This window comes from Arachis stenosperma, chromosome 4 (assembly GCF_014773155.1).
Source record: "Arachis stenosperma cultivar V10309 chromosome 4, arast.V10309.gnm1.PFL2, whole genome shotgun sequence".
Lineage (NCBI taxonomy): Eukaryota > Viridiplantae > Streptophyta > Magnoliopsida > Fabales > Fabaceae > Arachis > Arachis stenosperma.
The window spans coordinates 129,707,637-129,778,968 of NC_080380.1; the positions used below are offsets into that span (position 1 = coordinate 129,707,637).

Consider the following 71,332-nt stretch of genomic DNA (forward strand, 5'->3'; position numbering starts at 1 on the left):
TTGAACTATACATTGTATAGACAATTCAGTACACAACCAGTATAAAAATTCTTAACAATTTACAATATTCAAACTATTTACTATTAATGTCTCCTCATTCCAATGTACAGTAAGGACTTAATATTACAGCAAATTGCTTGGATAGTTTGATGGCTTCAGATTCTTGAATGGCTTTATCTCTGAGTTGATTTATTTCGTCAAATATAATGAATGAAGCATATTCGACTCTAAAATGATCAACTTGTTCCTATAGTTTAAAGAAATTTCTTTATTAAACTCCATTTAGTAATAGAGAGTTTTCTATTTTCAAAGATAGTTACTTGTTTCCAATTCTTCCATGAATATTTTCCCTTTTTGATCTTTTTCGGATCAATTATCTCCAATTATTTCATCATATATATTGCACAATCCCATCTAAAAACAAAAATGAAATAACACATTAAAATGGGATAGTACAAAAAATACAGTAAAATTTATTAAATAAAAAGATTTGATACTTTGTTCGCTGCCCACTGATGTTGACGTATGGTGCTTCGACACTCTCATCTTTGTCTATCAAAGGTTTTCCTCCGGCAAATACCTTCATTTGTGAAATTTTGAAGTCCGAAAAACCAAAACAAGCCAAGTATAAGAGACTTTATATTTAACACCAAATTACACCAAAATGAATGAATGATAACGTCACACAAAAAACTACCAGTGCACCTTATTTCAAATAGATAGAAACAAGAAAATTTATAGAGAAAACAGAAATTTGTATTAGATAAACAACTTACAATAAATTTATAGAGAAAATATGAAATTTCTTCTTTTCAACATCCACCATCCATATCCACCAATGCTGCGCATAACAAACTAGGGCAAATATCTTAAATTTGGCCAAAGAGAATAATTTTTTAGTTTAATTGGCACCTAATGTAAGAATTATTTAAGAAGTTTTAATGAAATCTTACAAATGGATGGGATGCAAGCTTTTTCTTATGTAAAAACAGGATGTAGTCTTGATAGTCTTCAATCTGGAAGGGCTTGTTAGTTTTTGGATGAATGAACTTGCCCTCATGATTGCATTCTCTTTCATAAAAGAAGGATTTCCCCTACGAAAATGAAAATAGGACTCCGGGAAAAAGACCAACGCGACATTCTGCAAAATTTGTATAATACACCAAAAGAAACAGTTACAACAAATAATATATTTTACAAATACACCGAAATTTCAATGTACTACAGCTTACCACAATATCAGGGGAAAATAGTATATGATTTTTTCAAATCTTTCAATTTTTTGTTGTTCAAAATTTGACACATTGCCGAGACAACCTATGAAAATAAAAAACCCAAACTTAATACATATATGGCACAACAACTCATAAGAAAATCATTAATGTTATTCTAGTATTACCATATTTTTGATATCTGATTTGGCTTTTAAAAAATCAAAGTGCATTCTGGTTATTTCTATTGAGGTTCATGCTTCATCTTAAAAATCGTCTCCCACTCATTAGAGCTTCCATCATTAGAAGTCTTGATATTTGTGACCTAATGAAAGCATTTCTCCTTAAGATCATCTGTTATTTTCTTTTGTCTCACGAGAGTTTTGAACCTATCAAGGAAGCTTAGTGTAGGCTACACCTTTTCTGGTGAGAGACTTTTTTGCTTAGCATAATTTAATGCTATTGCAACTCCAGTATTTATGACCTCAACCAATTTTTCCACTTTTCCACTAATATTGGACTGTCTTGAGAATTTTTCTTGTCATTCGGTGGTTCACCCTCCTGAGTAAATGTAGCTTCTTCACTTGATTGAGAAAAATCGAGGCTAAATGATGGTGTAGGAATCATTCTTCAATGCAGCATTGGCAACCATCATTATTCCATCATTCACAGTTTGAGCAGGTGGATGACTGCATGGTGACACATAAAATAGATTAAGAATACACAGAAAATATTAAAAAAGACTTTTATTAAGTAGAACTTAAACATTAGTAGGAGCTACTTTTTCAAGAGATTCTTGTTGAGGTTGTTCTTCAGTATATTCTTCTGTTGGAGACTTTACATTAGGTTGTTAAGGTTGTGGAGAACTGCAGGATTACAGAAAAAGAATTTAATTAATACAATCAAATCAAGTGCACTTCAATTCACATAAAATACACTAAAATATAAATCAAATACACTATTATTTAAAAAGACATGCAACTCAATAAAACATACACAAAATGACACTAGAAACACTACAACAAATTTTTATGGGCTAGTTACAACAAATGCATCAACAAAGTCCCTCAAGAAATAGTCTTCTTCTTTTGTGGCTTCTTTTGTTCCTTATTTTCTTTCATTCTTTCTCCTTTCTTTTTGTCTTTTGGTTGTTTTCTCAACTGTGCTCTTTTCGTCCAGTTCTCTGGTTTCCAACGGTTTTGAAATCGGCAGTTTTAGGGGGAGGACGGGACCGTTTTCCTCGTCAGTTTTTGGTTCAACCAGCTAGTCCGGTCCGATTTTCAGAACATTATCTTCCTCAGACACCATGACCACTGGACCAGGGGAAGCAAGAACCCCACCACCGGCCGAGACCACCTCCTAAGACACGGTCTAGGAGTCCTTCTGAGGACGTGATATAGGAGTAGAAGGAGAAGCATCCAAACTCGCCTCCTGATCCATGGCGGCCTTCAATCTCGCCAAGGTACTCAAGCCACCGGCCATTTGAACTGAAAAATATTAAGGAAAAAGCGTAAGTCACAAGCCCAGGAAAACTAAAGAAAAACAGAGGAAGAGTTACACACCAATATAAGTCTGGCACGTTGCTGGATCTCCCATAACATCTCGAGGGTTCAATGGACGCTCCCCGAAGACGTGCCATAGAACATCGGCAATATCCTTATTCTCCGAGGAAAACCTCTAATATGTAACGCTCGTCAAATACGACGCTTCAGCGCCAAAATTCCAGTACGTCGCAAAACCCTTCCGAGTCAACCAAAAGGGATGGCGCCCCTGAGCTGGGCGCACCTTGAAATACTCCCGCTTAAACCCGTGAAAAAAATCCTCGAAAAGACCAAATATGCGTCGGTTAGGTTGGGCCCTAAATGACACATACCCATTCTTGTGGTTCCCCTCCTTCGTCAGTAGGGTACACAAGAAATAAAAATAAAAAGACATCTACTGAAGTCGGGAGTACTCGCATACGAGCTCAAAAATTCCTAATGGTTGCCCAGCTGTTCGGGTGTAGTTGAGACGGCGCCACAGAACAACAATTCAACAACGCCTGGACAAAATTTTAGAAAGGAGGTCGCACGCCTAAGTGTGTGAACATCGACTCGTACACCCACATCCAGTCCGGTACAGTGGGCGATTCAGGGTTTACATAGCAAACCCTCTCATCAACACCTGGGAGAACGAGCTCATACTGATGCTCCACCTCACCGCCCCCGTAAACCACTCCCTGATCACGGAGCCATTGAAGATTCGCCTCCGTCATCCGAGACGGCGTTTCCCAAACATCTTATGTCACCCAATAATAAGTCATGGAAACACCACCAGTCGAAACCACTAGAGCACTCATCCCCTCACTCCTCCGCCAATACATACCTAAAAAAGGAGAGGAGCACCACCAATTAACTCACCAAAGCCATACGAAAAAAAAACACAAAAGACCAAGTCTAATATCTACTGCAAAAACTAAAACTACAGTGGTGCTCGTTCCCTTTGAATAATTCACTACATCTACCCAAAAAAACAGTCCCGATATAGAGAAAATGCAGAAAGAAAAAATCATTCGGACACTCAAAACATGTGCAAAAAGAGGAAGAAAAATACCAACCTAATAAGAAACCGAAGCAGAAAGCAGCACGAAGGCACTAAGAAAATGCTGAAGAAGAAATGCGAGACAACAGAAAGGGAAAAATATGAAAAACATGGAATAGAGAAGAAATGAAACAAACGAGGGATAAAATAAAAAGAAATTAAAACAATTTCAGAAGTAAAAAGACAAAAACGCCCCAAAGAAAACAAAAAGGCACGCCCCGTGCCCGACCACGGAACGGCCTGGGTTTTTCTGAGTTTCCAAACTCGATCGGGAAAACCAAAGGATCTTCTTGCCAAACCACAAACAGCAAACAAAGATTCCTCCAGCAACGGGACCGAGCAAGCTCGCTCTCTCGCTCCGGAGGTAACTGTTACAGACCCGACCCTCGCGTCCCGCACTGAAACGGTCTCCGACCCGAACACTCGAGGTCGGTACCCTTTCCTTTAACCGGCCCAAAACGGCCCCACATCCTCCAACCGATATTCAAATTCAAATACCTCCCTTATCTTAGCAAGATAAGATAATATGAGATAACTACCACTAAGCTATATAAAGGGGAGCTTAAGGCCCCCTCAGATACGTCATTCATTCCACACCTTATACCTCTCAGATCCATTCTGACTTGAGCGTCTGAGTGTCTTTGCAGGTACTACCCCCCATTGCTCCAGTTAGATAATCTGACGACCGTCCCGACTCGCAAGTCCCCGATCCATCTCATAACCCGTACTGAAACTTTCCAGTACAAATAATAAACCTCTCTCTCATTAAGGGCAATATTAAAACTTAAATTTGGACACTAAAACTCCTAGTATTGTCATTATATATTGTTATAGATAATTATCAATCATAATATATTGTATTATAGATATATGTAACACATTATATTAGAAATAATTCAATGTTCACTAAGCATGAACTAAAGTTTAAAAAAAATGATCATTTACACCCACTAACGTTATTATCACCAATGGACCAACTCCACTACTATTATGAATATTTTAATATTTAAAAAATAATATATTATTAACATGAGATTAATGTATTTAAATTTCACCGAAAATTAAGTAATTTTTTATATAAATCATAGCTACTAAGAGTACATTATAATAATAATAATAATAATAATAATAATAATAATAATAATAATAATAATAATAATAATAATAATCAAAATATGGATGAAATGAAAAAGTTATTACTTATAGTTTACAATATTGTAGGAATAACCTATAGTATTTGTTTTTTGTACACCTAATTTAGATATAATTTTTGAGGCAAAATATTGATGGTTAGCAATGCGTCCATCTCTATTTGTGATATCTTCAAATGAGGTTGTCCTATTAATGTGAAATTACATCAAAGTGATGCAAGTATGAAGTTGCTCTAATAATGTAAATATGAGATAAAAAAAAAACTGGCAGTAGGTGGTGAGAGACCATTGGTGAAGGTTATTACATTAAGGTGGAGTAAGTGTAAAGTTGCTCTAACATGAATATGAGGTGAAAGAAGGCACAGGATTCGGTGGTCCAAGAACCTTTGGACCACTTAGTGGTCCAAATAGAATACATGTTTTTAGAGTTTTTTTATCAATTGCTACGTAGTCCTTGAACTAATTTTAATTACAAATCAACCCTATATTTTATTTAATTATAAAAATAGTTTTTATTTATAAATTATATTTTATCAATTATCTAGTATTTATTAACAATCAAATACAAAAAAACAACCAATTATAGCATCCATTCATTCTAATAATTCCAATGATTAAATAATTAACTTTGATCTCGTTACGTTCGTCCATGGCTTCCAAATCGTGTTTCCTTGAAATTCAATCGATGGTTTTTCAAAACAACGATTGAATGATAACTCAATCGATTGGTTTACACTATATCACAAAACAATCGATTGAAAGGTAAGGTAGAATGGTAAAAAAGCTTATACCAATCGATTGTTTATACTTTCCACATCGAATGAATGCCTCAAAACAATCGATTGTTGTTGTTACTCAATCGATTGAATTCACGAAAACAACATGGATTTACCAAATACAATCGATTGGAAAGTGATGACATTGAAGTTTTAGCCAAATTCAATCGATTGGTAATGTAATCCAATCGATTGGAAGGTGATGAAGTTGAATGTTTTGCCAATTTCAATCGATTGGTAATGGTACCCAATCGATTGAAATGAAACTGTACACTGAAAATTTATAAATTCACCTTTGCTTCGCATGCTGCAACTAATGCATGTTACATACAAGAAACTAAAAAGCACATAAAATAAAAACAGACAATTAATTACATGATTGTTCTATTTTAAATTTAATCTGTTTGTCCTCTGGTTTTGCGCCACTTAAATAAAATCAAGAAAATAATCCATGTTTAAATCAAACGCAGGACCAAGATGCTCAACATCCATAATGCCTAATTTTAAATTTAATCTGTTTGTCCTCTGGTTTTGCGCCACTTAAATAAAATCAAGAAAATATTCCATGTTTAAATCAAACGCAGGACCAAGATGCTCAACATCCATAATGCCTAATGAAATAAATTATAATGCATGGATCACAATAAAAAAACATTAATAAATTATAATGCATGTAATTAATTGTCTGTTTTATTTTATGTGCTTTTTTTTTAGTTTTGTATGTAACATGCATTAGTAAACGCGAGGACCAAGATGCTCAACATCCATAATGCCTAATGAAATAAATTATAATGCATGGATCACAATAAAAAAACATTAATAAATTATAATGCATGTAATTAATTGTCTGTTTTTATTTTATGTGCTTTTTAGTTTCTTGTATGTAACATGCATTAGTTGCAGCATGCGAAGCAAAGGTGAATTTATAAATTTTCAGTGTACAGTTTCATTTCAATCGATTGGGTACCATTACCAATCGATTGAAATTGGCAAAACATTCAACTTCATCACCTTCCAATCGATTGGATTACATTACCAATCGATTGAATTTGGCTAAAACTTCAATGTCATCACTTTCCAATCGATTGTATTTGGCAAATCCATGTTGTTTTCGTGAATTTAATCGATTGAGTAACAACAACAATCGATTGTTTTGAGGCATTCATTCGATTGGAAAGTATAAACAATCGATTGGTATAAGCTTTTTACCATTCTACCTTACAACTTTCAATCGATTGTTTTGTGATATAGTGTAAACCAATCGATTGAATTTCAAGGAAACACGATTTGGAAGCCATGGACGAACGTAACAAGATCAAAGTTAATTATTTAATCAATTGGAATTATTAGGATGAATGGAGGATATAATTGGTTGTTATTTTGTATTGATTGTTAATAAATAATAGATAATTGATAAAATAATAATTTATAAAATAAAAACTATTTTTGTAATTAAATAAAATATATAGGGTTGATTTGTAATTAAAATTAGTTCAAAGACTACGTAGCAATTGATAAAAAAACTCTAAAAACATGTTTTCTATTTGGACCACTAAGTGGTCCAAAGGTTCCTGGACCACCGAATCCTGTGCCGTGAAAGAAACGGAGAGAAACTTAAGTGGAGGAGTTACTTAAAAAAAGATATTATTAAAAAAAATTTAGACACCAAAACTCATATTTTACCATTATATATCGTTATAAATAACTTCAAATTTTTAATGTTTATAAATTTACTATGTATATTTTCATGTGATTAAACTTCCGTTATTTCATAAAATATTTTTTATTCATCATATTTATAATTATGTATTTAAAATATTTATAATATTTATTAATTATTGTTATCATTTATTTGAGTTCATGCAAGGTACATGTCTCATTCTAGTTGTATATAATTTTTTATTATTCCTACAAAAGGAAGGTAAGTCAAGAAGATGAAGAAGATAATGTACAAAAATTTTTATGATGTTATTTTATCACTCAATTTTTCAAATTAAAAATAGAATTAAACACGTAATGAATATAATTTAAACATTAAGAAGATTCAATATGTGAAAAGTTATGATAAATTAATTTGTATAAGATAAAAATGATAAAATTTATAATAAAAAATTATAAAACCTCAAATAAAAAAATAAAATAAAAAAATAGAAGAGATAGAGCAAACTAATAAATAATGATGTTCTATAGTTTATAAAAAAATAAACAGTGAAAATAATGTGTTGTGGGAGAGAAAAAAGTACTTCCAATTAAAAGAGTAATTGATAAAAAATGATATTCTCTTCTAATACATAATTTTTTATCGTGAATGTTATAAAATACAGAAATAGATAAAATAAAAAAATGTAGGAATGAGATTGTATTTTTTTAATAAATTAAAAAATATTCACGATCATAAAATTAATGGTGGGCATATAACTATTAGACAATAAATTGTAAAAAAATATTAATAGAAATATTAGATTTGATATTAAAATAAAAAATATAAACCATGAATAAAAGAATAAAATTTAAAATCAAAATATTTAAGATTAAGAAAGAAAATGAAGAGAATATTTTTGGTAAACGACAACTCAAACATTAACGTAACAATAAATTGAATCAAATAACATATATTTAAATTAATTACATTAAGTAATTGATATAATAAATTAAATAAAAAAATATATCTTATAAATATGTCACATAAAAATTACAACACTTTTAAAAATTATTAATCAAAATACATAAAATAAAAAATTATGTAAATTAAAATTAAAATAATTTATTTATTTCAGTCAAATCAAATAATTAATATAATTGATTAATTATAGATCAAATAAATTATTAATTATGACACTCTTATATATTTTGATTAATGATTTTTTAAGATAAAAAAATTAATGCAAATTAAAACAAAATCAATTCATTTTTTCAATTAAATTAAATAGTTAATGTAATTGATTAGTTATAGTTAATGTGGTCAAACAAAAAATTAAATAATTTAATATTTATCTCTATCAAATTGAATAAATCATAGTTGTCAGAACTGAATTGGTCAGACTACTGGTTTACTGATTTATTGGTTCAATCGATGAGTTATTGGTTGAATCGGCAGAACTGGTCCTACGTAAATAAAAAATATAAAATAATCCAAAACCTAAAATTAAAATTTAAAATATATATCTTCACTAATATTTTAAAAACAATCCAGTTTCAACTAATTACAATTAACAAGTTATAATTTAGTTATTATTAAATAAGTATATAAAATTCTAGTATTTTTTCATAATAAATTTTTTTTTATTTTATTTTCATATAAAAGTAAATATTTTTTATTTTAATTAACTAATTAATTAGTTTATATTTATTATATTATTATATACTATATATAATTTATTAAAAAATAATATTAATAAATATCATATAATCATAAAAAAATAATTATATTATAATTAATAAAAATATTTGATATTTTTTATTTATACATATTTAATTATATTTATATTAATAATTATGAATATTAAAAAATATAATTAATTTAAATATAAGTGAATATAAAATTAAAATAATATCTAAAAAAATTATTGTACGTTTTTACTAAATAATTAATAATTAGTATTTAAAATAATAAGAAAGAACATAGTTTAGTGACAAGAAGAATATGCAGACATAAAGAAAACTCGATTTTGAACTATATTTTTTTCAATTTTAGAATTTTCTCTCGAACGATTTGATTAAACTGGTTTTTATCGATTTTGGACGATTTTCACCGACTTTGACCGGTTCTATTTCTTAAGTTGTTCAAAAATTAGATCGGATCAGTTGGGAGTCTGGTTCACCAATTTTTCGGTCGAATCGATCGATCCGATCCGATTGTTACCACTATGAAATAAATAAATAAATAAATAAATAATACCTTCAAAATATGCCGGATAAGTTATTCTATTAGTTAAAAAAATTCAATTTTAATAATATATAATAGATTAGAAAACTCAATAAAAGATTAATCAAAGCAATAAAAAAGAATCAAATGCTTATTGAAGATTAAGTGTGTATTTAGATGTCATTAACTGATAAAAAAATAATTTGTTTAAATAAAAATACTTTTAAAATTTTTAGCATTTGTCGACTTTTTAAATAAAAAATATGAAAAATAAAAAATAATTTTTTAAAAGTTACAATTTTTTATTCTTTTAGAAACATCTTTTTACCTTAAAAAAATATTTTAATATAATAAATAAATAAATAATTTTATATTATTATATTTAAATATAATTGATAATTAAAAAATTATTTTTATAAGAGATACTCAAATACTAAATTATTTTTATTTTTTTCAATTTTTTTTAAAATAATCCCAAACAAGCCCTAAATTATTCAATGCACAAGAAATGCCATGCATTAAACACCATCTAAGTCAATCATAAAGAAAGATATGCATAATTTAAAATGGATATCACTCAGATACATGACCTGGGTTGAAAAAAGTTGAAAAAATAAAATAAGAAGAGAGTGAGTGACGACACATCATTAGAAATCTTCTCTGACAAAATTAGTTTCAGTAAAATAATAATAATAATAATAATAATAATAATAATTACTCATTTATATAAGAATGATTTACCTGAAAAATTATAGAACTTTTATAGATTTTTATGTGTTTATTAAATAATGAGAAGACTGATTCATCTAAAATTTTTAATAAAATCTAATATGAGATTGAAAAACAAAATAAAAAATATAAATTAGTTTGATGATTAAAAATGTTTTTCTTATTAGATTGAAGTGTACAAGGTAAACGACAAATGGGAGGTTTCATTGCCGTTGGATTTTTCCAGTTGAAGGACGAAACGCAAGATGTCGTTACGTTGCAAAATCAGAAAGCGCTCTCAGAAAAAAACACAAAGTGAAACGCTAAAAACGCGCGTGCACACGACACCATGCACACCAAAACGCAACGCATTGCACAACACACAAAAGCATAAGCCCTATCCTTCGAAAAATTTCAATTACATTACACAATTGTTTCTCACTGAACCCATTCGAATCGTTGTTACTTTGCAAATTCAACGCGAGTTTTGCACATTACGCTAACTCAACAACACTTTTTTATTTTTTGTTCCCTCCCTTCCCAATTTGGCTCCTTCCATTTCCACATGTAAGTCATTTCTCTCTATTCATTGGTTGTTTTTTAGTTTTGTTTTTCGCCGAGCTGTTAACTTTTCCATTGTAGATTCTGTTCGCTTGTGTTAGATATTATTCTGATGAATTGTGATAGAATGTGGGATCTGTCTTGGATCCTGAACTTGGCACTTATTCCAATTAAATTGAGTTTTATATCTGGGTTTACTAGAAACTAGCTTTTTATCACTTGTGGTGCCAACATTTGGGTTCTGAACCTGAAAGTTGTATTATTTATTTGTTTATTTTTTTGTTTAAATTTTTGAAGAGGTGCATATTAGAAGTTGGAATAGAGAATTTGAGCTGGTTAGATGGAGGATGACAAGAGAAAGAAGAAAAACAGGAAGAAAAAGAACAAGCAAGGTAAGAATGTGGACAATGGAGTAGGAGATAAAGAAACTAAGATTGAGCAACTGGATGCTGCCGCAGGTGAGAAAATTGTAATAGTTGATTCAAATGGGGTGGGAGAAACAACAATTAGGGATCAGAATCTGGTGAATACTGAAAAGGATGAGCATGAGCGTGCTGGTGTAACTGATGTTGCTGGTGAACAAAGTACAAATGTGGATGGCGGAACAGCAACTAGGGACAACGATCTGGTAAATAATGGCAAGGTTGATCATACTGATATTTCTGAGACTGCTGATGAGCGAAGTACAAATGTGGTTGGAGGAACAGCAGTTAGGGATGAGGATCTGATAAATAATGGTAATGATGAGCCTGCTCATAATTTGGCAACACTAGATGAGCCAAGTAAGAATGTGGATTGGAGAGGGGTTGAGGAAAACCCAAACCTAGATCCGATTTCGGTGAAGAATGAAGAAGATGAGGGTACTCAACACTTGGAGTCTGCAGATGGCCAAAACAGAAATATGGTCATGGATTCAAATGGACACCTGCCAAATGGTAAAGAATGTGTAAGTTTTCTTTCAGTCAATTCAGATTTTTACATATGTTTTGAGGTTTTATGCTCACTGTTCAAGTGTGATATGTATATTTTGTAATGGTTCATTTTTCCATGAAACGAATCCATGCTATTGTTGCCATCTCTTGTTGAAAAATATAACTTTAGTTTCAACCTGGTATTTCCTGATTCAGCTTTTTAATAGTGTTTCTAGGCATGTGCAGCTTTCCATACAAGCTGTAAATGGCAAAGATCCTATAATGTCTCACTGTCGAGCACACTGAGTATCCTTGTTCTCATTAAATTGTATAGTTACGTGCCATGTAATTTGTTTTCCTATTGATAAAGGTGATCTAAGTCAACGCTATTGCTCTTGGAGCGATTATGATTGAACTATTAATGCTCACATAAACAATATCAATCATGAAAACACAAAACACCCAATCATGAAACAAGACCCAGTCTTTCCTTTTTTCAGCATTTTTTAACGTGATACTTATTCTTTCAATAAAAAATAATTATGGACTGGTTGTATAACTGCTCATATAAAGTTGGATCTCCCTTTCTCTATCTGTTTCATACATACTAGCTTCAAATCTGTATAACGTGAGTGCTTTTAGACATGAGCTTATTGGGTTATTGCCAAATAATTGAAACTACCATTTTGACAGGCCACCTCAGAAGAGGTATTTAAACTGGGAAATGAAAATGATATGCTCAAACAGAATTTGGTAAGATGTTACTAGAGTGTTATTTTCCATATATGCAGTGGTTTCTGTCACAGTTTCAGATGTTTATTATGTATGGCTTGTATTTCCACAGGCCATTTCAGAAGAGACAATCAGGAAGCTGAAAGATGAGAACGATGTGCTAATTCAGAAAGAGGTAACATTTCACCTGAGAAATTTCTTTCCTATGTTGACATTTTATAACATGTATATTGCATCCCTCTACAGACCATATTAGGTGATAGAATAAGGAAATTACAAGAGGAAAATGATATACAGATTGAGAAAGAGGTAAAATTTTTATCTGGGAAACACCTGTTGTTCGTTTTATTGTTTCAATAGACTATGACATAGACAGTGTATCACTTCATAGGCCATGTCAGAAGAGACGATCAGGAATTTGAAGGAAGTAAATGATACACATATTACACTACAGATCACATTAGAAGATACAATAAGGAAACTAAAAGAAGAAAATGATATACACAATCAGAAAGTGGTAAAATTTTTCTGGGAACTATCTTTCTTTATTTTTATTATGTTTCAAAGTATTATGACATGAGCAGTGGTATCACTCCACAGGTCATGTTAGAAGGGACAATCAGGGAATTAAATAAAAAAATTGATATGCATATTCGAAAAGAGGTAATATTTAATTTGAGAAATGTCTATTCTCTGTTTTATTATATCTCAATTATTTTATGACACTGTATCATTCCACAGGCCAAGTCAGAAGAGACCATCAAGAGATTAAAAGCAGAAAAAGATATGTCCTTTCAGAAAGTGGTAATATTTTGTACAAGAGTTAATCTATCCAGTGTTATTGTGCTTGTGTTTCAACTTTTAATAACAAGTATAGCCTGCCATTCCATAGGGCATGATGGAAGAGACAATTAGAAAATTGAATTCTGGAAATGACATCCATATGCAAAAAAAGGTAGTTTATTTTAATGTCATCTAAAGATCTGAGTGACATATGTTAAATTGTTAATTATTAAATATTTATCTTGCAATTTCTTTGAAGTTTTAACACATAGTCTATCTTTCCACAGATTGAATTAGAAGATACTATTAGAAAATTAAAGGAACAACAGTATATGCATATGCAGAATGAGGTAACACTTTATCTATAAATAGCTTGCCTAGGTTTGCGCCTTTTTGTTTCAATGTTTTATGACATGTAGAGATCATTCCACAGGCTATGTCAGAAGATACAATTAGAAAATTAAAAGAAGAAAACGATATGCACTTGCAGATGGAGGTAACATCTTCCAAATTTTAAAGGCATATATTTTCATTCTTTCTTTATATGTTTATCCTGCTTTTTAGCCTATCCAATCTATTTCTCTTAATATGCGTACCCTGTTTTCAATCAGGCCATATCAAAAGATACAATAAGAAAATTGAAGGAAGAAAATGATTTGCATATTCAAAAAGCGGTAAGTTACTTAAAAAGGCAGCTTAGAGATTTTCTCAAGTATTCAAGTGTTTAAATCACAAACATTTTGATAATCTACAGACCATATCAGAGGATGCAATTAAAAAATTGAAAGAAGAATGTGATAAACACATTCAGAAAGAGGTAATATATTTAAGTTTTGTCAGAGAATGTTTAATATATGAGTATATATTATTGTGGCTTCATGTTTACCTTCTCAATAAGCTATCTTGAAAGAAATTTAAGAAAAATAGCTAAAACTAGGCTTGCTTTCTACTTATGTAAATAAATTGCTTGTTTTTTTTATCATTTATTCGCTTCCCTTTCTGCACAGGTTACCTTGGAAGAGACCATCAATAAATTACAAAGTGAACATGAATGGGAGAAGCAAAACCAGGTCATTGAATTTGAATTTACGGTTTAATGACTGTGTGGATAGCTCTCTTCTCTTATTTGAATATTATTATTATTCTTATATATGTGTTTGGCTATTGACTGGCATGATTAACCTGATCCCCTGCAGGCTAGTTTGGAAATGAGAATTGCACAATTACAGAGTGAGAATAGTTCCATACTTGAAAAAGAGGTGAAAGACTTAGTATTGTGTCCTTTTCGGAGCGTTGAGTCTGTGAAGTTATTAAGATTTTTCATATTTAATTTTGTATCGTATTCAGGCTGGATTGGTGGAAAAGGCCACTCAGGTAGCCTTGGAAGAGACTATCAATAAATTAAAATGTGACAATGAATTGCACACACAAAAACAGGTGAATCAATTTGAGTGAACAATTTTGACTAATATTTGGAATATTATTCTTATATGTGTTGCGCTACTGATTGCTGGCCTGGCATGCCTAACTGGATCACCTGCAGGTTGGTTTGGAAATGAGAATTGCACAATTAGAGAGTGAGAAGAGTTCCTTGCTTCAAAAAGAGGTGAATGGCTTGAGAATTATTTTTCACTTCTAAAACTTGGGAGCATCGAATTTTAAGAACTAGTTGTTAAGATAATTCATTTCCTGTATATTTCAGGTTGGATTGGTGGAAGAAACCAAGCAGTTGCTGAGTGAAAAAGAAATTTTGAGCCTTAAAGTGGTACAAATTGCTCCATCAACTTTGTCATTTCCTGCTCTTATTTTTTTAATGGAAGTTAGCTGAAGGTCTAATTCTGACATACCTTTTTCCACAGGAGAGTTTACTGGAAAAAATTACTCTTCTTGAGAGTGATTTGAGTTCCTTTGTTGAGAAAGAGGTAACAGCAAGATTATTCAACCAAATATTATTGCATTGAAATTAGCATTGCTAATGACTTGGGCTTTCTTATGTTAAATTAGTTTTTTAAATTATCTTAGCATCATCAGTAGGTTGCTGATCTTTATATGCTAATGAATGACATCTATTAGCATTAATTCTGTGTCGGGCAATGAAATTAGTTACTGTTAAGGCACTTCATCATGTTAAATGTATAGGGTTATGTTATAATAATATTTTAAAAACTGTTTCACAATTGTTTTCCCTTGGTAGAAACTACTATTGTACTTATAAAGTGATAGTTTTTATATAATAGGGTCAACGATTGGCCAGCAAACTCATCTTACATGTGATATTCAGTGCTCTGGCATCCTTATCGTGCTGTTACTTGTTATAAAGAAACTGATAGAAACCGCAGAGAACAAACAAAAGAAAATGATAATTGTATTTCTTGCTACCTCTTCCTAATATTAAAGATTCAGTAAAGAGGAATTTGGAAGAAAAGTAAGGGGGAAAAAGGCAATAGGAGAAAGTAAAAATGCAGAGCACCATGGAGCAGCTCTATTCTCCCAATTCCCAGTTAAAATTACAGTCTACTCTGCCACACTCTCATATCCCTATAAATATCCCGCTTCCCCTCAAAACAGTTTTGCTCATTTACCGCATCATCACATTCCTCATGCACCTATTGGCCAGCTTAGCAGTTAGGCTGCGTTTGTTTCTGAGAACAGGACAGGACAGGATACTGAGAACAAGACATAAGGGACAGAGACAATTTTGTTTTCTTGTATTCTGTCTGGTGATAAACTAGAACAAATTATGAAAATCCAATTTATTCTTATATTTTTTCATTCAAAAAATTTGAGATGAAAGATATAATAATAAAAAAATATAATTATGAAAAATTAACATGAATAATGAAAGAAAAAATGAAAAATAAGTTGTGTCCCCATGTCCTTCCTGTCAGGATGGACACAAAATACACTAGTTCAGTATCTCTGAACACATTGTCTCTGTCCATGTCTCTTCTGTCAAACACGATTTTGTGTCTTTGTGTCCCTGTCTTAGTGTCCTGTCTTTGTAAACAAACGTAGCTTTAGTTATCAACACACTCATATCCCTGTAAATACCCTTGAATCTGTTTCTTTAAACTTTAATTCCATTAGGAGCTCTGTCCTTAACAGAAATACTTGTTTAGTTAAAATTTTCAGAACAGAAATTATGTTTACCTCTGACCTTTATACGATGTCATCCTAATCCATACAATTGTGCTAAATTTTCTATTTATTGTGATTTGTGAATGACACTTAGCGGAGGAAGTCATGTGTTTTGTTTGCAGAAATCAACTAAAGAAGATATTTCAAACCTGAATGGAAAGATTACCATGTTCCAAGGACAGGTATGTACTGTACCTTCTGCACATATCTGAATATTTCTTGTTGAATAACCTAGTGAACAAGTATTGTACTAGTATTAGTGATTATTGTTTTTAGGAATTCTTATCATTATTTTTTGGGAGTTGTGTAGCTCAATTGAGACATTAGCTTGTAGTATAACTATAGAGTGAGCTGCCCTTGCAAGTGAGCCGATTTGCTAAAGCTCTGTAGCCTCTGTTCCAAAATGAATTTATTGACTTTGAATTTGGATGGGTATGAGAAAATTAAAAACATGCATATGTATATTGATTATATTCAGATTAAAAAAATTTGTGAAGCTAATAGTGATAATAATATTAATATGGTTTAGGGTTTGGTCATGTACATTTTATAAAAGTGTGTTAATTCTGATATGGAAATTAAAAACAAAGTTTGGCAGGTGGCTGAGTTGGAACATTTCAAGAACAATCTTTTGCTAGAAAATCGGCAACTGAGGGAAAATGTCTCAAGTCTTCAAACAACAATTCAGAACCTTGAAAGCAGCTCATCTTTCCGCTCAGCTGATGCATCTGTAAAGGTTTATTTTTTGTCTAGTTTCTTGGATATACTATACAATACTATACAAGTTTTATGGGCCTTAATTACTTTCCAAAAGGAGGAGAGGATCACTGATACTTGTATGCATCAGAAATGATCTTTAATGTTTTAATATTTGATACTTAAAAATTTACTTGAGACTGCTGTCTAATGGTCGATGACGGCCTATATTCAAATGATATAGCGCACAAATGGTTGTGGCTGTGTTTGGTAAGTGTTTCAGTACCAAAAGACATTGAAACTAAGATAAGGCAAAAGTAGTCTTTGTTCTCGTTCCCGGTTCTAGGACAAAAATTAAGCAAATTTTGTTCAAGGACAGATATTTTTCTTTTTTTTTTTTTATATATTTCCTTAAAACAAGTGTGTCTCCCAATGTTTATGCATTTCTGTCCTTAAGGTAGTTACCAACTTACCAAATGGGGCCATATAGACCTATCAACTGTGGGAACTTTGTGGTTCAAGTTGGGGGAGGAGGGAAACTCCTCAATTGCTTGGCTATTTATGTCTGATTATATTTAGCTTAATGGTGGACAGGAAAGTGCTTCTGAAAATGAGGACTTGAAGTCTCAAATTGAAGCAGCTTGTACGTTGGTGGAGAAATTGGTGCTGGAGAATGCGGAACTTGTTGAGAATGTAATGTGCCTTGTTCTTTTTGGATTTTTTAAGAGAGCATTGCCGATGACTTACTAGAAGATTCGGTTTAATAGTAGTATATTAGATTGATCGGATAAGATGTAGATACTAATGCATTCTTTGTCCATTGTTTTTTTCTCAGATTAACATGTTGTATGTTGAGCTGGATCGACGCAATGCAGAAGTTGGACTTTCTGGAGGAGCTGGACCTGATTCAATTAATGTGTTTCCTCATTCTGATGGGGTGGCTTCTGATATAACCGAATCTGCAGAGGTTAAGTCTGTATCAGCTCAGGAGTCAGGTTCATTGCAAGAGGCATCAGTGAGGAATGATCGTGATTATATCGACGGCGAGCAAGCTGTTGGGTTAACTCCGAACTCATCATCGTTATCTGATGACACCGGAGAAATTGTGCAGATCCCATTGGATGACAATGAAGTACGTGAAGTGGAACCGCAGGATGCTGAAATTGTGGAACAGGATAGTGTGCCACTAATGGATGCTCCCCTTATTGGCGCACCGTTTCGACTGATATCATTTGTTGCTAAGTATGTTAGTGGTGAGGATTTGGTTAACCAAAACTCTTCAAACACCACCATTCATTGAATTTCTAACACTGGGTGAAGCAGGCAGTATACTTATTCTTTTTGGTCTTGAATAGGCATTAACATCACATTAGGCAGAAAATACTAATAGGTTTGGCCTAAATTGGGGGCCATTTTAATATGTGTGACAAATTTTTTAAACATTTAGAAATATGTTACAGGGGAAGAGTATATTTATATCTTTATGTTGTGTATTCATGCTTCAGCATGGCATCATGAATAAGACAATAGTACTTGTGATGATGACTGTGCTGTAATTCCTCAACTCTTGTGATGAATTGATGATTATGTTTTTGAATACATTGCAATATTTTATTCCACTTTTATTGTCATTGATGAACCGATTTCCAACAGAAAACAATAGTATCTTCTCCAGGTTTAACTAAGATAGGAAGATAATTTTTTATTTTAATAGATGCTAATTCACTAAATCACAGAACTTCCAGGTTTTATCTTGACAATAGATTTTGATATATTATTTAAATATGGTATAAGACATTACACTAAAGCAATCATGAGAAGATAAAAGAAAATGGTAAGAATGAATCAAAACAAGTAATAATGAAGAAAGAAATGGGGAGATGCTCAAACATACAAGTAATTTTCTAACTTATTGTTTTTTTAGTTCATTTGTTGCTATAAGCATTAGGAAAGTATCTAGGTAATTTATGCAAACTTCCTAAACATGATGCCATGTGACCATTATATATTCAGTAGTATGGAATGAAATCATGAGTTCCCTTGAACTTGTCTGATAATGATGTCTGGTTCTCAGAATAGGATCCTATTATTTCTTCAATAACCCTTACAACTTCCTCCATTGAGGGTCGTGTGTCAGGAACCATTGCAACACATGCCATTGAAAGTTGCAGCATTTGCACCAATTCTTCCTCAATATTTGGATACCTCATTAGCTCAAGATCAAACACTTCAGCAGTCCATTCCTCTCTAACAACAGATTGAACCCACCTCGGAAGATCAACCGGATCATCATGTCCTGAATACTGAATCGGTGTTTTTCCGGTCAACATCTCGAGAAGGAGAACCCCAAAGCTGTACACATCAGATTTTTGTGTGGATTTTTGGGTCTCAATAACCTCGGGGGCTCGATATCCAGGACTCCTAAAGGAGCCTGAGAAACTCGCTAGAGGAGCTAAGCCGAAATCCGATATGCAGCCTTGTAGATCACCTAAGAGTAGCACATTACATGATTTTATATTGCCATGGACAAATTTCCTTCCACTTGCAGAATGAATATGAGCAACACCCTTAGCAGCTCCAAGCATTATCTTCAATCTGGTGTCCCAATCTAGTGGGGTTCTTCCAGTTTCCCTTGTTCCTATCATAGTTTTTAACAAGGTTTAGATGAAAAAGGCATAACCAGAAAAATAGAAATGTATGTTAAAAATAGTAAGAATTAAAAAGATATAGTAAGAATCCTTGACAACAGTCATGGTAGTTGTTTGGTTGAATGAAGTGCTATGAAAAACAAAATCATCCAAATATTAATAATCATGACATATCATTCTGGCAACTAAAATTCTGTCTGGCTCAAGTTCTTAAAAAAAATAATTCTAGTGAGTTACATATCCATTATTACCAATAAAACCTGAATTTTTTATAGTTGTCTTTTAATTTAGCCATTAAAATTTAAATCTATTTAATGCTAATATCTTGTAACGATAAAATTAGTCATAAAAAATAATAAATGATAGAATAACTCATTTTTTGTGTACTCACCTGAGACTCATCACTTTATTGACAAAGATAAGTGACTCACTCTATACATTATCTTACCATATGTTGAATTTCATGTAGTTACACAAAAAATGAATCATGCAAAACATTTAAGAAAAAGAAAAAGCTATGTAAACCATAATGTAACCTTATTAAGAATATGAAATCAAAAGGAAAGCTATGATATTGTATTTTCAAGTGATTACACAAAAAAATGAGTCATGCAAACATTTAAGAAAAGAAAAAGTTGTGTAAAATTTTCATCATTGAACCTTATGAATATGAAATCAAAAGAAAAGTTCATAATAACATTAAATTACCATGCAATAACTTGGAAAAGCTTCCAAATGGTAGGTAATCATAAACCACTAGCTTCTCATCCTTGGAATAATAGTAAGCACTAAATGGAACAACATTTGGATGCTGATCAAGCTTTTGCACAGTTTCCATTTGCTGTTCAAATTCTCTCTTCCCAATTGCAACTTCCTTCAGCCTCTTAACAACAACTACTGTCCCTTCTTCCAAGATTGCCTTATAAGTTGTTCCACAACTTCCCTTACCAAGAACTTCAGCTGAAGCTCTTAACAAATCCTCAAGATCAAAGTTATAAGAACACCCTCCGAAAAATACCAACTTGTTCTTCTCAGGTTCTTGCACACCACTCCCAAAATCCTCCCTAAGATTCTCACCAAGTTTACTTTCTTTTGGTGCCTCGTTTTGTTCACCAACTCTCTTCTTAAGAAAATACAACACCAACATCAAAACTAGTAGAAAAAGTAGTCCGAAACCTCCCAAGGCGGCAGCGACCACCACCCCAAGAATTGGCCTCTTCTTGGAAACATCACTTGAATTTTGAGATACTATTAGTGGAGACAACATTGGACTACTAAGAGGACTTGATGAGGAACATTGTTTTGTCAAAGGTGGTCCACATAGCATCAAATTCCCATCAAATGATGAAGATTGAAACCTATGAAATGCTAAAGGAATTGAACCATTAAGGTTGTTAAAGCTCAAATCCAAATCCTTAAGGCTAGGAAGGGTTACATTAGGAATAGGCCCTATAAGTGAATTGTTCTTGAGGAACAAACCAGTTAGATTAGTCAAATTTTGGATTGAGTCTGAAATTTGTCCTGTGAAAGAGTTATGTGACAAATCAAGAAGCACAAGCTTAGGTGGAAGAAAATTTGGAAATTCACCTGAGAAATTGTTATGTTGAAGATATAGAAACCTTAGGGCATGAAGGGCAAGAATGTCATTTGGGATTTTGCCACTCAATGTGTTAGACCTTAGACTAAGACTTGTGAGACCATTGAGCTTGCCAATTGTGTTTGGTGGCAGAGAACCTCTCAAACCAACACCTGGTAGCCTCAGTGAAATTACATTTGTGCCCTTGGGATTGCAGGTAACTCCATTCCATGAATTGCACACTGAAGTGTTCATGTTCCAATTCACCTTTTTGCCATGGTGAAATGCTGATGCAAAATCAAGGAGTGCTTGCTTTTCTGAATGTAGATCAGATATTGTAGTTTGAGGGAAGAGAAGAAGAACAAGAACAAGAATCTGAATCAGAAGCAGAAAATCTTGTTCTATGAAAATGTTTGAATGTTGTAGCATCATCAAGTTCAGTGACTCCACCACTTGCTTAATTTCCCTAACAATGTGAGATTCAAAAACATTAGCACATTGATCAAATTCAAACTCATATGAAGTAAAATGTAACCATGAATTCAAAGCTATAACAACACATTGAACACATCACATATATTTGTTCTGCAATTTATATACAATATATATTGATACAAAGAAAATGAACTTACTTAAAATGAAGTTGGAAAGAAGAATAATATATTTGAAGACAATTAGAATGCAGTAACAAGAAACAGTGCTGAGAAATGAAAACCTTTTTAAAAAATAATAACAATTTAAAAGGAAAATCAAGTTTGGAAGTTGGAAGTTGGAAGTTGGAAGTGGCAGCAGAAGAGGAAGAGTCACAGAATGGACTTTGAGGGAATGTTAAGTGATATGGAAATTAAATAAATAATGTCATTTGGACTTTGGAGAAAGCAATGCCTTTTATTATTATTATTATTATTATTATTATTATTATTATTATTTCTAACTTTTTTTTACTGATTTTTTGTGCACATAGTATTTTTTATTATTTATTATTTTGTTAAGGCATTGTTTGGTTAGGTTGTCCATTGGTGGTGGTGAGAGCAAATCTTTAACGGCATTATTATTTACTTTATGAACACGCCAAAAATGCCTCACACATACACAACGTAGATACTTAGATACATAGGAAGAAAAGGTTATTAATAAAAAGGGTACTACAATAGTATAGTACTATTTATTTTCTAATTTATTATCTTATGCTATAGTTTTTTATATGAATAGTGTTTAACTTTTGGTTTTCTTGTTTATGATTTGGGAGGCACACATTCAACGTTTATAAACTCAGCTTCAAGTTCAAGCCTTCTTCATATTTATTCGGCCACCCTAGCTAGCTATTTGTTAAGTGCATAGCTTTTTTTTTTTTTTTTTTGGGGGGGGGGGGTAACTTAAGCGCATAGTTATTAATGTTACCAATGATGTTATGACGAATTAAAAGATTTTATTGCATAAATATGATTCATTGATTAATATATTAACTAGATTAAGAAAGGCTAAACTACAAAAATATATTTAAATTTTTTTTATAAAAACATTCTTAAATTTTGCTATCAAAAAATAATATTTTAAATTATTTAAAACATGACAAAAATATACATTCTTAAATTAAAATGTTTTACGTTAACAAAAAATAGTATGTAGTAAATAAAGTTTTTTAGGTGACAAATGAGAGTTAGACGTTAACAAGTGAGTCACAACATATTTTTTTATTGTCGAAATATATCTTTGATCACAGTTGAGTATTTTTTTAACGTTTTTTAAATTATTTAAATTATTTAAAGGTATTTTTATCAATAATTTTTAAAGATATTTTTGTCAATACTAAAATAATTTGAGTGCATCTTTTGTGATTTACCTATTAAAATAAAGCTTCAATTATTAGTAGTTAGAAAAATTCTTTGTTACAATGATACACATTATCGTTGATAATAGCTCATAATTAATTAGTTTTATAGTAATTAATAACTACTAGTAATTAAATTATACTAAATGTAGTTTAGTATACCGAAAAATATCACTAATGCTAAAAATAATTTAAAATATCTATAATTTAAAATTATTTTATGTTCGGTAAGTCGTACCCCGGACGGTTCGAGATAATCCTTGTGTGAATAGGTGGGACGTGGCCTGGAATGGGTCGCGGGGGTGAGACGAGAAACCGAGGTTTCGAGCTTTTGAAAAGAGAGGGGAGGTGTCACCTGCAATGACACTCCGACGCTCAAGTCAATTGAGTGTGCATGCGAGAAAAGGGGGTAAGGTAGAGTGTGACGTACCTTGGGGGAAGGGCAGATCCTTCCCCATTTATACCGTGTCAGAGGTGGACCCTTCAAGGACATGCCCACTTTTCTCGAAACTTGCTCACAGCTGTAGCGGAGAGTTGTCGAGGACGCGTGTCCGGGTCGCGTAACGAGCGGTACGTGCCCGACCGTTCGGGTCGGGTCGTCATGGATTCGGGTCGACCCGCAAGTGGTTTGGGCCGGGCCGTAACATTTTATTTATCTTAATATTTATAATTTTGTATATGTAATATTTATGATTATACTTATTACATCTAAAATTATCTAATTATTTAAATAATAATTTTTTTTGGTGGTATAGAAAATGCAAAATAAAATAATTAAATTAATTTTTTGTCTTCTAAATATTTTTAAAAATGAAAATAAAATGTATGTACCAATATATATAGGTGAATGCTATGGTGCCTAAAAGATGTTGCTTATTTACTAAAAAGAGTTAAAAGTTATTATTTAATTTAAAAGATATAAGAATAAATAATTTTTAAAAAATAAAAACTTACTACAAAAAGTAAATTAGGCAAAGTTTAGATAAAAACTCATAGGCACCATAGAATTGGTCATATATTAATAGGCACTAGTGAAAAAGAATTTGATGTGTAAATTTTTGTTTTTAAAATTTTTTATTATATCTATAAAAAAATAGCTTTTGTTTTTAGTAAAATTTGAATCCAAAATATTTTATTATAAACTAAAATATTTATTTTTTTGATTAATTTTATCTTTATCAATATTAACATTATTATATGTATTAAATAGATTAATTAAATGTTGTATCTATTATAATACACTAATAACATTGCTAATAATGAGCCTAGATAGTTTAAATTGTGGATCTCGATGAAGGTAAGGTCAGGCATGGGATTTCAACCCGTTTTCTCATCTTCCTATGAATTGACCACTGCCTCAGTTAAAGACAATACAAATTTTGATTTGCTACATAAAGTTTTTGAGCTTGGTTCTTGTTTCGGATCACGTACACAGAAGTTCTCGAAGAAATATAATAAAATAATCAATTTCATTAAGTCAATTTATTTCTGATGAAAAAAAAAAAAGAACAATAAAAGGCTTTTCATAATAGTAATAGTAAAATATTATTAAGTTTTAGTTAGCAGTAAAAATACATTAAAATTACTGATAAAAAAATATTTGCAAATAAACTTAAGTTTTTAATATATTTATCAAAATAAAAAACTTTAAAAATATTATCAATAATTTTTAACATGTGTTTTACAATAGATATTAATTAAACCCTAATAATAATATACATGGTCACTACACATGTATTCATTTTAACAAACTCCTCCCTCTTTTCTCTCTTTTTCATCTTTTTTATTTTTCGAAAAAAGTTACATGTATTTATACTGTGTACATTGTTTCATCAAAGAAAAGTGAAGGAAAATTAGAAATTAATTGATATTAATATTTTTCACTTTAAATAGAATAATAGATCTAATCACCCAAAAAAAATAGAATAATAGATCCAACACAAAATGCTTGTCAATCTTGGAGATTTTCTTTTCTTTTTTCCTCCCCTCTCTGGGTGATTTCCTTCCACTGTCCGCTAGAGCTTTAATGGAATTTTATACCATGAGTATTATAAAACGCACTTGCCTTAAAATTACAAAATAGGTGTTTATAGCATACAAAATTAATGAATCCAACTTTGCAAAGGATAGGAACCACTGTTACTGGTATCATTTTCAGAATATGTAGGTTCCTTTTTCTCATGGGAGGGAAAATTTGCTTTCTTGGAACTGAATCCTGCTTCCGAAAACACCACTAACTAGTAACGAGATTGTTGCGTTGGACCCGTGCCATCAAATCCTCGATGTGTTGTTTCTCTTTGATCATGTTCTTGGACTCGAGTTCTCCCAGCAGGAGCTTCCGCGTGACTTCCTTTGGGGTTAATCCCTGCAACACCATCTCCTCAAAGAATGAGCAAGCGCTCTCAAGCTTTCCGCTTCTACACATACCATGCACCAAAAGCGTGTAAGTTCCCACTTCAGGGCTTAAATCATTTCTCAACATGTGATCCAACAGAAACCTGAGCACCTTCATCCTCTTCTTCCTGCAGCACATCTTCAACAATGGATGATATGTCTCAAGGTCAGGCTTATATGTGCTATCTTCCATCTCCTTGAGCAACCTCAGGGCAGTCTCTTCCCTCTGGTGAGTACAAGCAATACTAATCATAGTATTGTAAGTCATCACATCCCTCACAACACCTTGCTTTGGCATATCCTCAAACACATCACGAGCATCTTTAATCCTACCAGCTTTGCCAAGAATGAATATCAAGGAGCTATAAAATGCAGTGTCAGGCACACCCCCATCAACCTTCATCTTCTCATACAACTCCAAAGCTTCTTTGAGCTGCCCTGCCTTCCCAAGAGCAAGCATCACAATTGTGTAAGTCACAGCATTAGGCGTGCAACCATTTTTCCTCATCTCCTCCATAACTCGGTCCACTTTGCGGAAATCCTTCTCGCGGCAATATGATTCGACGAAAGTAGTGTATGAGAATGCATCAGGGTGAAACCCATGTTCCTTCATGTCCTCCATTGCTTTCTTGGCCCATTCAAATTTCCTAACTTTGCACCACCCATGTATCAAAACATTGAAAGAATGGGAATTCAAGGGAACCGAACCCTTGAACTCCAAAAGAGCATCATGGGCATGCTCAACACTATTCCCTTTCACCAATGCGTCCATGAGAGCATTCAACATTGCTGTGTCCTGTTTGACCCCAAACTTCCCCATTCTGCGAAACACTTCAATGGCATATTCATGCTTGCCAGCCTTTGCAAGCCTCCTCATAACCTTAACCAATGTGTCCGAGGTAACATACCCTTGTTGAAGATGAGCCATTTCCTCCACTAACTCCCACATGAGATCGAAATTCTTCGACTTTGCCAGGATATCGACCATGAAATTGTATAGTTGAGGAGAATGCTCATAACCTGTTTGAACTTTAGCCCATGAGAAAAAACCAAAAGCCGAGACCCAATCATTACTGAATCTCTTCAGAATCTGTTCAACCAAACCTTTTGAAACCTTAAAACCACTCAGTTGAGCAAGTGCTTGAGCAACTTTCTCAGGAGATGGGTGCTTTTCCTTTAGAAGGGTGGTGATTGCTTCGACCTCTTCAAGGTTGTTTGGCTGGGAAGTTGGGGTGATGACAAATTTGGGAGTGGGATGAAGGAGGTGGCCGTCGACCCAAGGAGCAAGTGAAGGGATAACAAAGTCTTCGTCGTAGTCGCCATTGGGAGAGGTTGGGTTGTCAGAGAATTTGACCCAATCAGGGAGTTCATACGACTCGGGGGTTGGCTGTGTGGTTGAATCAGCCACGGTGCAGAAAGCGCCACTGTTGGAGAAGCGGTAGAAGCCACTGAAAGCGGTGGTTCGTGTAGAAAGATTCTTGCGGACAAAGTGGTTCAGGAATCGTAGTTTGGAGAGCATTTTGGCTTTGCTAAGTCACAGACATACTTGTCAGAACTGAATCGATGATTGAACCAGTCAGACTACTAGGTCACTTCACAGCTTAAACTGGTTGACCCGATCCTACTTAAATAAAAATATAAAATAGTCAATTAACAAGTATTTAGACCTACATTAACAGAAAATACATATCTTCACTAAGACAGTAACAACAATCAATTATCAATTCCTAAAAATAACTAACAGGAAAATTTCAATTAGCATTAAACCTACATTAAAACAATTAAAAAAGAATAACAATCAAATATTAAACCTACATTAAAAGGGCATCAATCAAGTATTAAACTTACATTAAAACAGCAATAATCACAATAATCAAGTATTAAAACAGCAACAATCAAGTATTCTATACAAATTCCAATCAGCATCACATTTCTGTTTTAAAATTACATTAAAACAGCAATAATTTACATACAAATTTCAATTGCTTTCAAATTTGCGATCAAGTGTCATTTTATACAAATTCCAATTAACATTAATTTATCTATGCTATGCTACATTGAAACAAAAAAAAAAAAGCTCACCTCTGCGAAGTTCAGAAGCAGAACAAAAGCCTCAGTGTTCCAATAAAGTGTCACAGTATTCCGATCACAGAACCAAAGCCAGAGGAAGCACGAAGCAGAGAGGGTCAGAATCAGCAAAAAGTAACCATTGCAGCTACGTTAAAACCGGATAAGCAGCAACAATTACCCAAATGGCCAAATCATTAAAAATTAATAATTGAATAACTAAAAAGAAACTCACCTTGGCCGGACGCAGAGAAGAGGGAGACAGAGAACCAAGACACAGTGAGGCACAGTGGAAGACACGAGGGACGCGGTGATGCAGAGGAAGATGTGAGCAGCGCGGCGACGAGACGTGGGCCGCTGAGAGGCAGCAACAGAGAAGGTTGAGGCTTTCAGCACTGCCTCTGCTGTGTTTTAATCAAGGTTCTGAAAACCGAACCAGTCATCAAACCGCTCTAGTTACTGGTTCATTGGTCCAACTGGTTCAACTGTAATTCAACCGGAAAAACCGTTTTATAATAAAATAACAAATAAAATATAAATAAATACCCTAAAACATAAGTATAGTCTAATATATACCTTAAAATGTCTTCCAAATTCAAAGCAGTACGTTAAATGTTATCAACTAAAGTCTTAGGATTTTATGAAAGTACAATCTTTAAAGTTGAATAACAAAAGGAAATATCCAAATATAAAATGACATCACGAAAGTTTGTCATGATATTAACAATTTAATACCCATTATATTACTATTGAAATCTTCAATAAAATCACAAACTAAACACAATGAAGCCCAAAGCATAAACACAGCACAGCACATCACTACGCAAAAAAAGCACAAAACACAAAACAGCAGCACAGAGCAGCCAGAGCTAGCCAATAATCAATTAATCATTCAATGAAAACACAAAACATTCAATAATCATTCAATAAAAACACAAAACACAAAACACAATATGATTTCTGAACCAAGCATAAAAAAAACCCGAAAAAAAGCACTAACAGTGAGCACTGCAACTTCTTTTTACTTCAAAAGGGGATCATAAACAACTGGTTCTATGAAAGTTCAATAAATAAACAAAAACTACAATAATATGCAATGCCAAAAATAGACTAATAATGAAATAATGAAGGGTTTCTCTTTTTAATTCTATGTTCAAGCTTGTGAGGGACCAGAATCAACAAGTAGTACCGTTGGGATAGTTTGCCTTCTTAATTCTTATATACCTATTTCCTACAAAATGAAAATTGAGCACAAAACACGGCCTTAAAACAAAAACAGAACAACACACTCAGAAATCAATAAGAATATTAAGCACCAACTTATGGCAAAATGTACTATCTAGGATACATATATTCATGTTTTGGCGTATTTGTTGCCACTTTATTTGCCTAATCAAGTTCAGTTTTAAAGTATGAAATCCCAAAGGTTCTAGAAGGTGATTTCTTAACCAATAAATCAAATTGCATAGTGTCAAACAGTTAAATTTTAAGTCAAAATGTGAGGCTTGTTGGTATTAAGCATAAAGTGAAATTAACAACATTCAAACTTTGCACACAATTACTTTCAAGTTGACATAATAGTGTGATTAATCACATATCATTTCAGTGTTTCCCTGTATACAATGGTATTAACACAGACGGAAATGATATTTACCTGGTTTCTGAGAGCTAAAACAGTAAAACATAGTTACTAAAATGTCAGTAAGACCATGATTCTGCGAGTTCATTTCAATACATAATTTGTTACATTTTGTGATAAAATTACAAGTATTCCTTTAGGCAATGAGCACAAAATTTAGCATCAAGAAACTTTTAACAAAATTTAACAACAGAAAAAAAAAAGCAAAAACAAGCCAGTAACAATTTATCAGTTTATCATCAATCAGTAAGTAACAGAGTTAAGCAACCGAAAACAAGCAAGAACAAGCTAGTAACACTGGTGAGCAGAGCCAATCAACCAAGAAAGAGCGCCGAGCACTGACTGAGCATCGGAGGCATTACCTTCGGCGAGGGCAATGACCATAGATTTGAGGGAGAGCGACGGACGACGGGAAGCTGGCAACGAACACTGGTGAACTGGAGACGGACGACGGGGAGCTGGCGGCGAACGCGACGGACGGACGACGTTGGAGCAAAACCTGGAGACTCTGGCGTTGGGCGAACGGGAGGGCCTTCGAGCACGACGAACCAGGCGGCGACGGTGAGACCAACGGCGGCGCAATGGAGGCTAGGGTTTTCAAGGGAGAACCGGGAAAGCTATGCGCGAGTGAAAGCCTGAAAGGGGGAGAGACTGGTTTCTCAAATTGAGTTTTCTCCTTTTTTTTTTTTTTTTAAAACGGCGTCGTTCAGAGTAAACCGGGAAGGTGCCGGTTTGGTCTCACCGGTCGGTTCTCAATATAGAATTATAAATTGACTATTTTATATTTTTATTTAAATAAAACCGGTTGTGACTCATGACCCAGTACCAGTAGTATGATTAGTTGGATCACCGGTTTCTAACAACTATTGGTGACAGAGAAACTGTTTAATCTTTTGTTCTCCTTGCTTTAGGTTGTGGCCGCAGAACTTGAATTGAATCCTGGATGCTGTTTGATGTACTGGTCACCAGAGGACCTTGATTGCAGGTGGGTTCTTTTACTTTTTTAAGTTCTTTTCTTACAAATCATGTACTTTTCTTTTTAAGAACTGTAAAGGTTTCTGGGTTTGTGTTTATCAAGTGATATTTTAATCTAGTATTTTGGGCGTACTAATTGAATTAAACTCGATATTCTCTTATTTTATTTTGAAAAATATAATACAGTCATACTATTCTGACTTTACATTTAGCGAGTCACCAATTTTAATTTTTAGTAGTACCAAGGCTATATTGGTGCAACGATGCGTTTAAAGGTATAGAAGAAGGTGTGGGTGTAAGTGGGAAGTGCGTGCAAAATCAGTCTCTCTTTCACTGGTTCTAGACGAAAGGGTTTAGCAATGAAGAGGAGTTTTCCATGGGATGAGCCTGATCAGAATCCTGATTCTTCTTCCAACGACATTCCTCTCCCAATTCCCTCCATTGACCTCACCTCCCAAGGTCCTCTTCTCCTCCATCATTGTTATTAGTGCCTTTCAAGTTTTAATTTCACTCCACTCTCATAAATCATCATGTTATGCTTATTTACTGCTACTCCTATGACTTCTAGGGTTACATTCATAGATTTTTTTGTGCTTTCCTAGAGTAATTTAAATTTCGACAATCAATGAAATTCACCACCTCGCATTTAATTCATACAAACTTGCATCAACCCGTTCCAAGAATGGTGAAAATCAAAAGTATTTATGCCACCACTCTATTCTCTCCGTTTGATTCATGCGTCATGTTATTTACTCTCAGCTTTTTTATGTTTCTTATTACTAATGCAAAGTTAATTTTTGTTGTAATACAATTATGTAGCTTTCAATGCCCATAACATGTGTAACCAAATCCTCAATAAGTGATGTGTTATGTTTTTGGTATTTTATACACATTCTCCGAATTATTTGTGTTGATGATTGCTTCAACTACAACAATATCAGCTCAGAAACTCTTTCGATGAGTGGTTTGGAGATCAATTGTGCATGCCTTTCTTATTATCTAGACCCTATACTGCTTTGCATTCTTATGAATATAACTATTCCAAAGCTCATGCTTGTATGCAGATATACTCATTAGACGGGCAGAAATGTATCAGGAGTACATGAAGCAGATACCAATACCAAGTCAACGAGGCTCTGTCATCCCGTTTAATTCATGGATGGGATTAGGCAAATCAATGAAGCAACTCTATGGGCAGCCTCTCCATTACCTCACAAATGTTATCCTTAAGCAATGGGATCAGTTGAGACTTAACAGCAAGGATGAATACACACCCTTAGACAACTTGATTCATCCGACCAAAGCCGAAGCCACCATCTGGCTCATGGAAGAAGTCCATCGACAGACCTCGTCGCATTTTCAGATTGCTGAACGCTGGAAGCTGGATCCAATGTACAATTGTTCTGTTGATGCCATTTTCCCGACTTTAGAGAATGCAATGTGAAACCAGTTAGTTTAAAGGCTTTGTTAAGTATCCTGCTAAACGTTTACTTGCTAGGTTTTGGCAAAGCAAACTTGAACAGCTCTCTTGATCATCTAGCCCCGATTCTTTTTTTTTTAACTAGTCATTTGTTTTGGGGCTTCTTTTTTCTGTTGTATGTGAATATTCCAGTTCAATGGTCAAGAGTAAATTGATTTGTCAATCAGATGTGAGAAATCCCACTTTATATTAACCCATTACCAATAACCTCTACAAGAACAAAATCCATCCGTGAAAAAATGGTACCTATTATTATCTCTAACAATGATTTTCCTACTGTATAATTTTGACACTAATTCAGCAAATGAATGACAATCGGAACACATTCTAAGATTTTTGACAACCCTTATGGGTGCACCTTGATCAGTAGTGATGAGTCCATAAGCCATGGCTAGTTTTTCACTGTGCCTGCTGAGCAAATGCTCTTTCTCCTGCTCATCAACATCAAGTAAGACATTGGTTGTATCAGGGACATATCCAGCCTTGCTTAGCCTGCAGTTTATCTCCTGTAGCATTAATCCAATTTGAGTATACTCTGCGTGCGATTCATCTCCAGAGGTAAACTCGTGTATCAGTCCATGAACCTCTATTGAGCTTGATCCAGGCACTTTCTGGATCCCTTTTTCTTTCATCTGCAGCCTCACTCTTGCAACTTCATTCCATTTTCCAGCTGATGCATATATGTTGGATAACAGCACATGAATGCCAACCTTTTCAGGGTCCAGTTGAGTTATCTTCTCAGCTGCATATTGTGCCATTTCGACATTGTTATGTTTCCGACAAGCAGCTACAAGAGAGCCCCATATAACATCATTAGGTTCCATAGGCATACATTGTATAAGATCAAGAGCTTCTTCCAACAACCCAGCTCGACCAAGCAAATCAACCATACATCCATAGTGAACAATCTGAGGACTGATTCCATGAGTTGTCTTCATTGACCTGAAAAGTTGCCTACCTTGGTCCACAGAGCCACCATGGCTACATGCAGTCAATAATGCTACAAAAACAACATCGTCTGGTCTAACCCCTTGATTGAGCATCTCATTGAAAAGCTCAATAGCCCCCTTTGTATTTCCTTCCATTGCCATAACACCGATGGCAGCAGTCCAAGCTGACACATCCCGTTTGTCCATTTTCGTGAAAACACGCAAAGCACTCTGGGGATCACCACACCTAGAAAACATATCAACCAAAGCTGTGCCGAGCTGCTTGTCAATCTGAATGTCATTTCTCTCAATGTAGGTATAGACCCACTTAGCAAGATCAAGAGCTCCTAGATATCCACAGGCAGAAGCAACAGCAACCATGGTCACTCTGTCTGCTTCAATTCCCTTGTTTTGCATCTCCCTGAATAGCTCAATCGCTTCCTGAAACATGCTTACTTGAACCAAAGCACCAATCATAGTGTTCCAAGACACAAGATCACTCTCTGGCATCTCATCAAAGATTTTCCAAGCTAATTCTACATCACCATCCCTAACCAAACCAGCAATTAGCGAATTCCATGTCACCACTGTCTTGTTTGGCATCTGCTCAAATACTTTGCACCCAGATTCTCTCTCACCACATTTCATGTACATGTCGATGATGGCGTTGGAAATATTTTCCCAACCTCCAAGTCCATTTCTTAAGACATAAGCATGGGACGACTTCCCAACAATTAGATCACCTAACTGCGCGCAGGCCGCAATTGTAGATAACATTGTTACCTTATCTGGGCGTGGTCCCTGTTGCAGCATTTCACGCAAAACTACTAGCACTTCACCTGGCAGCCCATGTTGGACATAATTCGACATGATCGTATTGTACATAACCAAATTCCTATCAACACATTCATAAAAAATTCTACTTGCATTATCTATATCTCCACATTTCATGTACATATCAACGAGTGCATTCCCCATGACAGCATTAAGCTTCACGCCCAACTTACCAATATAAGAAGAAACTTTTTTCCCCAATTCAAGATCCTTCAACTTAGCACAAGCAGATATAACACAAACCATGGTAACTGGATTGGGTTGAATCCCAGTGTCAACCATCTCAAAGAACAGAGAAACAGCTTCCTTGGGCAAGTCCCTCCCAACATACCCATTGATCAAACTAGTCCAAGACACAACATTTCTCTCAAGCATTCCATCAAACACCTTGCGTCCCAAGTCAACTCTGCCACATTCCGCGTAGAAATGTATGAGAGAGTTTCTGACGAAGATATTTCCCTCGAAACCCATCTTAAGAAGCGCACCATGAACTTGAAGACCCTCAGCAAAAGCCATAACTTTGGAGCACGCACTCAGCAAGGACGGGAAGGTGAACTTATCGGGTAAAACGCCCATCTCCGCCATGTGAATGTAGAGCAAGATAGCCTGGTCGCAAAGGCCAGTTGAAGCGTAACCTCTGAGGAGAGAGTTGCAGGCAAACAAGGAAACCGCGGCTGTTTCCTCATAGAAATAATCGAAAGATTTTCGAGCGTAGTCGAGGCTGTGGTGGGTGCCAACGTCGACGTAAGCTGCGATGAGGTTGTTGAGGTGAGAAGCGCTGTGAGAAAGGCCATTCTTGATGAAGTGGCAGTGTAACTGCTTGAGCTCCGTGAGGCTGTGGCAACTTTCAATAAGCTTTAGCGATGGCGGCCATGACGGTAGGTCGGTGGCGATGGGTTTCGGAGGCTGGATAGCTGGGGAAGTGCCCACAGAAGAGGGAGGAAGGGCCTTCGCCGCCATGGTGATATATTTGTATGATTATGTATTAAGAATAATTAGTTGTGAATTTTGTAGTTTCAGTGAAACGGGGGAGGCTCTCACTTGGAGGAGCAGCACCAAAACCTTCAAGTACTATTTACATATGGTTGCATGATAGTCTTGGATTCAATACCTGTCTTTCCCAATTACTGGTTAGTTACATATATTTTTTCCTATGAGGATTTTGTTATAGCGAATCAATACCATTTGACATAATAAGTAGTAGGTAACATGTCTCCAAATTAATGCAGGACTATTTATCATCTGGCAGTGTCCCCTACATATTGGTTAACTCCCTCGCTTTACTTGTAAAGTCCAGATAGCCAGAGAAGCTGAGCTACTGAGAAAACGACATAATCATGTGCAGTCGAGGCAACAAGTTTCCAGTTAACCGGTGTTAGTGTCTTGTGTCGTTGACAGAAACTAAGGAAATCCTAACTAAAATGGCTTCCCTTGCATTTGTCATCACAATGCATTCTGATGGCAGTTGGTTGTATAGGTGATCTGGTAAGCATGCGAGTTCTCTCGTCCCCCTCTATTATTATTATAGGTGTTTTCAAATGATATTTCCTTTAAAATATAGTTTGGTTACACCCAAGACCAAGAATAACTTAAATTCTAGATTGTCACAAGAAAATGTAGTGGCTCATGACATGAGTGAAGCAGTCAGATTCATTGAGGGTAAAATGACATACCTTTCATAGCAGGTTTTAGAATTTAGAGATAGTATGGTCCTTGTGCTTATATGTTATATCAATATCATTAGATATGTCTTTATGGATTTGTTGGGAGAAATATGAAAAGATACTACTTTTCTTTATGGCCATGAATAAGTCTCAAGGTTGTAGACTTGTAGTACAAGAATTAAAAATCTTTTGAACCTAGGGAGTAGGCATACATTAAGGCTTTTTTTGGGTATTAAAACGGGACTTAAAAGCCCAAAAAGAACAACGAAATTAGATGCAAACTACTCAGTCTAAGAGGCTCCTCAATCACCTTCTTGAAAGATTTTGATTAGCTCTCAACGTGCATTTGGTTGGTGTTTTTGGACACTAAAAACATGGATACGGTGACTCATATCTACTGATTGTTTGTTGAAGTATACACAAAATATATATTTTTAGTGTCTCTTCATTAAGCCGAGACATTGAGACACAACTTATAAAACACAATTTTATATTTTTATCCTTTCTTCTTTTTTTAAATTCCAACTATGTCCCTAATTAATCTAACTCTAATTTCCCCTTTTTTTTCTCTTATTATGTTCTCTTATTATCTTCTCTATTCTGTGTTTCTAATCCCAAAACCCTTCCAACCTCCACGTCTCTTCTTTCATCCTCCCTCTTTCATGGCTGTGTCCCTCCTCCACACCACCTTATAGCCATTGCCTCTACTCTCTTTCTCATCTCCTTCTCTCTTTCTCTCTTCGCATCATCACACCCATCACTCTGCTTTTCCTTTCATTGTTTTGTCCCTCCATACCGCTACCACGGGCAGCCAATATTGGCGTCCCTTCTTTCTTCTACCTCCTCTTCTCTCTTTCTCTCTTCACACAGTCGCGCGTATCATCACCATGGGTCATCTTCTTCGGTCAGATTTATTCGTCTCCACTATTACTTGAATCAATTTCATTAAGAAAGGCGAAAAAAACCAAGAAAGCCCAAAATAGTAGCCGACCATTTTTCAGATCTGTCTTCTCATTTTCATTTTTTTATTTATTTCAACCTGTTTCAGTTTTTTTTTAATGAGAAAATTGAATTGTTGAGCTGATGAATAAATAAAAGTTAAAGATAGTATTTTGCGATGAAGTTAAAAAATTGCAGGTGGCAGTGGTGGTGGTAGAAAGCTATGGTGGCGGCAACGTTAATGCTGGTGGAAGATGATGGTAGAGAGTTAATAAGGACAAAATGGACATTTGAATTAAATTGTTGTGTCTTGTACATTGATGCCAAACATGTTAAAAATTTTGTGTCTATTTATGTCTATGTCTTTTGGTAGAGTTGTGTTTGTGTCTATATGTTTTGAAGACAGTAACCAAACGAAACCTGAAGGAACATCAAGGCTTATATAGGTAACAATGAGTTGGCTAAAGTATTAGGAGTTTACTTTAGATTGGGCCAAGCCAGAAGAGAAAGTTGCAACAATTGGGTTATTTAATCTATATAGGGCCAAGTTCAAATAACAATTGTACAGAGCAAAACTCTAATATCCATGTTGGGCATGGATTCCATGTGCCGAAAGTGTTCGGCACACCAGTACACATGGCACTTATCTTCGACTGACCGGTGCGTCTTTGGATGTTGTCCGTCGAATTTGATGTGGCTTTTTAAGGAGATTTTATTATTCAATAAAATAATAATGCACATCTTTTATTTTCGGAAAGGTAAAGGAATAAATTAAATTATTTCGTTGGGAAGGACAGTCAATATTAAAGTATTGCTTTGTTAAATTGAAGTATTTAAATTATTGATGTGTGTTGTTGAATCTTGTGGTTTATGGCTTTATGCTTCTCGTATTTAAGCTCCTCGTATCTGGCATTACAATATGTAGCATTATATGCTATTTTGTTTGGAATTTATGCATGATTATCCTCATATGGAATATATTTTTATTGTGTTTGGAGAATCCTAAGTTTGATCTAGTATAGAGGATTCGTTGGATGATGATACAGCTTAAGCATGCGGCTATACACAAATTATTACATTCATAATGCAAACGGCATGTGTGGAACGATCCATTATCACTATGTTTTAAAGATAATGCTCACACAGATAACCTTCGCATCCAGCAGTCAGTATTTCATAACGGCATTAGCTAATAGGCCCACCCGAAAAAAAAAACAGACATGAACAGTACAATACCACAACCCGTTTTCAGTTACATGGGCCGCCCCAGTTACATACATTGCGGGGGAGGGGTCGGTTTACGGTGTCTCCATCCCGTTGTTGCACTGACCCCTAAGACCTGGGATTTTACCTCTCCAGCAAAATGTCGGCCAGCTGCCGTATGATTTCTCCCAGTTGAGTCTTGAGTTCTCGTCTCTCTCTTTCGATCTGGGATACACGATACTCGATTGACGAAACGGCTTGTTGTAGGTCCTCAATCGATTGGCTGGCTACAAGTGATGTAACTTTGTTAGCAACACATTGACACTGACGCAAGTGACTAGATGTGGGGGCGCGCAAAAAGACAGTTTTCGCTTTCCAGATGCACCTGGTACCTTCGTGGGAGTCGACGTCACCGTCGTATCATGCCGTCCACCGTGAACGAATCGATTGAACTCCGACGCAAGCGGGAGCTCCCTGCCTAGCCCCGGAATAGGCAATGCAGTCACCTGGAAGTAGTCGTTCTAGGCATTCACGGTCTCTTGGTAACTCCGGTAACGAAGAAGCAGGTTCCGTGGAAAGCCATCCACCTAAGCCGATGCCGTCTTCCAAGTGGGGTATATTTCGAGTATCCTCCCTCTAAACACGACGTACCACCCACCTTCTGTTCGCATTTCCATCCGACTGTTAGAGGAGATCTGGTAGACCTTGCAGAAGAAGAGGGGGTTAGGCTTGATGGTGGAATACAGTTTATGGGTTTTTCTCTCACCTGGAGACTAAGAAATGGTTGAGTAAATAAATAAAGCAACTAGAATGATACAACAGCAGTTGCGGTTTACTTGCACGAGGACCCCATGTTCAGGAGTAGGGGTGCAGGGATTCTAAGTTCAGGAATAGGGGTGTACTTGCACCAGCAAAGAAAAAAGTAATAACATTTGTCGTATTAATGACCACTATTAATTTCAATGAATTTATTATATTTTTAGAATTAATTTTTATCAAGAATTAATTCCCAATATAAATTGTTATCGAGTGAACTTTTTAATTTTAATTTGGAGAGAGGGTTGGTGTATAGCAAGGTTATGGAGGGAATTGGTATATGTGTTCCCAGTTTAATAGGATATATGCTTTTTTAATTAATATAATTATACTACCGCGATAAGTACAAATTATACTATAATAATGTATAACAGCTAACATTCCGTCCATGTATTAATACCTGGTTAGGGAAACGTATGCGGTATTGAATCACAATCCCCCCCCCAAATGGCAGTATATTAAAAAGCAAAATGTCACAAGGTCATTTACAAATTCGTCTATCCTCTTTATAATCTCCAATAATCCCTCCACCAAGACCTTGCAAATGGCCGGAAGTTCCCAGAAGGACAGAAAGAAAGTGGATGTATCCGTTCAGCACGAATGTCCGCTGAATCTTCTTCCTTGTGAAATATGGTCGAGGATTGCCATGATGGTTGCATCGAATTCGATTGAGGATCTGTTTAACATGCATGCGACGTGTATGGTGTTTCTGGGTGCGGCAAGTTCAGACGCTGTATACAAGCATGCGACGATGACGTATAAACTGTTAGTGCACTTTTTAGTTTACCTCGACGGGTCTAAAAGGAGATTCCTTGATCACTGCGTGGAAGTTGGAAATGTGGATACTATAATCCGGCAAGAGTTCATGGAGTTTTTCTGGTTTGGTCGCCGTGACAAAATGGATGGAACATTTTCAAAGATGTCATGTTGTTCTTCGAAATGTTTGCATTTGAATGAACGTGACTGGTTACCATTCTTGTTAATCCGCCCCCGACTGTACTGTTGTGGGTTTATCTTTATATAATCTGCCAATATAGTGGCTAGCAAATGCCGGTTTGTTATGATCCTTCATTAACCCCTTGCTATGCGTACTGATGGTGTATTTTATTTTTTTGTTAAAAAATTAATTTATCATAATTATGTAGATGGAACAGACGACGCAATTAATGCGTATCTTGGCTATAACTTAGTCCAAATAATGCTTTCTTCTTGAGTGGGATATGATCTGAACTTTGCACTATTGAAGTGACATTTGAATGGATAGAAGACTGTTTAGTCAATCAACCTTTTACCCCATCGTCTATTTTTTTTCTGGGGCTGGGTACTAACTTAGACCGTGACAGTGAATTTATACAAAACTGGTAACTTGGATAGGCAATAGGGAGTCACCGAAAAGGGTCAGGTAAAAATGGGGACGAGATTTTTTTTATATGTGCAATGATAATTGACGATGGTGTATAAAATCTGTAGAAACGTTGAATAATGAACATGCATATATGTTCATTTTGAACCACGGGATTGTATTCGTATAATATAACTGGTTGAGAGATTGAATACTTGTCCTTTAAAGAACAAAATTTGCTTTCATATTTTAAGGAGTTTTTATTATGTAATTGCACTAATTGTTTTATTATAACTTGAGAGAGAAGTACTTTGAATTTTGTTTCAATCATTGGCTACGTATTCTTTGTTCATCCAAGCAATCTAATTTGAAAAATGTTTATTTCCTATAATTTGATATAATATTAGGATATCATAAAAATGATACTATGTCTACATTCTTTTGTTTTATTATCTAGTGTAAAATGACGGTATGTGTCCTTAACTTAGAAGGATCCCGTAAACATTCGTGACAATCAAACGCGCTGCCTGTGGGGTAATACCAATATGTAAGGAAGGATAAATCGATAAACACGTCTTTGATAACACACACGTAAATAATTGCCGAAGTGGTCCAAAATCACGATTTGGAAATGGTATTTGGCTCCATCGTAACATAAATCCCTAATTGTGTGTCAACAGGTCACGTGACTTTTGAAATTAAGAACAGACAGATGAAAGTAGATATAATTATATTAGCAGAGTTTAAGTTCCACTACAGAAGATCAAATGGGAGACAAAACAAACAAAGGAAATAAAAGGATCATACAGGCCTCGACGGAAAACATGACATTAAGATATCAAGCATGTGCAGCAGGTCAAATAACTCCGGCCCCATCTTCATTCTGCCCGGCTGGACGACGACCCCGACGGAGCAAAAACTTTTGTTTTTCCTCCAAAACGTCAATCCTGCGTTCTAGGTCACGCCACTATAGCACCTCAAGCTGTTCCCGTTCATGGCACTTGGCAATTTCTACAATCAATTTGACTGCTTTGTCATCCAATTGGTGAAGGATCATGTCATTCCTTCACTGCGTTATTTTCAACTCCTTTTTCAGCCATCGCCTTTCCTTCTCATCTTCCTCTAGTTCATCCATCTTTGCCTCAAAAACGAACTTGGCGGCCAACATCTCCACCTTCGCCTACCTCAGTTCTGCTTCGGTTGTTTCAAGTCTAACCTTCAAAATCTCCTCCCTCCTGACCAGTGCGGCCTCAACGAGGTCATAATCTGCGCACTTTTCATCTACACGGATGATGTCGATAAGAGCGTCGATCGAGAGTTCCGCAAGATCTAGGGACTAATGGTGTGGTCGGTGACGGATTCCTGCGACATTTTCTCGGGAGAAGAGGACGACATATGGTAGACTACGATGACCCTTAAAGCAACGATTTTTGTTCTGACGATGACGGTTGTCCTCTGGGTGGGCCGTTCTCAGGCGATAGACGTGGAATCTTCCATCTGAAGTTATGCCTAGGGTGCGAAGTGGAAGCCATGTGTGGAGATGAATGTGGCGGTGTGGCAGATGACGGAGAGAGCAGTGGAGGGTCACAGTAATAAGGAGAGGGAGAAGGATAGACAGAGAGTGGCGAGAAGGAGTTACGGCAGAGAAGAACCGAAGAAGGGTTAGTACTTAGTAGGTTTTGGGGTTGTCAATAACGGGCACGTATATATATATATATATATATATATATATATATATATATATATATATATATATATATATATATATATTATAAAGTAGGAAGTTGCTTGGTGATGAGCGGATAATTTATACACTTTTTGGCATTATTTTTAGATAATTTTTAGTAGGAACTAGCTACTTTTTAGTATATTTTTATTAGTTTTAAAGCAAAAAATATATTTCTGGACTTTACTATGAGTTTGTGTATTTTTCTGTGATTTCAGGTATTTTCTGGCTGAAATTGAGGGACCTTAGCAAAAATCTGATTCAGAGGTTGAAAAAGGACTGCTGATGCTGTTGGATTCTGACCTCCCTGCACTCGAAATGAAATTTTTGGAGCTACAGGAGTCCAAATGACGCTCTCTCAATTGCGTTGGAAAGTAGACATCCAGGACTTTCCAGCAATATATAATAGTCCATACTTTGCCCGAGTTTAGATGACACAAACTGGCTTTCAACGCTAGCTTTCTGCCCTATTCTGGCGTTAAACGCCAGAAATAAGTTACAAGCTAGAGTCAAATGCCAGAAACAAGTTACAAACTGGCGTTTAACTCCAAAGAAGGTCTCTACACGTGAAAGCTTCAATGCTCAGCCCAAGCACACACCAAGTGGGCCCAGAAATGGATTTCTGCACTATTTACTTATCTTTGTAAACCCTAGCAACTAGTTTAGTATAAATAGGACTTTTTACTATTGTATTAGTTGTCTTGGTCATTCTGGTTCCCTCTCTGGGGCCGAAGCCAATGAACACCATTATTACTTATGTATTTTCAACGGTGGAGTTTCTACACACCATAGATTAAGGTGTGGAGCTCTACTGTTCCTCGAGTATTAATGCAAAGTACTATTGTTCTTCTATTTAACTCATGCTTATTCTTATTCTAAGATATCCATTCGCACACAAGAACATGATGAATTTGATGATTATGTGATGCTCATCATCATTCTCAACCTATGAACGCGTGCCTGACAAACACTCCCGTTCTACATGCAAACAAGCTTGAATGTATATCTCTTGGGTTTCTAATCAACGATTCACATCGACTCCCCTTTGACAATGGGGTATCTGAATCCGAGATTAGAATCTTCGTGGTATAGGCTAGAATCCATTGGCAGCATTCTTGAGATCCGAAAAGTATAAACCTTGTCTGTGGTATTTCGAGTAGGATCTGGGATGGGATGACTGTGACGAGCTTCAAACTCGCGACTGTAGGGCATAGTGACAGACGCAAAAGGATAGTAAATCCTATTCCTACACGATCGAGAACCAACATCTTATTAGCCATCTGTGCATGGTATTTTTCATCTGAGACGAGAAATCTGACAGTTGATTAGCCGTACAGAAATCGTAGAGGACCATTTTCACTGAGAGGACGGGAAGTAGCCATTGACAACGGTGACACCCAACACACAGCTTGCCATAGAAAGGAGTATGAAGGATTGGATGAAGGCAATAGGAAAGCAGAGATTCAGAAGGAACAACGAATCTCCATACACTTATCTGAAATTCCCACCAATGAATTACATAAGTATCTCTATCTTTATTTTATGTTTCTTTATCTTTTAATTATCAAAACTTTATAACCATTTGAATCCGCCTGACTGAGACTTACAAGATGACCATAGCTTGCTTCAAGCTGACAATCTCCGTGGGATCGACCCTTACTCACGTAAGGTTTATTACTTGGACGACCAGTGCACTTGCTGGTTAGTTGTGCGAAGTTGTGAAAAAGAGTTGAGATTACAATTGTGCATACCAAGTTGTTGGCGCCATTGAGATCACAATTTCGTGTACCACTTGGTATTCTTTTTTCGTAACTAATGTGTAAATAATGGGGGTTTATTTTTAGGAAAATAAAAGATTAATTTAAACTATTTCGATGAAAAAAAAAAGAAAAGATAACATTTATTCAGCGAGTAATTAAAGTAAGCAACTAAGTTGAGATGAATATAACACACAAATTGAACAGTCAACATTAAATTATTGCATTGTAAAACCAAAGTATTTGAATAGAATAGCACATTAGTATTAAAATAAAAGGGTAAGTATTGAGTTAAGCTTGTCTTTGTTTCATGTTTATGACACTGTTATGGAATTATTCAGTAATGGAAACCATGTATTTGCCAACCAGAAATTATACTCACATTTTAAAAACCAACCATGCTTATATAATTGTCATTCATACATGTTAAAAAACCATTTCAACAGAATAGATTCAGGGAACTCACCTAATAACTAAATCCTAGCACAATTTACCTTCAACAACAACAACATCATACTCTTACACCCTTTTCATACCATGTTTAGTGGAATTACACAATGTGGCCTTGCCATAGAAAAATCCCACTGCTGCATCTTCCTCTTCTGGTTTCCTTCCTCCAAATTCTCCTCTTCCCTTATTGCTGTTGCAGGTCTTTGTTTGGCTTGTCTCTTCCAGGTTTTGGTTCCTATTTTTGGCAGCTCCTCGTTTGTGTTTGTTGAGCCAATTAGGCTAACTTGTATCCTTTCTTTTTCCTTTTGTGTTGCTTCTTCATTTTTCTTTTTCTTGTTTTTGACTGTTGTTTCTTCATCTATTTTGTTTCCTTTGCTGTTTTGTTGTGTCTTTTCTACATCATCATCATCTCTCAATATTATGGTATTTGTTGCTGTGTGTATGATCAGCTGGTTGTTTGTTAACTCCTCTGCCTATTTTATTGTTTTCTTGTTTGGTTCTGTTTTGGCTCTCAGTTCTTCTAGGTTCTTTTCCACAGTTTTGTCGTCATCCTTTCTCATTGTCAAGCTTGCCAATTTCTCCATCATTCTCTCAGTGATTTTTTGTTGGTTGAGGTTCCTTTTTGCTTCAGTGTTTCCATCTTCCTCCTTGTTCTGTTTTTTTATCTTGGTTCACCTTTGTTCCCAGATTTTCTGCTTTGAGCCATGGCCCTAGGTCTTTTGACTTTTTGACACCTTCTTCTGCATTATCTGCAGCTTTTGCACAACTGCTCTCTTCGTGTCCTATCAATCCGTAATAGTAGCATAGATTTGGCATTCTTTCATACTTAAAGTCAACCCAGATTAATCCATCTTCTTTGCTTCCTATATTGACTCCTTTGAGGAGTGGTTTGTTGATGTTCAGTGTCACTGTGGCTTTAAGAAATCTATTTTGTTCTCTATTTGTCTCATAGACTTCACATTCCTTTACTTCTCCTAGGGCAGCTGCTATTTTCCTTCCCAATTTGGTGGTCTTGCAGTGTTTAGGGAGATTCCAGATTTGAACGTTGATATCTACCTTGTCTAAGCCTGTCTCTTCTATTTCTTCTTATCTGTCCCATTTCTTCAGCAACAGCCATGAGTTTCTAAACATCCAAGGGTTGCCTTTGAGAATTCTTTCCAAATCTGCTTCATGTTGGAAGAAGAACTGGTAGATCTTGGGTTTTAGCTCCATTACCCTCATTCCTTTTGGCCTTTTCCAGATGCTGTGCATTGCTAATTGGACCCATGAGCTATTAATGCTTTTATCTATAAGTAGTTTCCCCACTAAGCTGTTATTGCAGTCTTGTATGCCTTCCTTCACATCTTCATTATCATACACTATCAGTAGCTCTTCTTCTTCTTGTTCTGAGTGTGTGTTCTGTGTTTCAGGTTCCATATTTGTGGTTGACATATTGTTGAAGTACTCAATGAAGTAGGATGTAATCCAAGTTATGTAGCACAAATGGTGATCTTTTCACGATGTTGTACGGACTTTTTACACTACACTCCTTTGTGCCCTAGGAGAGCCTTCGGGATAAGGAGAGAGGACTTCGCTTCTTGTATTAGTGTTTTTCCAAGAAGCTATTTAGAAGCTTATAGAGAAGTTAAAAAAATGACTTCTCTCATAATACTACTACTTTTTATCACATTTTTATAAAATAAGTACTTTTAGAGCTAAAAGCCTAAACACAAAATAACTTATTTATATTCTACTTTTAATATAGTCATTTATTGTTTAAGCTATTTTGTCAAAAGGAGCTTAATTAAGCTGTTTATCCAAACTAGGCCTAAGTTCATATACAACGTCTATTTGGGAGTGCTAGCATGGCAGGAATAAGTTTACCCAGGTTTTCGATTGCAATACATGGGCAGAAAGTGGCTTAAGGGTTATTATGAATTCCAGAGTATAAGTTTGGAGACAAGGTTGAATAACTATTAACTTCATGAACCATTTTAAGGCTCGAGTGCAATTTCAAGAATTACTTTGAGGTTTAGCTTAATTTATACACAATATTAAAAATAAATAACATTAATCATGAAATTTTCATACAATTAGCTCATATATTTCTATTTTTTATTTTTAAATTATTTAAAATATATTTCATATTATTTTCAAAAATTCTTAAGTGATTTGAAAGAAAAATGAGTGATTTGTTTTATTCTATTCAGCATTTGCTATATCACCATAACAAACATTTATAATATTTATCATAGTTAATTACTTTTAAATTTTTAAAATTTATTTATTTAACATAATATAAAGGGCAATTTACTGAATTAAATAAACTGGCCATCAATATTACCATAATACATATTTTGAAAAGTGGATACCGAAATGTATTTTTTCCAATAAACTATGTAAACCACGACAGGGGTGTCGCGATTTACATATGCACGTAATCCGCTATAGGGGTGTCGCAGATTACGTTGGAAGAAAAATATCACATAATCCGCGGTAGGGGTGTCGCAGTTTATGCTTTAGTCTGGATAAGAAAAAAGCCCACGACTCAGCATTCTCCCCCTCAACAAGTGCAAACGCAACTAGAAATATATTCGAGTTTCCATCTTGCGCAATAACCAGAAGCAAAGTCCCGCTGTACTTCCCATACAGATGCGTACCGTCAATGCTGATTAGTGGCTTGCAATATTTAAAAGCCTCAACGCATGGGGAGAATGTTCAGAAAAGTCGATGAAAGTAATCTGTAGACTCATCAACCTCATCACCTACACGCACTAGAGAAGTCTTCAACAAAGCTACGGTGCCGTCCATTATTGCTTGCATCCCAAGGATCCACCGGGGCAACTCCGCATACGACTCTTTCCAATCTCCGTAAATCTGTGCGACTGCCTTCTACTTTGCCTTCCACACCTTCCTATAACTAGGCCTGAATTCGTAAGTTGACTCAGTAGCTTCTTGCAATACCTTTATGGTAACCGTTGCGTCCGCCTTAACCAACGGATAGATCCTCGTACAAATTACGTGGCAATCGAGCTGTCGGTGGTCGCTCAAAATCGAAGTGGCCAAGCAAGTGTGGGCTCCGTTGTACCTTCTAACCTTCTAGTTACCCTTGCGCCTCCGAAGTGCCACGCGGATCATCCAGGTGCAGCCGTTTCCAAACTCCTTGCATCTCCCAATATACTTCAGATGATCTGATTCCATGACCCGATACTGAACTCCACGACGAATGCTATAATCCTTAACACTCATCACAGCTTCCTCCTTAGTCTGGAAAGATTGTCCAATCTAAAATTCTCCAGAAGTATTGTCCTCGTGTAATCCTTGGTAACCGAAGGTGTGTGCATCATCCGGTTATTGACTCACTGCTTCGAGGTTCAATGTCGAGAAATGCGGCGATTGTTGGTGGGACCCAGAACTGGATGGCCCCTGAGGTGCAAGTGGGGCCACTGGAGTCTCCTCCTCACTATCCCCTGATATGTGATCGGGATCATCGTCCGAATCATCTTCCCGCATCGCGTCCTCACATAATCCGACTCACCACCACGAAAAAGACCAGTAATCAAATTAGGTGACCTAGCTGCCAGTGCTAGAACAAGTGAAGGTACAGCTAGGAGACAACCAGGTGCAACGACAGGCATTGAAGTAGAAGCACCTCCCACCGTCGTCGACTGAGGATTTGGCGCTGAAGCCTCGGAAGTGTCCACACGGTCTTCCAACTTGGCAAACAACTTCTGTATTCTCACCTCCGGAAAACTCCGCCAACAATGAAACAAGACCCCCATGTCTTCAACTCACCTTATGACAAATGTTTCATACTGCACATCACTTGACACAACCGCCATCGGAATCTTGTAGAACACCTTCTTCACCAACTTGGCCCCACACAACCTTGCCTTCTATAATATGTTCCTCTTCAGATCCGACAAAGTATCATTCGAACGGATAAAAATGCTCAGCGATTCTTTATCAGTGAACTTAACACCATGCCTATTACTTTTTTTTATTTTACCAGAGCAGTGGACTAGAACCAACAAGCTCTCCTCACTATCCATTTGTGAAAGTGTGAAAATGACTCTCCTCAAATATCCCACTCCCTATCTTGCTTGGTATTTATAAGCAAAATTGACAAAGCATAAACCGCTAGACCGCTGTAACGGTTTATGCACGTCTGCAAAACACACATAAACCGCGACACCCCCTACCGCGGATTATGTGAAGTTTTTCTTCCAACGTAATCTGTGACACCCCTGTAGCGAATTACATGCATTTGTAAACCACGATAACCCTGTCGCAGTTTACATAGTTTATGGAAAAAAATGCATTTCGGTATCCACTTTTCAAAATGTGTATTATGGTAATATTGATGGCCAATTTATTTAATTCAGTAAATTGCCCTAATATAAAATCCACTATATTGATGTGACAAATACCAATAGAATAGAACAAATTACTAATTTTGTTTTGTAGTTTTTTAGTTATCTACAGTATCTTTCAACCCGACAAGTCAAGAATTTATCTATTGTAGTTGGAACGATTTACTGCTAACCAATAGATTATTGTATGCACTAGACGAGATTTGAATTCCAAAACTTATTTAAACAGACTAATAAATTAATTATTAGACAAAATCAAATTGATTTTTGCTCAAGTCTTGAAGGAAGTTCGTAAAAGCTTTATTTATTTATTTTTTTCATAACCTGAAGATGTGACTTATATAGTTTGCTCATTCGGCCGTAGATGAGCCGGATTGGCCTAAAACCCATGCTAGAGGAATATATACCTTTTCCAAAAAATATATATATACCTTTTTTTTTCTTTTTAACTTTTAAGTTTTAATAATAATTGCTTAAATCATGAAAAGACTCTTATAATTTTTTAATATCAATAATTAATTTATCGTAAATCAGAACTTTATTTGTTGGTCAATAAATTATTGTGTACATAAAATGAAATTTGAACCCACCATAATTTGTTAAATAAATGAGTGAGCTAAATCATAAAAAGAGCTTTGAGCTTAGCCAAATTGTCATTATTCCTTAAACAGGTCCAAAGAAAAAAAAAATTTAAGAACGTTCTTTCACTATCCTTTTCCCTTTTTCCTATTTGATGCTGCATTAATATAATTATGAATTTAAAAGAACGAATGTAATTATATAACTGTGTAAAATGTTTTACACTGTAAGTACATCAACATTAAACTCTATAATTATATGCTTATTCAGATAAAGCGTTAAAAAAAGTTGTTACATTTTATCAAATAGAAACCAAAGGCTGTCAAAATAGTTATGCACTCACTACTAACTTGAAGAGCCACAATGCCAGTTACCTACCATGAACTAATAGAATCTCTTTTGTTTTTTATTTAAAATATTTTGAACTCAAACAAGCAAAACCAATGTTTGCTTATAGTTAAAGCATCATATCCATCTCTATGAGCTTAGTAATACATTTGTCTTTTGACAAAAGCATACTTTTGTATGCACAAAATACTTGTGTAATGTAATTCTTTGGTGCATTATATGTAGATGAAAAATATCAAATTCAAGCATACAATGCATCATCATTTTCTCCACCTTTGAGATATAGAACTAAAAAAAAAAAAAAATTCTCACCCTTGAGAAGGGAAACAAAAAAAATATTAAGAAATAACCATTATTAGAACATAGATATCATATTACAAATCATAAAAATTCACCAAGGATTATTATTAACCTCCTTGAATGCTACAAGAGACCAAAAGGCTCTGGCAAATGCTCAAATCCATTATCAAATATGGGACCTTGATCACATTTGTCATCAGCACTATGAAGCCAATTTGTGTTCTTCAAATCTTCTTTGAGCAACAGTGCATCGTAACGCGAACTCTCGTAAATGTCGACTTCACTACTAAGTTTTGATGAGTATAGTCTTTCATCCACCTCTCTTCCTCTTACCATATGTATTCTGTTAACATCATTTCCAATATCCAGATTGGAGACTCCATTGGTATGCAGGGTGGTTCCATTCATGTTGACAGATGCCAGAGCACTCGAAACCCGGTGGCTCTTGGGAGTGGACGAAGGTCTAATGCTCTGAGGGAAGAGTGTGGTGTTTGACAGCGAACGATGATTTCCTGCGCCGTTCCTTATATCCTATTCAAGCGATAAATCAAATGGTGATTAAGTTTGGATTTGATATAACAAAATCAGAGGATTAATAGCTTATGGTGCAAAAATTTACTTTAAGGCATGTAGATAAAGCAACATGAAGGAACATGAGCTGAATGTGAAAAATCACATTGAGGGAGAAGATTTTAATATCATTTGGACCATGATTTTTACTCAAGGTATTTGATCCATGAATAAAATTTTCAAGAATCTGATAGTTTAACTCACTGTTAATGGAAAAATGTTTTTCATTTGCATCGAATGATACAATGCAATATCATTTAATGTAACTCGTCCTATTGTCATCTACTCTTTAGAAAGGTGTCAAAGAAAGCATGTAGTAGTAGCAATGTATCAAAATTTTAAACTAAACCTTGAAACTGTTGGCATTGGTAATCTAAGTAAATTTTGATTTTGATTACTTTAATCATGCAGAACTGGAAATATAGAGAGTACGAAGTACAAACCATGTGCTTAATAGCCATATCTAAGGATTTCTTTGATATGGTCCTCCCAAACCCAGAGTTGTCTGTAGCAGTGGTAGTTGATGCCCTAACAGATCTCCTTGCAACGACTTCAGGTGGATGTTGGACTTTCCTAGGCTCAGGAACATCAGCATGGTGGCCATTGGTGCTGCCATAACTGCGAGTTCTCGCTGCAGGCTCTGTAGACCTCCCCCTACTCACAATCGGAGAAGAATGTCTTCTTGACACAGGAGCTGAAGCTTGAGCTTCAGAACTGTTTCCCTTCATGGTGACACTGCTGGGGCGAGACCTGCCTGCTGATACAGGCCTATCAGGCAATGTTGTTCTGAGATTTGGAGGTGTGTCGAGGGGAAAATCCGGGGGAACTATTGGTTGTGGTGGCTGCCTTACTCTTGGACTCGGCGAACTTGGCCTTGAAGATGGAGCTGAGTTTCTTCCACTAAGTGAAACACGTGAGGATGAAGTTAGATAAGATGATGTAGGAGAAGGGGATGGAGACAGAGATGGCATTGAGTTCCTTCTAGTAGGGGTAGAAGGCCTGGATAGTGATCGAGTTGGCGTAGGGGCCGAGGGAGAATGCAAATTTGTAGAAATATGAGGCCTAGAACTCGGTGTTGATGGCCTTGAGCTTTGTGTTGATGTTCTTTGTCTGTCAGCAGAGGAGGAGGAGGCTGTGGGGTTGTTAGAAACCGAGCGCACTCTGGAGGGAGTTGAAGGCCTAGAAGACGCTGCCGGGCGTGAGGAAGGAGTAGAAGGCCTAGCTGCGGACGAGGAGCGAGTTACAGGGGAGGATGGTCGGGAGGATGGTCGGATGTATGACGAAACTGAGGCAGAGCTTGTGTTGAGAATTGAGGTGGATCTGTTAGAGGAATAGGTGCTGTATTGTGAGTGTGAGTTTGAGACCGAAGGGCGTGTCACCGAACTGCTTCTTGCTGGTCTAGAGTGATTATTGTTCTCAGATTGTGAGACTGAGAGCTGAAAAATCATTATGAAGACTAATAAATATAACAGCATTTAGCTCACCATTAAAATATATCAAACATGTATAAGGTTGTGACCTAGGATAAATAAATAACAATCACCAAGTGCATGTATACATGTAGGGAATGCCTAATAGATGATTTGGTTGCCATCCAATCAAATCCTTTCTTTTAGATGACCATTCAAATAGCCCATATATAAAAGTAGCTAACTTGTTTATGTATCAATTTATGATTGGATATCTTTGCATACAAATTAAATCTATGAAGAATGATTTGAGGGAACACATACCCTTGAGGCCTTTGTGGTAGAAGTTGATCTAGTCAAACTTCTTCTTGGAGGCACCGTGGTTGGTTGGAGCTCGCCTTCTGATGATGGAAAAACTGGTGTGCCGGGGGGAGTGAGAAGCCTAGTAACATAAAAACAGAGAAATAATTACAAATTGGGGCAACCAACTGAAAAAGTTGGAACTTTTTGAAGTTGCACTCTCATTTCTGAAGTTGAATACATATAAGCTGGCTCACTCTCCCCTGCTATTAGAAAATAAGGACTGGAACTCAAATCAACACACCCCATCCAATGGTGGAGAGAAGGAAGTTGACTGGGTATACATGGAAAGGTGGGAACAAGAAAATTTCTTTACATATAAAGCAAGCAACAACAATGTCATAATGATAGAACAAGAAGTCACAGATCCAGAATCAATATGTTCTCTCCATTAACTAGTGATTTCTCATCCACAGCCACAGAAACCTGAGAATCGACATGACGAAGTCGATGCTTACCAGTCATAATCATGCTTTCCTACTTCTGTGGAAGACAATAGATCATCAATCCCATTTCTTGAAGGTTTTGGTGCTGCTCCTCCAAGTGAGAGCCTCCCCAGTTTCACGGAAACTACAAAATTCACAACTAATTATTCTTAATACATAATTATAAAATATATATAGTTATACAAATCAGTTAATCACTTCAAACAAAATAGCTGAAGCATACTTCAGATTTAGCACTTACCTAGTTAACAACATATCAAATCAAATAATAAGAAAGGAAAATTATTATTAATTTTCAATCACAATACATCCCTTTCACTCCCCAACATCAGTTCTTAAAAAGTTAAAACAATACAAAGAAAACAAACTAAAAGTGTTTTATGTTTAGAAAAAGAATCAGATTCAAACAAAACAAAAACATAATAAACCCATAAACAAACAAAAGATTGTTCAGTGACACATTAATTGCAACAAAAAATACAGACAAAAAAGTGTCCATTCCCACATCCCCAAGTGCAAAACCAAAAACCAAGAAACAAATTAAAAAAACCAGTGTTCACACAATTCACATACCATCGGAGGAATCATCAGAGGAAGTCACAGAGAGGGTACGTCTGTTCCTGGAGAAGAGATCCAAGTTATCTTCATTGTTGTTGTTGTTGTTGTTGGAAGCCATTCCATAACCATTCAAGCTTTGTCCTCTGCGGTGGTGATTCAATGACCCCAAAAGAGACTCTCTCACATTACTACTATTATAACTATTCCTCATCATTGGATTCATGTAACTAAGATCTAACAACTGAAACCAACATACTAACTAATCTACACTGTTTCAAAGTTCAAAGTGCAACACTCTCATCATTCATTCATTCATTGATTCAAGATTGGATTTGGATCTGTAACTATGTAGACTTTGTGTTTACTTAGCTTGGTTGTGTTATTCATTGATGTACCATTATTTTGTGTTAAGTTTCTCTTTGGCATTTCATCAGTTATGTGGTGTGTGTGTGTCAGAAAATAATAAAAATAATAATTAAGAAAAATGATGGAGTTGGGAGATGATACCCACATGGCTTCTAATTTGTGGACCCACCACCTTCCTCAGATCTCTCACACTCATCACTTTTATCCAATTAATTTTGTTTTTAAATTTTTCTATTTTTTTCTTATTTCCCTTTCATTGATTTTGTTATTTTGTTGCTTCATTGATGATGAAGGATCAAGAAGGGATTTGTTGTTGGGAGAGACACATGCAAATTATACTAATCAAACTGTGCAAGTGTAACCATCCAGCACATGGCTTGGGTCATATCAATGCCAAATTCTTATTTAATAGAAAAAAAAATAATAAATTGAAAATTTAAGATTAAATTATATTATTGTTATAATCTTAAAAATAGTAAATATTGAAAAACAGAAAAATAAAAGATGTAAATGTAACTTTTTTTTCCTTTTTTTATTCAATGATAAAATTATTTAGTTACTAAATTAGTTATTTATATAAAATATACGTTAAAATATAAAATATGTATTAAAAATAAGTTAAATAATATATATATATATATATATTCTAACTAATTTAACAATTAATCTTTTGTATATACATAACATTTTTAATATACTGACTAATCATTTGTTAAATTATTGTAAATATTTTCAATGAGTAAAATTATACATACATTTTTTAAATGTTCTTTGTTCTAAACGATAAATTAACTTTCAACGCTAGGTTGACCCCAGACAGCTTTCAACAACTCAACTATACTCAATGTAATATTTCACTTATAATTTAACAATAAGTTATGTTCTGTCTATACTAAAATCAGCTATTAAAATTAATTATTAGTATAAAATATATATTAAAATATAAATATATATTAAAAATAAATTAAACTACATATATATTTATACATAATACATTAATGGTTAATTTTAATATATAAATAATATTTTTATTTAAAAATATATATAAAAGTATACAAAATTATTTTTTAATTATTATTCAATATTAATTAATTTTAGAATTTAAAACTTATAATTTAAATTACAGAGTTAAATATTTATAATTTAGAATATAAAACTTAACGTAATAATTTTTAAAATATTAATTAATGTTGGCGAAAAAAAATTGATTAGCTAATATCCAATCTATTTTATTAATAATTAGATTTACATTGGCTAATACGACGAAGAACATGCGGATTTAAAATTCTTATAAAATACGGAGACATAATATATATATATAATATAAAATATTTTTTAGATAAATTGTAATGATATTTTAATATTTTATTGATATTAAAATATAAATTAATTTTTTAATTATTTTTAATATCTTTTTTTAATTATTTAAAATATTTAAAATATTTTTTTAATAATAATTAATAATATAAATTATTTCTAGACACATTTCAAAAATACATATTAATTAAAAATAAGACTAAATACACTGATATGTAATGATATTTAAGAGTGTTTAAGTATGTCCAAAATTTTTTTTAATTTTTATTAAAATATAAAAGATACATGTGTCGAATATATATTGATAAGTATCATATTTAAGATGCGTCGAACACGCGGACGCGCTTCATAGATATTTGATAATTGTCTTTTTAACCTTTTTTTTTCCAATGCAATTATACTCCTGAATAATTGTCTCTATTATGGCCTTTTAAAATTTTAAAATATATATATATATATTGTTACGGCCTGGCCCAATGACTCCCCGGGTCGACCCGACCCGATCTCCATCCGACCCGGTCATGCGCCCTTCCACCGACCCGGACACGCGTCCCGTACGGCTCACACGTAGCCATGGGACAGCGTCCTTGACGAAATGGGCCTGACCTCATGAGAGGCCCAGATCTGACACGTATATAAGGGGAAAGCTGGCTCTTCCCCCAAGGTACGTCACATCCTTTCACCCTATCATTCTGCCCGCCTGCACATTGCTGACTTGAGCGTCGGAGTGTCTTTGCAGGTGGCACCCCCCCTCATCATCTCTCCACGACCAGTGCTCGGCCACTCGACAACCCGCAAGCAGTGCGACCCAAGTTAAGGCGCCCTCACCCCTACATCTGTCCACCCGATCTGTTCGGAACCCGACTACTGAACATTGGCACCCCCCCTCATCATCTCTCCACGACCAGTGCTCGGCCACTCGACAACCCGCAAGCAGTGCGACCCAAGTTAAGGCGCCCTCACCCCTACATCTGTCCACCCGATCTGTTCGGAACCCGACTACTGAACATTGGCGCCATCTGTGGGGACCGTCTAAATGGAAGTCGTACTGGGTCCCGGCGACCAAGCTCGGGCAACCGGAGCGGAGGGGGCAGCCTCCGTCGCCTCGCAAGGGGGGCGGCGGAGGTCCCCCCATCGACACACGAGGACACGACCATTCGGAGGAACGGGCGGCGATAGCGCCATAATAATGCAAGAGCTACGCCACAGAGTTCAGAACCTAGAACGGCAGCTTGCCGACCGGGAGCGGGATGGACGGTCTACCGATCCGAGCTATACCCCGTCTCCCGGGAGCGAGGAGGAAGACTCTCACCGAAGCCGCCCGCGGACGGAAGCGGAGAGCTCGCGGGAGGAGTCACCCATAATGAGGAGACGAAATGACACGATCATCTACTCCCGCGGCAGACCGACCCATCGAGCGACAAGAGGTCGCGAAGACGGAAGAACACGACAACCTGTGATAATGGGCGTCACCCCGTTCCACCGATCTATCCTCGAGGTCCGGCTGCCGAAACACTTCGACAAGCCAACGGACATGAGGTACGACGGAACTCAGGACCCTCTAGAACACCTCACGGCCTTTGAGGCCAGGATGAATCTGGAAGGAGTAGGAGACGAAGTAAGATGCCGCGCCTTCCCGGTAACCCTAGCAGGACCAGCGATCAGATGGTTTAACGGCCTCCCTCAAGGTTCCATCTACAACTTCTCGGACATCAGCCGTGCATTCCTGGCCCAATTTACAACGCGAATAGCAAAGGCCAAGCATCCTATCAACCTTCTAGGGGTAACCCAGAGACAAGGAGAGCCGACCAGGAGATACCTAGATCGGTTCAACGATGAATGCTTGGAGATCGACGGCTTAACCGACTCGGTGGCCAGTCTCTGCCTGACAAACGGCCTCCTCAACGAGAACTTCCGAAAACACCTCACCACGAAGCCGGTTTGGACAATGCACGAAATCCAGACGGTGGCCAAGGAGTACATAAACGACGAGGAAGTCAGCCGAGTCGTGGCTGCCAATAAGCGGCAGTACCGTTACGGCCAGGCTCGGCAGTCCGGTGGCGACGGTGAGAGAGCAAAAGAAAAGGCCAGGGAAGAGGCATCAAACAAAGCACCTAGGTCGTTCCCTCGAGTCGGAAAATTCACTAACTACACTCCACTCACCCTCCCCATCGTGGAAGTTTATCAACAAATAGCTGAGAAAGGAATTCTTCCGAAGCCTCGACCACTTAAGGACCGTACGGGAGGAAACAAGAACCTTTATTGTGATTACCATAAGGGATACGGCCATCAAACACAAGACTGTTTCGACCTGAAGGATGCACTAGAACAGGCGATAAGGGAAGGAAAGCTAGCAGCGTTCTCCCATCTCATCAGGGAGCCGAGAAGGCGTTATCGCGATCAAGACGAGGAAGGCAAGACACGCTCGGCCAAGCGGCGACAGGAACCCGAAGACAGAGACCATGGCCTCACTGTGATAAACGTGGTAACGGCAAAAAACGCTGCACCAAAATCCCGGTCGGCACACAAGAAAGACGCCAAGGTTCTGGCGATCTCATCCCCGCCAGTGCAAAGCTCCAAAAAATCTCCATCCATTTCTTTCGGCCCGGAAGACCAATGGTTCAGCGACGCCCCGGAAAACCCCCCCATGGTCATAACGGCCAGAGTGGGAACCGGCCTCGTCAAACGGATCCTTGTCGATACAGGAGCTGATTCAAATATCATGTTCCGCAACGTTTTCGACGCACTAGGGCTAAAGGATGCCGACCTGACGACTCACCAGCACGGGGTTATCGGGCTAGGCGACCACTTCATCAAACCGGACGGAGTCATTTCCCTACCAATCTCGGTGGGGCAGATCCAAGGTCGAAGATCGGTGATGGCCGAGTTCGTAATTCTCCGAGATTCTACAGCCTACAACATCATCTTGGGAAGAAAAACAATCAATGATTTTGAAGCCATAATCAACACCAAGCTGCTAGTTATGAAGTTCGTCACCGATGATGGATCCATAGGGACCATAAGAGGAGACCTCGAGACGGCGGTCGCTTGTGACAACGCCAGCCTTTCCCTCAGGAAGAAGTCCAAGGAAGCATCCGACGTGTTCCTAGCCGACCTTGATGCCAGAGTAGAGGACAAGCCGAGGCCAGAACCAGAAGGGGACCTCGAGAAGTTTAGAATCGGTGACGAAGAGGAAAAGTTTACATTCGTTAACAAAAACCTCCCACGTGAGCTGAAGGAGCCTTTGATTGAAATGATAAGGGCCAACAGGGACTTGTTCGCCTGGACACCAGCCGACATGCCAGGCATAGATCCAAAAATCATCTCACATCACCTAGCCGTCAAAGCGGAAGCGCGCCCAGTGGCTCAACGAAGAAGAAAGATGTCGGCGGAAAGAGCAGAGGAGGTAGCCAAGCAAACGGCCGGCCTCCTAGAAGCAGGCTTCATACGTGAAGTGGACTACTCGACATGGCTCTCGAATGTGGTATTGGTGAGAAAGCACAACGGCAGGTGGAGAATGTGCGTGGACTACTCAGACCTTAACAAAGCATGCCCCAAAGATTGCTTCCCCCTCCCCAACATAGATGCACTCGTCGACGCCGCGGCGGGATACCGGTATCTAAGTTTCATGGACGCCTACTCCGGTTACAATCAGATACCGATGCACTGTCCCGACGAAGACAAGACGGCGTTTATAACGCCAGGAGGGACTTTTTGCTATAAGGTAATGCCATTCGGCTTGAAAAATGCGGGGGCAACATATCAAAGGCTGATGAACAGGATATTCCACGACCTCATAGGAAAAACAGTTGAAGTGTACGTGGATGACATCCTGGCAAAAACAACACGACCTGACGACCTCTTGAACGACCTGGCAAGTGTATTCGCATCCCTCCGTCAACACGGTATGAGGCTGAATCCCCTCAAGTGCGCTTTCGCCATGGAAGCCGGCAAGTTCCTGGGATTTATGATAACTCAGAGAGGGGTAGAAGCTAACCCGGAGAAATGTCAGGCAATACTCCAGATGAAGAGCCCGGGTTGCATCAAGGACGTCCAGAGGTTGGCAGGACGGTTGACCTCGTTATCCCGGTTTCTCGGAACTTCGGCGATGAAGGCCCTGCCATTCTTTAACCTCATGAAGAAAGGGATGGCGTTTGAGTGGACACCCGCATGTGAAGAGGCCTTTCGGCACTTCAAGGAAATCCTGGCGGCACCTCCCGTTCTCGGGAAGCCAAAGGACGGGGAACCACTATACCTGTACCTCGCTGTAACAAGCGGTGCCCTAGCCGCAGTTCTGGTACGGGAGGACGGAAAAGCTCAACAGCCAGTCTACTTCATAAGCAGGGCCCTACAAGGGGCAGAATTAAGGTATAGCAAGTTGGAGAAGCTAGCCTTGGCACTTCTAACTTCCTCAAGAAGGTTGAAACAGTACTTCCAGAGTCACCAAATTGTCGTCAGAATGGACCAAGGGATCCGGCAAATTCTCCAAAAACCCGATCTGGCGGGAAGAATGATGACTTGGTCCATCGAACTCTCCCAATATGACATACGGTACGAACCCCGGCAGGCCATCAAGGCGCAGGCTATGGCGGATTTCCTAGTCGAGGTGACGGGAGACCCAAGCGAAGAGGTGGGTACACGGTGGAAGCTCCATGTGGACGGAGCCTCCAACCAGACCTTTGGAGGTGCCGGGATCATCCTGGAAAGCCCGATTGGGGTTGTATACGAACAGTCGGTCAGATTCGAGTTTCCCATCTCGAACAACCAGGCAGAATACGAAGCCCTCATAGGAGGCTTAACCCTAGCGGCGGAAGTCGGTGCAAGAAGACTGGAAATATGCAGCGATTCCCAAGTCGTCACTTCCCAGGTAAACGGTAGCTACCAAGCCAAAGACCCGTTGCTACAGAAGTACTTGGAAAAGGTGAAAAGCTTGAGCCAAAAGTTCGAAGAGGTCACGGTCCACCACGTACCTAGAGAAAGAAACACACGGGCAGACCTCCTATCAAAGCTGGCCAGCACAAAGCCAGGGGAAGGGAACCAGTCTCTCATCCAAGGCATGGCAAGAGAACCGGCAATCGCGTTGCACGTGACAACCCTAGGTCTTTCCTGGCTAGACCCCATCACCAACTTCCTAGAACACGGCAAACTCCCTAGTAATGAAAAGGACGCGGCGAAATTAAGAAGGGAAGCGGCGAAATACGCCGTCATCCAAGGACAGCTGTTTAGGAAAGGGCTCAGCCAACCCCTACTGAAGTGCCTACACCCCGACCAGACGGACTACGTCCTCAGGGAAGTCCATGAGGGCTGCTGTGGACACCACATCGGAGGCAAGGCCCTAGCAAGGAAATTAATTCGAGCCGGGTACTATTGGCCATCGATGATGGCGGACTCCAAAGAATTTGTCAAAAAATGCATAAAGTGCCAACAGAACGCCAACTTTGCCAGGGCGCCAGCCTCCGAGTTAAGCTTACTAACGACCTCCCGGCCATTCTCTCAGTGGGGAATCGACCTCTTAGGCCCCTTCCCTATCGGCCCTGGGCAAGTCAAATACCTCATAGTCGCAATTGACTACTACACCAAATGGATAGAAGCCGAACCACTAGCTAGCATATCCTCATCCAATTGCAGGAAGTTCATGTGGAGGCAGGTGATAACACGATTCGGGATACCAGAAGTCGTCATCTCGGACAACGGCACCCAATTTACTGACAAAAAGTTCACGGAATTCCTCAATGGCCTGGGCATAAGGCAAAAGTTCTCTTCGGTAGAGCACCCTCAGACGAACGGACAAGTGGAGTCTGCCAACAAGGTTATCCTCTCGGGGCTAAAAAAGAGGTTGGACAACAAAAAGGGTGCTTGGGCCGACGAGCTAGCATCGGTCCTCTGGTCTTACCGAACAACCGAGCAATCCTCCACCAAGGAAACTCCTTTCCGACTAACGTACGGGGTGGACGCAGTAATACCCGTAGAGATCGGCGAACCGAGTCCGCGGTTGCTCTTGAAAGGAGTAGAGGAAACCGTAGAAAAGGACCTGATAGATGAAGCCCGGGAAATGGCTCATTTGACAGAAACGGCGCTAAAACAAAGAATGGCTCTGCGCTACAACACCAAAGTGCTCAAGAGGGAATTCGAGCCAAACGACCTCGTCCTGAGACAGAATGATATCGGCCTGCCGACCCCCGGAGAGGGCAAGCTAGCGGCAAACTGGGAAGGCCCCTACAGAGTCAAAAAGGTGATGGGGAAAGGAGCCTTTAAGTTAGAAAAGCTTGATGGCAAGGAGGTCCCGAGGACATGGAACGCGAACAACCTTAGAAGGTTCTACCCCTAAAGGACGGAACGACATGCCGGCTAATCTAGCTAAGTAGTTAATTTGTCATTTGAACTTCATAGTAGCTTTCAAGTCCTTTATGTGGTTACCGAATAAGATATACTTGTACAAATTCTCCACCCTATTTTATCTCCGTTTTTCAGATAAACCATCACGTCATGACTAACAACGACACCTGACCCGGGACTGATCACCCCGGGAGATCATCAACTACCGTTGTAACGAATAACTACACGAGAGGCCACGGGCCGCCAGTATAAACGACTACAAACCAAAAACGGTTAATAGGAACAATAACACGATCCGACGAATAAACAACAACTATAAACCAGAACGGTTAGACACGATAACGCGATCAGACGAATAAGAAAAGGTTTATCGCGATAACACGAGCAAGCGACCAAAAAAGGTCATTGTTCACGAGCCAAAATAAAAACGGCAAAGATCAAATTGTTCACAAGCCAAAACGGCTAAAATCAAGATTATTTACAAGCCAAAACAAGACGGCTAAACAAGAACTTTAAAACGAAGGATTCATTTCTTGGGGACATCGACAACTTGGCCATCCTTAATAATCTTAAAAACACCGATTGCCGACGTGTCGAACTCAGGGGCAACGATTTTAATTTGAGCTTTCAGGGCTTCCTCGGTGCCCAAAATCGCGCCTTTGCCCTGTTTGACGACGTCTTTATACTTAGCCTTCCATGTTGCCAGTTCGGCCTCCACGGCCTGCTTCTCCTTCTCGACTTCGGCCGCACGCTTCTGCGCCGCGCCGACCTGTTTCTCCAAAGCCATCTCGCGCTCGACCAAACGTTCAACCGTCACGTCCGATTCCTTTTGTTTTGTCTCAGCAGTTGTGGCCTTCTGTTCGGCGGCAGCGGCTTTCTGCTCGGCAGCGGTGGCTTTCTTCTCGGCGGCATCCAATTTTTCTGAAGATTGAGTCAGCTGCTCCCGAAGGGTCTCAACTTCACTTTTTAGCTCATTATTGGCCTTCCCAGCGGAATCCAACCTCCGGCGGAGAGACTCCATCCCGGACAGTTCGAACTCGGCCTTCCGAGCTATGACCGCACCGCGCAGGAGAGTGCGGTACATCCACCTCGCCTGCCCGGCAAGGGATGACTCATGGAAATACTCCTCGGTACCGGGGATCAGCTGGGTGTCTATGAAATTTTCGGCGTCGAAATTCCTTTCCATAACGGTAAGGACACCCTCAGGGCTAGACGACGCCGTGGAGGCCTTCTTCCTCTTTCTCTTCAGGCTGGGGACCTCTACCACCTCCTCCTCATCATCCGGATTGGGCACCGAACCCCCAGTCCCGGTCACCTCACGGATAGGGGAAGCATGGACCGCCTTGTCACCTTCGGTTGCGGCGCCTTGAGCCGATGTGCCGATCCCTTCGGTAGCGGCCCTCTGCTCGGGAGCATCCTGGCCCTCCGGGGGAGCGTTAAGCCCTTCGGGGGCGGCTTGCTCGTCACCTTCCTCATCATCGCCACCTAGAAAGGTTTGGAACAAGTCGGGAAGACCCGTCACCGACGCAGACATATCCACTGCAGGAAAACAAAGAAGGTCGGTTAATCGCCACATAATATCAATAAAAGGAAAAAAGACAAAGGGCAAAGTAAAAAGCTTCTCACAAATATAATTACGACCGGACTCCCGGTCACCCATGAGGAGATGGGGATTTACTGGGTTCTTCCCAAAAACTGCCATCAACACCTCGGCAATCTGCTTATCCACCTTCGACATACTCCTATAAGTCACCTTAATAAAAGAATTGGACCCTGCCCCGAAACTCCAATAAGTCGGGATGAGCCGTACCCCCTCCAAAGACAACCAAAAGGGATGACGACCTTTGGCAGGGCGGACCTTAAAATATTTGTCCTTAAACCCGTGGTAGGAATCTTCGAACAAACCGAAAATCTTCCGACCCTGGGCAGCTCGGAAGGACATGAACCCTTTTTTGTGTTTCCCCTCCTTGGAAGGGTTTGTGAGGGTGAAGAAGAAGAGGAAGACATCCACGGACACCGGCAGTTCGAGATATTCACAGACCATCTCGAAACAGCGGATCGAGGCCCAACTGTTCGGATGCAACTGCGACGGTGACACGGAAATCCGATTTAAAAGCGCCATTTGAAAGGCTGAAAACGGAATACGAACTCCGACTTGAGTGAACATGGCTTTGTAGAACCAAATCCAGTCGGCGACCTGGCGGGGATGGAAGTTGATTTCGTACAATCGCTCGTGAGGGGCCGGGACGAAAACGTCGTAATTGGCCTCCTCGTCAGTCCCGCCACACAAGTACCCGGCTTGTCGGAACTCGGTGAGCTCCTCCTCGCCCATTTGGTTGGGTGATTCCTTCACGTCGGAAACAACCCAGGCATACGGATCATACGCCGCGGGGTTAACGGAAGCCCGGGAGACCGTGCGAGCCATACCTACACGGGGGGATCATCCAGTTAGTCTAAGAGATCGGTAGATCGGTTGCTCAGTTCAACCACACCACTACTCCCCAACTAAGGACAAAACACTAGAGGTGGACAGGGAAAAGCCTACCCTGGAATGGCTCCCCCTCCCCTCTAACACGTATAACCGCCATTGGAAGGCCACACAACAGTAACAGAGCCATGCAACAAGCATACAAAAACAATGCACAAAAGAGAGTGGGATTCGAAAGATACCTGAATTAATGGAAGAACGATGGAGTGGTTGTTGAAGGAAGATGCGAAAAGAAAAGCACACAGCAGCACTGCAAAGAAGTGTTGTGTTTTGGGAACAAGAAGAGGGCAGAGAAGAGGAAGGCACAAAAAAGAGAAAAGTGCTCAAACTGCCCTGTTTAAAAATCACCCCAGGAAGCGCGAAACGACTGGGGGCAAAATGGTCCTTTCAGCAAGGGTTTTTCACCCCATTATGAGCATTTAATGCTCGGCACGGGGAACGAAGCGACGAAACGGTTGCTGGCGCAACCAAAGGACACGCGCGCAGAAGACACGTCATTATCACGAACGGCCGACCAGACGACCCCAGGTAAGAAACAAGACAACACGCCATTGATAGCTTCCACAGCTACCATTGGCGCGTGGGGGCACTGTTACGGCCTGGCCCAATGACTCCCCGGGTCGACCCGACCCGATCTCCATCCGACCCGGTCATGCGCCCTTCCACCGACCCGGACACACGTCCCGTACGGCTCACACGTAGCCATGGGACAGTGTCCTTGACGAAATGGGCCTGACCTCATGAGGGGCCCAGATCTGACACGTATATAAGGGGAAAGCTGGCTCTTCCCCCAAGGTACGTCACATCCTTTCACCCTATCATTCTGCCCGCCTGCACATTGCTGACTTGAGCGTCGGAGTGTCTTTGCAGGTGGCACCCCCCCTCATCATCTCTCCACGACCAGTGCTCGGCCACTCGACAACCCGCAAGCAGTGCGACCCAAGTTAAGGCGCCCTCACCCCTACATCTGTCCACCCGATCTGTTCGGAACCCGACTACTGAACATATATATATATATATATATATATATATATATATATATATATATATATATATATATATTATTCGACGTAACTATCCCTTTCCCCTAGTACATAGTAACATATACTTGAAGAGGACTAGAGGAGAAGGAAAAAAAGCTGCTATTTAGTTTTTCTTTTTTTAGTTTTCACACTATTGCTACTCCTCTTCGTAACTTCTTTAATCAAGTTATCCATTTCACCAGAGTTTATGTCTCTTTAGGAAGGGAGAGAAAAAAGAGGAGGATAAAAATAGCAAGAGGAAAAGGGAACATGAAAAAAGGAAAAGAGGGCAAGTTCAAGAAAAAGTTATAGACATGTTTAACAAAAAAAGAAGATAAAATTGAGATTTTTATTTATTCAGTGCATTATTCTTTATTAATATCAAAGCATTGTACTGGACACACACAAAAAAAAATTAAAGCATTGTACTCTTGAAAATAAAATTAACATCAAATTTAAATTATTTGAATATTCTTTCAGAAAAATAATTGACGAGGGCAAGAGGCCCATGTGTAAACTGCAAACCTAATCTACGAGATAAATATAAAAAAGTTTCTTAGTCACGTGATCGAACAACCTTTGCACCATGCAACTTTATGGTTTGGCTTGATTTCTAAGTTATTATATTATTAGTAAATAATATGTAATATATTACTATAATATAATTAATATGTATTTACCTTCGTAATTACTCTATATATAATCTTAATGGTATATATTGACTTAAATCGAATAAGTCGACAAATTTAGAGCATAATATATTCTTTTGTAACCTCTATAAAAATAATTTAATTAAAATTTGTTTTAAATTTGCCTGAAATTAAAAAATTATTCGAATAAAATAAATTTTATCTAAAATTTTATCTGAAAAAAAAAACTTATTTTTAGTAGTGGTAATATATATATATAAAAGAAAAATCAAAATAATTATTAAAAATATAAGAAAAGGGGAAGATAATCAAGTTTAACTCACATATCTTAACTGTATTGAGAGGTTAAATAAATAAATAACATTTTTTTTACTTTGTATAAGTATGCAAGAATTCTCAATCTGAATATATTATTATGGTGCTCGTGGGTTTATTTTAATATTTTGTATTATAAAGTTAGAGGGTTCTTAGATACTTCGCTCTTGTAGTTGATAGTAGTAATTATTTTAGTGGTGATTGGAGATAGAGAATCTTGTAGTATGCAAATTGTGACAATGCATGTTACGACCACAAAAACAGATGATTTTTGCACTTATGCATGTGAGCATCATATCAGAAAATTATGCAATTAGTACATGATAACCTTTTGGCAAGGACACTAGATCTTCGCCCAAAATGTTGCCTAGCTAGGTCAAGCTCGACACGCAGCATTAAGGATAATGCTCTATTCTCCATATCCATATATGTAAGAATGGGAGACGAACAAAATTTTCAACAGGTTGATCAGGAGTCCCGCTACATGTTCAAATTTTTTTTACTAATTAAGTTTAATTAAATTGACATAAAATTTAATAAAATTATTTATTCACGCAAAATGTATGTAAAATTGTGTCGTTTTTTTTTTCTTTTTATATTTTGTCGTTCCCCTCTTTTTTCTTTTTTTTTATTTATATTATTGTTGCTGCGTTTTATTTTTTTTTATCTTTTTTTTATATGATATTGCAGTTGTTTATTTTTTTATTTTTTTATTTTATTTTATTCTTCTTAAAAAAATAAAATAAAAAGAATTATAAAAAATTAAAATAATAAGAAGAAGATAAATAAGAAAAAGATAAAAAAGAAGAAGAAGTAATAGAAGATGAAAAAAAGGAATAAGAAGAGAAAGAGTTTTGAATTATATATAATTTATCAGAAAAATAATACTGAAATTTTTTAACAATAACACAATTTTTTTAGTTTTGACATCAAAATTTTACTACAAAAATACAAAAATATCTTCTTTAATACTATATTTTTTTCTTTTTATTCTTCTTTTTTTTGTTGCTCTTATTTATTTTTTGAGAAGCATTACTTCTCACATTATACTTGAAGGAACATATTTGTATTATATTGCAATTTTATTCAGTTGAATGAATGTAGGTTTTTTCCTCTTCTTATTAATTTTGCAGCATTATGTGTTTCTTCTTCTTCTTCTTTGTTTGATTTTTTTATTCTTGTTAAGAAAGTAAAAAACAAGAAGAATCATGAGAAAATAAAACAAAAAGAAAATGATGAACAAGAAAAAAAGAAGAAGATGATGATGATAATAAAGAAGAATAAGGAGGAGAAATTTTGAGTTATCATTAAGTAATTTTGGTGCATTCTGGATTTAAATAAAATGCATTTGGTCTAAGCATATTTTGAACAGAGTTTGTTTGTGTGTCGTTATCATTAAGAAATTTTGGTGCATTTTGGACTTAAACTGTTATACATATAAGAAGATGACGATGATGACAATAACGATAATGATAATAATGACGATGATGATGAAGATGGAGGAGAAGGAGGAGGAAAAGGGAAGAGGAGAAAAAATTCAAATAAAAAAATATGAGGAGGAGGAGGAGGAGGTGGTGGTGGTGGTGGTGGTGGTGGTAATGGTGATGATGGTGACGGCGACAAGGATATCAAAAAAGAAAAAAATGGGAAAAAAGTAGGAGAAGAAGGAACAACAACAGCAATATGTATGGATGAAGAAGAAAAAGAAAAAGATTGATGAAATTACCATCTAGTACTTGTTCTAAAGAGGTGCCAAGAGACTAACCTGGTTTTAAATTGGGAGAAATGTCACTTTATGGTGACTGAAAGAATTGTCATTGGACACAAAATTTCGAACAAGGGAATAGAAGTGGATCAAGCTAAGGTAGATGTAATTGAAAAATTACCACCAACAGCCAATGTTAAGGCAATCAGAAGCTTTCTGGGGCATGCAGGATTCTATAGGAGGTTTATAAAGGATTTTTCAAAAATTGCCAAACCTCTAAGTAATCTGCTAGCTGCTGACACGCCATTTATCTTTGATCAGGAGTGTCTGCAGGTGTTTGAGACTCTGAAAGCTAAGCTGGTCACAGCACCAGTCATCTCTGCACTAGACTGGACATTACCATTTAAATTAATGTGTGATGCCAGTGACCATGCCATTGGTGCAGTGTTGGGACAAAGGCATGACAAGCTTCTGCACGTCATTTACTATGCCAGTCGTGTTTTAAATGACGCACAGAAGAACTACACAACCACAGAAAAAGAGTTACTTGCAGTGGTTTACGCCATTGACAAGTTCAGATCCTATTTAGTTGGATCAAAAGTGATTGTGTACACTGACCATGCTGCTCTTAAATACCTACTCACAAAGCAGGATTCAAAACCCAGACTCATAAGATGGGTGTTGCTTCTGCAAGAGTTTGATATAGAAATAAGAGACAGAAAAGGGACAGAGAATCAAGTAGCAGATCACCTGTCCCGAATAGAACCAGTAGAAGGGGCGTCCCTCCCTCTTACTGAGATCTCTGAAAACTTTCCAGATGAGCAACTCTTTTCCATCCAGGAAGTGCCATGGTTTGCAGACATTGCGAACTACAAGGCAGTGAGATTCATACCCAAAGAATACAATAGGCAGCAATCAAAGAAGTTGATCACGGATGCAAAGTATTGTCTTTGGGATGAGCCATATCTCTTCAAGAGATGTGCAGACGGAGTAATCCGTAGATGTGTGCCTAAAGAAGAAGCGCAGAAGATCCTATGGCATTTCCATGGATCACAATATGGAGAACATTTTGGAAGTGAGCGAACAGCCACAAGAGTCCTCCAATGTGGCTTCTACTGGCCTACTCTCTATAAAGATTCCCGAGTGTTTGTACTTAATTGTGACAGTTGCCAAAGATCTGGTAATCTGCCTCACAGTTATGCCATGCCTCAACAAGGGATCTTGGAGATTGAGTTGTTTGATGTATGGGGTATTGACTTCATGGGGCCTTTCCCACCATCATACTCAAACACTTATATTCTGGTGGCAGTGGATTATATATCCAAATGGGTGGAAGCTATTGCAACACCAATAATGACACTAAGACAGTGTTAAAATTCCTCCAGAAACACATCTTCAGCAGATTTGGCACCCCTAGAGTACTAATCAGTGATGGGGGCACTCATTTTTGCAATAAACAGCTTTACTCTGCTTTGGTTCGTTATGGAGTTAGCCACAGAGTAGCCACTCCATATCATCCACAGACAAATGGGTAAGCTGAAGTTTCTAACAGAGAACTTAAAAGAATCCTGGAATGGACTGTAATTAACCGTAGAAGGGGTTGGGCAAGAAGCTTGGATGATGCTCTGTGGGCATACAGAACTGCATTCAAAACCCCTATAGGGACCTCCCGTTACCAGCTTGTGTATGGAAAGGCATGTCACTTGCCAGTGGAACTGGAACATAAGGCCTACTGAGCGACTAGATTCCTAAACCTTGATGCCAAGTTAGCTGGAGAAAAGCATTTGCTCCAGTTAAATGAGCTAGAGGAATTTAGACTCAATGCTTTCGAAAATGCAAAAATTTATAAAGAGAAAGCAAAAAGATGGCATGATAAGAAACTGTCATCCAGAGTTTTTGAGCCTAGACAGAAAGTTCTGCTATTTAATTCAGGCTCAGATTATTCCCCGAGAAATTGAAATCCCGGTGGAGAGGACCATATGTGATTACAAGTGTGTCACCATATGGATACGTAGAGCTTCAGGATAATGATTCTAACAAAAAGTTCATTGTTAATGGACAGAGAGTTAAACATTATCTTGAAAGCAATTTTGAGCTAGAATGCTCAAAACTGAGGCTTGATTAAAGCTCAGTAATAGTCCAGCTAAAGACAATAAAGAAGCGCTTACTGGGAGGAAACCCAGTCAGTTACAAAGTTTTTTAATTAATTAATTAATTTTTACAAGTATATCTCAGTTATCTTCAAGGTAGAATAGCAATTGCTTGAGTTCACAGAGTTAGAGGAGAATTCGGAAGCTCACTGGCGTGAAAAAGCCAATAAGAAATATTCTGGGCGTTGAACGCCCAAAAGAAGCATCCACTGGGCGTTCAACACCAGTAAGGATAGTCATCTGGGCGTTAAACGCCAGAAAGAAGCATCTTCTGGGCGTTGAACGCCAGAAAGAAGCTCCTTCTGGGCGTTTAACTCCAGAATTACAGCGTCCTGGGCGTTCAGAAAAACGCCCAGTGACAAAGGACTTCCTGGCGTTCAACGCCAGAAAGAAGCAACAGATGGGCGTTGAACGCCCATGAGAAGCATCAATTGGGCGTTAAACGCCCAAAACATGCAGCGTTTGGGCGTTTAACGCCAGGATGGTGGGGAGGAGGTAAAATTCGTTTTTCTTCACAAATTTTCTAATTTGTTATGTTTCAATTCATGATTTTTTGCATAAACATGTTCAAAATGTCATCCTTCAATTTCAAAAAAAATTTTTTTTCTAAAAACCCTAATTTCTAAAATCCTTTTTTCAAAAATATAAAATTTATCTTAATACATAAATACAAATCTTTTTCCAATCCAATCCAACTCTTTTTCAAATTTTTCAAAACTCAATTATCTTTTAAAATCATTTTCAAATTAAAAAAAATTCAGATTTATTTTTTTTCAAATATCATTCACAACTTTTTAATTTTAAATTATATCTTTTTCTTATCATATTTATCTTTTATAAATCATATCTTCTATCTTATCTTTTTAAAATTTTTGAAAACCCACCCCTCCCTTTTAAATTCACATTCGGCCTCCCTCTTCTCATCCACCATTCGACATTAGCTCTCCTTCTATCCCTCTCCTTTCTTTTCTTTTGCTTGAGGACAAGCAAACCTCTAAGTTTGGTGTGTTTATCCGTGATTACAAAAATATACTCACTAAGATCATGGCTCCTAAAGGAAAACAACCCACTCCAAGAGGCAAGAAAGAGAATATTCCAAAACTACTTTGGAATCAAGGGAGGTTCTTAACCAAAGAACATTCAGACCATTACTACAAAATAATGGGTCTAAGGTCAGTGATCCTGGAAGTCAAGTTCAATCTGAAAGAAGATGAATATCCGGAGATCCAAGAGCAAATTCGAAACAGGAACTGGGAAATCCTAGCTAATCCTGAAACAAAAGTGGGAAGGAATATGGTTCAGGAGTTCTATGTTAATCTGTGGCAAACAGACAGGCAAAGAATATCTGGAACTGCCCTCTTTGACTATCGGACCTTGGTAAGAGGAAAGATTGTTCACATCCATCCTGACAAAATTAGGGAGATCTTTAAGCTGTCTCAGCTGAAAGATAACCCAGACTCCTTTAATAGGAGAATGATGAGAACAAACAAGGGCCTGGACAAGATTCTAGAGGATATATGCATCCCTGGAGCCAGGTAGACCACCAGCACCACGGGTGTCCCAAATCAACTCAAGAGAGAAGATCTCAAACCAGTAGCCAGAGGCTGGCTGGACTTCATTGGGCATTCCATATTGCCCACTAGCAACTGTTCTGAAGTCACTATTAAAAGAGCAGTGATGATTCACTGCATTATGTTGGAAAAAGAAGTAGAAGTTCATCAGTTAATTTTGTGTGAACTCTACATAATAGCAAACAAGAAATCCAAAGACGCCAAGTTGGCTTATCCAAGCCTAATTTCTATGCTCTGCAAAGATGCCGGAGTAAGGATGGGAATAACTGAGTATATCTCAGTTGAGCGGCCAATCACTAAAATATCAATGGAAAAACAACAGTTGCAGGATGACCCCATCAAGAGGAGAGCACAGGAATTCCTCCCAGAAATCCCTCAATTTGAATACTGGGAGCATCTTAAGGCATCTGTTTCCAAGTTGCAAGAAGCTATGGACCAAATAAAGGAAGAACAGAATAATCAAAATAGCATGCTTTGCTAATTGCTTAGGGAACAAGAGGAGCAAGGGCGTGACTTAAGAGAACTGAAGCGTCAGAAATTAATTCTTGAAGGACCAAGCACCCCCACAGACTAGAAGAACATCTACTTCCCAAAATATAGGTTGTTAAGTTCTAATTTTAGCTTTAACTCTGAGATAGTTGTCGTTATAGGAATTTACCTTAGAAGATATATAGGAGTAGTGGTAATAAATATATCTATTTTGATTTTATTAAGTTATAATTTATTTTTCTCATCATCATCAAACATGAATAAAATAGTAGATTTTTAGAATAAAGAGGTAATTTATATTTTTCGAGTTCTTAATAAAGAGGATTACTAGATCCACACTTGTGATAGCACCTCCGGTCCCAACAGTCACTCCATTCAGGCCACCAGCCCCAAGTACAACCCCTCCATGTAATGCTCCAGGCAAGGCTCGAGAGATTGTTAGCAACACTTCTCGCCCGAAATCATCAAAATTCATACAAAAACAGAAGATCTTCAGGCCACCGGCACCACTGGTTCAAGGACAGTCTGGCACAATGCAGGAAGCAGCAGCTCAGGAAGTCTCCCAAAGAACAACACCAAGTGACCCAGCATCTAGGGAATCAACATGAGTGAAGGCTGA

The 71,332-nt window shown here is 37.2% G+C and overlaps 6 protein-coding genes across 12 annotated transcripts; 2 read left to right on the plus strand and 4 right to left on the minus strand.

Moving 5' to 3' along the window:
• Positions 1-10,660: 10,660 nt before the first annotated feature.
• LOC130976735 (COP1-interactive protein 1-like) lies at positions 10,661-18,711 on the plus strand. Of its 3 annotated transcripts, XM_057901655.1 has the most exons (23): positions 10,661-10,858; positions 11,150-11,798; positions 12,457-12,516; positions 12,608-12,670; positions 12,742-12,804; positions 12,887-13,012; positions 13,096-13,158; positions 13,237-13,299; positions 13,388-13,450; positions 13,566-13,628; positions 13,712-13,774; positions 13,890-13,952; positions 14,033-14,095; positions 14,286-14,348; positions 14,475-14,537; positions 14,626-14,715; positions 14,822-14,884; positions 14,981-15,043; positions 15,138-15,200; positions 16,539-16,598; positions 17,015-17,152; positions 17,707-17,805; positions 17,948-18,711. In XM_057901655.1, the coding sequence occupies exons 2-23, from the start codon at positions 11,193-11,195 to the stop codon at positions 18,410-18,412; spliced, it is 2,526 nt and encodes an 841-aa protein (XP_057757638.1). In that variant the 5' UTR covers positions 10,661-10,858; positions 11,150-11,192; the 3' UTR covers positions 18,413-18,711. The 3 variants fall into 3 exon arrangements, with proteins under 3 accessions (XP_057757638.1, XP_057757639.1, XP_057757640.1); XM_057901656.1 differs by lacking the exon at positions 12,742-12,804; XM_057901657.1 differs by lacking the exon at positions 10,661-10,858 and having other exon boundaries at positions 11,456-11,787.
• Positions 18,712-19,022: 311 nt separating this feature from the next.
• On the minus strand, positions 19,023-23,625 carry LOC130975513 (probable inactive receptor kinase At5g58300). Its single transcript, XM_057900301.1, has 3 exons — positions 23,598-23,625; positions 20,469-21,884; positions 19,023-19,750 (listed from the first exon to the last, which is right to left on the minus strand). The coding sequence occupies exons 1-3, from the start codon at positions 23,623-23,625 to the stop codon at positions 19,122-19,124; spliced, it is 2,073 nt and encodes a 690-aa protein (XP_057756284.1). The 3' UTR covers positions 19,023-19,121.
• Positions 23,626-24,985: 1,360 nt separating this feature from the next.
• Positions 24,986-29,915, minus strand: LOC130976142 (pentatricopeptide repeat-containing protein At3g22670, mitochondrial). Of its 3 annotated transcripts, none has more exons than XM_057900908.1 (4): positions 29,630-29,915; positions 27,864-28,113; positions 27,644-27,673; positions 24,986-27,182 (listed from the first exon to the last, which is right to left on the minus strand). In XM_057900908.1, the coding sequence occupies exon 4, from the start codon at positions 27,078-27,080 to the stop codon at positions 25,401-25,403; it is 1,680 nt and encodes a 559-aa protein (XP_057756891.1). In that variant the 5' UTR covers positions 27,081-27,182; positions 27,644-27,673; positions 27,864-28,113; positions 29,630-29,915; the 3' UTR covers positions 24,986-25,400. The 3 variants fall into 3 exon arrangements, with proteins under 3 accessions (XP_057756891.1, XP_057756890.1, XP_057756889.1); XM_057900906.1 differs by having other exon boundaries at positions 24,987-27,182; positions 27,644-27,776; XM_057900907.1 differs by having other exon boundaries at positions 24,986-27,185; positions 27,644-28,113.
• A 147-nt stretch (positions 29,916-30,062) lies between these two features.
• On the plus strand, positions 30,063-31,930 carry LOC130972943 (protein RDM1-like). 3 transcript variants are annotated; one of them, XM_057897291.1, is made up of 3 exons: positions 30,063-30,252; positions 30,479-30,701; positions 31,307-31,927. In XM_057897291.1, the coding sequence occupies exons 2-3, from the start codon at positions 30,602-30,604 to the stop codon at positions 31,684-31,686; spliced, it is 480 nt and encodes a 159-aa protein (XP_057753274.1). In that variant the 5' UTR covers positions 30,063-30,252; positions 30,479-30,601; the 3' UTR covers positions 31,687-31,927. The 3 variants fall into 3 exon arrangements, with proteins under 3 accessions (XP_057753274.1, XP_057753275.1, XP_057753273.1); XM_057897292.1 differs by having other exon boundaries at positions 30,082-30,252; positions 30,455-30,701; positions 31,307-31,930; XM_057897290.1 differs by having other exon boundaries at positions 30,082-30,252; positions 30,482-30,701; positions 31,307-31,928.
• On the minus strand, positions 31,906-34,659 carry LOC130972942 (pentatricopeptide repeat-containing protein At3g22690-like). Its single transcript, XM_057897289.1, has one exon. It carries the CDS (start codon positions 34,443-34,445, stop codon positions 31,920-31,922), a length of 2,526 nt encoding a protein of 841 aa, XP_057753272.1. The 5' UTR covers positions 34,446-34,659; the 3' UTR covers positions 31,906-31,919.
• A 14,250-nt stretch (positions 34,660-48,909) lies between these two features.
• LOC130973744 (flocculation protein FLO11) lies at positions 48,910-52,845 on the minus strand. The gene is made up of 5 exons (XM_057898392.1): positions 52,320-52,845; positions 51,759-51,870; positions 51,265-51,382; positions 49,975-50,967; positions 48,910-49,492 (listed from the first exon to the last, which is right to left on the minus strand). The coding sequence occupies exons 1-5, from the start codon at positions 52,525-52,527 to the stop codon at positions 49,085-49,087; spliced, it is 1,839 nt and encodes a 612-aa protein (XP_057754375.1). The 5' UTR covers positions 52,528-52,845; the 3' UTR covers positions 48,910-49,084.
• Between the last annotated feature and the right edge of the window lie 18,487 nt (positions 52,846-71,332).

Excerpts from the sequence above, each read along its gene's own strand:
- LOC130976735 (XM_057901655.1), top strand. The coding sequence starts at position 11,193 with ATGGAGGATGACAAGAGAAAGAAGAAAAACAGGAAGAAAAAGAACAAG. Across the intron at positions 12,805-12,886 it reads ATATACAGATTGAGAAAGAG|GCCATGTCAGAAGAGACGAT; the intron begins GTAAAATTTTTA and ends ATCACTTCATAG. Across the intron at positions 15,201-16,538 it reads GTTCCTTTGTTGAGAAAGAG|AAATCAACTAAAGAAGATAT; the intron begins GTAACAGCAAGA and ends TTTTGTTTGCAG.
- LOC130975513 (XM_057900301.1), bottom strand. The coding sequence starts at position 23,625 with ATGGGGAAGGATCTGCCCTTCCCCCAAG. Across the intron at positions 21,885-23,597 it reads GGATCTGCCCTTCCCCCAAG|CTTTGAATTCATGGTTACAT; the intron begins GTACGTCACACT and ends GTGTTGTTATAG. Across the intron at positions 19,751-20,468 it reads CTTTTCCAAGTTATTGCATG|GAACAAGGGAAACTGGAAGA; the intron begins GTAATTTAATGT and ends AAACTATGATAG.
- LOC130976142 (XM_057900908.1), bottom strand. The coding sequence starts at position 27,080 with ATGCTCTCCAAACTACGATTCCTGAACCACTTTGTCCGCAAGAATCTT.
- LOC130972943 (XM_057897291.1), top strand. The coding sequence starts at position 30,602 with ATGAAGAGGAGTTTTCCATGGGATGAGCCTGATCAGAATCCTGATTCT. Across the intron at positions 30,702-31,306 it reads CATTGACCTCACCTCCCAAG|ATATACTCATTAGACGGGCA; the intron begins GTCCTCTTCTCC and ends GCTTGTATGCAG.
- LOC130972942 (XM_057897289.1), bottom strand. The coding sequence starts at position 34,445 with ATGGCGGCGAAGGCCCTTCCTCCCTCTTCTGTGGGCACTTCCCCAGCT.
- LOC130973744 (XM_057898392.1), bottom strand. The coding sequence starts at position 52,527 with ATGAATCCAATGATGAGGAATAGTTATAATAGTAGTAATGTGAGAGAG. Across the intron at positions 51,383-51,758 it reads GGAAAGCATGATTATGACTG|GCTTCTCACTCCCCCCGGCA; the intron begins GTAAGCATCGAC and ends TTATGTTACTAG. Across the intron at positions 50,968-51,264 it reads CTACCACAAAGGCCTCAAGG|CTCTCAGTCTCACAATCTGA; the intron begins GTATGTGTTCCC and ends ATGATTTTTCAG.